This window comes from Camellia sinensis, unplaced genomic scaffold, assembly GCF_055761805.1.
Source record: "Camellia sinensis isolate YWXY unplaced genomic scaffold, ASM5576180v1 Unanchor2, whole genome shotgun sequence".
In the NCBI taxonomy this organism is placed as follows: domain Eukaryota; kingdom Viridiplantae; phylum Streptophyta; class Magnoliopsida; order Ericales; family Theaceae; genus Camellia; species Camellia sinensis.
The window spans coordinates 21,292,211-21,363,579 of NW_028129079.1; the positions used below are offsets into that span (position 1 = coordinate 21,292,211).

Genomic DNA, 71,369 nt, shown 5'->3' on the forward strand with positions numbered 1-71,369 from the left:
GCTATCTCATCGGATCAGTTTTCTGTCAATCATTAATTTGTTCACCGTCTATTTTCTATACAAAACTGATTTGATCACATAGTTATCGATATCTGATTAACGTAATTTTTTACAAGTATATAGTACTCGACGAGTTTTACACATTCAACGATTCGGATTATCGAAATAGGATCCGTGATGGGTCCCCATGAGTCTAACAATACTCTCTAATTTGATCTAAGACTGGCCAGAAGCTGCTTCCATTCTGAAACTATCTTAGTTGTCTCTGATCAATGCTAATGCTACATTTGACTTCCTTTTTACCTTTATTCTAATCTAATGCTATAAGCTAAAAAAATACATAAATTTTTAAATATATAAATTAGATTCATTACAAGTGTTCATATCACACTATTTAAGACTACATCATAGATTTTAATTCTGAGTATTTTTTTTTAAAAAAAATTCGGTATATTACATTTATATAATTTTAGAGTGGTGGGTTTGTTTTTTTAGTCAGAAAGTTCATGTATGGGGTGACCCCTGTCAAAGTTCAATTACTATTATTTTTATTACAGTAATACTTGTTATAAATCTTATCAATTTTTTTATCTTTAAGATTTAAAAAAAAAATTAATATTCACCATGTTATTAATATTTGATTTTAAAATTAAAATACTATATCTTTTCCTCATATCTCAAAGTGTGCGGCAAAAAAACAACTGAAATAATAAATGTTCACATGTTGTCTAATATAAAAAAAAAAAAAAAAAAAAAATTATTAATGTGTGGCTTACAACATATGTTAAGAACGTACATTCCTTATTGTTGGTACATTTTTGCATGATATATAAATTTATAAAATTTCTTTAAAAAATGGCAAAAAGGAGAGCAATAAGATTATAAAGGACAAAAAAAGAAATTAAAAAAGTGGCACAGAGCTCTAACATTCTAGCCAGCAAGCTTATATGGCATTGAGCCATGATAGAGACCCTCTCCATTCATCACTCCATAACTTCCTACAGACACGTGGCGGGTGGTGATTGGAGGAGCAGGAAAAAAAGAAAAAAAAAATGTAACCAACGAGAGAGAGGGGGTCAAAGGGATGGGAAGAAAAAGAGCATCAAACATTTTTTGTAGATCAGAGTTGAGAGATAAGAGAGGAGGAGCAGAGAAAAAAAGTGAAAGTGATGGTTAGATTTCTGTCTGCCTCATGACTTTTTTCTACATCAAACACACAGCTTTTTACTTAAAAAGAAGTTATGAGAGATCAGAATATGTTTGTTTGAATACTTAAGTCGCATGGATACAACAAACAACCATTGTATTGTAATGCTAGTACTTCGTTGATTAGCTGATCAATGATCATGCATGCCATTGCCATCCATACCAGACAAAGCTCAACCTGCCATTAGGCCCCCATTACACACACACACACACACACACACACACACACACACACACACACACTTTTTATGAGGTTTTCAGTGAGTGAAGGGATGAGAGGATAGGGAGAGAAAGCAGTCTTGGAAGAGTCATCAAATTAAAATGACATTTTGACTTTTTGTTTGCACTTATTTTAAGGGTTTTCACTCATGACATTCTGCATCATCTATCTTACCCAAAAGAAAAATGATGCCTTTTAAGGGTTTTCACTCATGACATTCTGCATCATGTATCTTACCCAAAAGAAAAATGATCTGGTTGTTCTAATTATGTGATAGTGGGTTTCACTTATTGTCACATGTATTTTGTGTTTTAGTTTTGTTTTTTTTTTTGCTTTCTGCATCATTAATGGTGATATTAATGATAAAAATTTAGTGATATATAACATTGTTATACCCAAAAATGCAACTGATACAATCCCATGTTCAGTAATAATTGAACTTTCTTTATTTAGTGTGCATTGAAGGAGTTTTTTTTTTTTTTTTTAAAAAACCCAAGGTCAAGTTTTTACATAACTTATTTTTACTTCTTAAATGGAACGACTACTAGTCAAGATATTTAACCGAAAATGATTACAAATGTATGGGGCGTAAGTTTTTACTTTTTTGGGTGTAAAAACACCTAAAAGAGTTGCACCCCACAAGATTCTCACTTTTTTCTAATAAATATGTACTTTTTCCCGTTAAATGTAAGTTATTTTTCAAGTCATGTTTGGTAAAGTTGTGTTTTTAAAAAATAATTTTTTAAAATGGCATGAGTTTAAAAAATAAGTTTAAAATTATTTGTGGTCATAGCGGTGGTGACAAGAACGGACTTGGAGTTGTCATTGTGGTTGGGAAGGTACTGGGGTGGCAAGGGAGAAAGGGGAGGGTGATTGGCAGTGAGGGCAGGGAGGGAAGAAAAACAAAGAGAGGAGAGAAATTGAAAGAGAGAAGTACTTTAGTATTTAAGAGTAGATTATTTCACCCTTAATTTTTTTGCTCTTTTTTTTTTTTTTTTTTTTATCTGTACTATAATTAAAATTAATTTGCCATTAATTTACAATATTGATACATGAAATAATATATAAAATTTAATAAGAAAGTGTGATCATCAGATTTGAATTGAGTATTGTATGATAATTTAATGAAATACAATCAGAACGGTAAAGTTTGGTGGACCACGTGGACCTGGCGTCGCACCACTTTGATGTGTTATGATAAAATAAGAATACTAGAACTAGTGCTCTTTGTAAACTAGAGCTCTTTCCTAATACAAAACACTTTTAGCTATATGTATAATTTAATTTTGTATTGTGTTTATTTTATACCCATAACATTCCAAATTGGGACTAGTATTTGTGAATTATTATTAGTCATCAGCTGAGTCCAATCTCATGCTTCGCCCCTCTCACATGTGCACTCGTGGGATGGATTTGTGAATATTCCAAAATCAAAGAAGTTTGAGTAGAGAAAGTATACAAGCACAGGTGGCCTTTGATAATTTATCGTTTTAGTTTAAAAATTAAATAGTTATTAAAAAAATTTAAAATGTCAATAATTTATACTAAAAAGTTAAAGATTTTTTTCTCTACTTTTTATATATCTTTTCATAAAAGATCAAAAATTCATTCCAAACATAATAATTTTTTACCTTATATTTTAGCTAAAAAATCAAAAAAATTACTAAATAACATGTTTTTAAAGGAGGCCAAAATGTGAAAGTTAACAAAATTTGGCAATGGGTTTTTTGGTTAAAAAAGTAGAAAAGACAAAATATGTTAATAAGTTAATAAGACAAAGGGGTGTTTTGGAAAGATGGTAAAAAGTGACATTTTGACTTTTAACCAAGCTTTTAGCTTTTTTTAAACAAGTGATTTGAGAAGTTGGTAAAAAGTTACTTTTGATTTTTTTGATTAATATTTGTTTATATTGTCAAATAACAATAAAAAGACCAAACTACCCCCATTCAATTTAAAATATTTACAACTTCACCCATGTAGCATATTTTCATCCATGAGGGGTAGAATCGTAATTTCATCACTGGCTGAAATCCAACTACTTAAATGCATTTAAATACAAAAAAGCCAACTTTTGACTTTTGCTACAAACGCACATACGTGGCTAAAAGCCAAGTACCCAAAAGAGGCCAAAATATCACAGCCAAATTATAATCATTTTACATTTTCTCTCTCAAAAATCAAAAAAAATCAAAAAAGCTAAACCAAACAAACTTTCTGGGTTTGTTTGGGGTGAACTACAATAGCACATTTTTTATCTTTTGTGGATTATATTATCTCTTTATTTTTTTATACATATTTTCGTAAAAAGTCTCAAACTAAAATAGTTAAAAAGTCAACTAAAAAAAGTAAATTGTCAAACGACAACTGAAAAGCATAAATTAAAACTATCAATTCTTCTAATTTTTCAATAATTAACTTTTTTAGTTTCAAAAATTATAAACATGAGAAACTATATCAAATAATTAGACATAAATTTTCAACAAATAAATTAAAAAGGATAAATGGGATCGGTGCGGGCAACATTGGAATAAATTGAAATATTGAAAGAAAAAAAACAAAATTCAAATTTGTAAAAGACAGAAAATGAATGTATTTGAATAAAAATAGAGCGTGAATATTACCATCCTAAATTATTTTCACATTTGATTTCATTTTTTACCCAACTCAAGTGACTAACAAACAATATATACAATAGAGTAATGGATTTTTTTTTTTTTTTTAAATTAGTTATCTCATATATTTTGAATTTAATGTACTAGAAAATGAGTGAGAACACTAATTAATGCCATCACTAATGATGTGACAGTGGATCCCACACATTGTCTCTGTTTTTTTTAAAATAAAATAAAATAAATGCCACATCATTAATAATTGGAAAATGCTAGAGGTACCAAATTTTCTACCAAATAAATGACCAAATGTCTCATATGGGTGTGGGGCCCACAAAATTGCGGACCGCACACCCATGTGAGACATTTGGTCATTTATTTAGTAGAAAATTTAGTGTCCCTAACATTACTCTTAATAATTACTTTAAAACACCATTTTTAATGATATCCATCATTGTCCGTTTCAACATTTTCAAACAGTCGAGTCACAACAATCACCACAAGAAGATAGATAGGAACACATTGTCCTTGTTAAAAATAACTTCGGCAAAATGAATTATTTTGCAAGTGTCGTGCAATAATTGATTGTTACATTTATGACACACATATCTTCACAACAATTCAATGTTGCAATTTACTCTAGGGAATTCAATACTGGAATTTCTTCTATGATAGGTCCCTTTCTTCTTCTTTTTTTCACCTTTTGATCTACCATTCCTACCTTACTTCATGGTCCTGCCTTGACATCTATTTCTCTTTTATCTTCTTCTCCCCCTTGCAACAATAAATAAATAAATAAAAATAATTATTAATTGTTTTCTTCTCGGACAATAGTAGAGATTTCACTAGTGTTATTTTGTATTTCACCCAAGGATACTTGAGCCTTTCATTAGATCATATTAATATCTGTCATTATTATTATTATTATTATTATTATTATTATTATTATTTTAAAGGGTAAATTACAATTACACCCCTAGGGTTTGTTTAAAGTACATATTATCCATGTGATTTGAAAAATTACAAATACCTTATTGTTAGAATTTTTTATTTAACCGAATTAATTAAAAAAATAAAATTCATAATTGTTCTCCTATACAATAATAAAATTACTTAAATTATTAATTGAAACATATTTCTTACATTATTAAAATTGTTAATTGACTTAATAATTTATTAATAAAATGGTGATTTGTTATGAAATTAGAAATCTCAGGGAGTGAAATGTAATTCCCAGAACCACAAGGGACGATTCGTATTTTAATCAAATCTCAAATGGTGTATTTATAATTTACCCTATTTTAAAAGATTCAATTTAAACCAAACGTCAACATATCTTCCACATTATTATACCAATCAAATTTATTTTTCTAAATTTACCAATGAGTGAATTAGTTGTTTTCATTACTATAATTTTTGTTCCCATATCATGGATCATGATTGGGGGGTTATGATGTTAGTATTGGATGTTTAATTAGAAAAGGAGATGACAAACTTATTTTGCAGTGATTAGAGGTTGTTTGGATTCACTGATGAATTGCTTTACTTAGGAAAGATTGTCATTAATAGATGGATTTTTAGTAGGCCCTTGGTCCCCCCCGTAGCACCTAACCCATTAAGATCCACATAACCCATAATTTGCTATGCAATTTGGTTGCAATTGTGAAAAGGTTATCATTACATGTTAACCAATGTTTTTTCTCATCTTGTAATATTAACTAACTAACAAGGCTAGGTAGCTCAAAATTTTATGGTTTAAATGGCTCAAATCACTCAATACGACATCGTTTTGAGTGCAAAACGACGTAAAACGACGTCGTTTTGACAAATTTGAACCATTTGAGCTACAAAATTTTGAACTACCAAACATTTTCCTTAAAATAATCAAAAGTATTAAATTAACTTACAGTTAATGATCGGATAAATTTTTAATGACCCTTAAGATAATTTAAATTTAAAATTATAAATTGTATTATCAAATTTTTACTGGTCAGTCAATCCCTTAATAAAATTTACAAAATTCTTTATTCACTAAGACCAATTTGATTTATGATTTTTTTTTTTCAAAAACAGATCCAAATTGACCTGCACACGTTCATAATAATCTTTCTTTAAAAAAATGAACTTTTTGGTCAATTAAAAAATGGGCAAATTACATATACCTCTCTTGAGGTCTGGCTAAATTACAGATACCTCCCTGAGGTTTTAGAAATTACATCCCGCCTCCTGAGGTTTGTATTTTCATAACAATTTGCCCCCTGAGGTTTAAATTTCATAACAAATTACCCCCTAATTTGTTATGCAAAAATAACATTCAGGGGAGAATTTGTAATTTCTCAAACCTCAAAGGGGTATTTATAATTTAACCAAACCTCGAGGGGTATATGTAATTTGCCCCTAAAAAAACAATATTGATAAAATATTTATTAATGTCTCTGACGTTATATTTTTATTTATGATAAAGCATTGGCGGCAAACAGGCGTCAAAGTTCATCGTCAGCACCAAATGCCGTGTTTGATTAGTTTCCTTCCATTTTCTGTGTCTCTGTTTACCACTTCAAAGTAATTTCGATGTCACGTTCAAAAAGAGAAAAAAAAAAAAAGAAGAGTAATTTCGATGTCCCTCGTGAGACTAGTGAGCTAAATCAACAATCGGGTATTCTTTGCATTAATAAAAAATAAATTATTAAAAAAGAGAAAAATACTAATAAGTGATATTATCAAAAAGTTATTACAGATTTATGAAAATATTTATGTTTTTAATTATTAATTATTATATAATTTATCACTTCTTTGTAATTTTTTTTTTCTTTTTAAACTTACACTACATTGAATTTTTTTTAAAAAAATTATGGAAAAAATACAATTTGAAGAATAAAAAGTACACATAAATAATAAATTATATATTAATAATTAAAATTTTAATTTTAATTTTTTTTCATGCATTTATAGATATTTTTTTTGAAAAACCCACTAAATTGTAATTCTCCCCAAAATTATACTATTTATTTTTCAATTTTTATTCAAATTTTACTTTAATAATGTTGTATGACCAAAATTTAAAAAAAAAAAATTTGTGCTTTAGATTTATTTTAAATATAACTCACATAATATTGAAGATAAAACTTAATTACACATTATACTTTCTTTTGCATTTTATATATTTTAATTTTATGCAATTATCATTTCTCATTTTATTTTAATTCTTTACAAAATGTTTCAGTTAAATTTTAAGCAGTGATATAATAAGAGAATTATATTAAAAATCGAGTTAAAATTTAAATACTTTGTTGGTTTGAAATTTAAGTGTTCCATGTGCACAAAATTAATCAGATACAGCTCTATTTTATATAGTAATTTTCATCAAATATGTATCCCATCTTATCTTATAAAAAAAAAGTGTCTGATTTACGTGCATTTAAATTTTATATTGCAATTAAAATAGTGAATAAAATGGAATTTAAGCTAGAAGTAGAAGATAAAAAATATAATTCATCGAGTTATAAAATAATAGAAGTACACTTGCCTCTATAACGCTATACAGATCCTCACAAGTTGGTCTTGGACACTCTGCCATGGCGTCTTAATAATTAGTGGGTGTGGCGAAATTAATAAATTTGTGTTCAATAATTAGATAATATAAAAAGATATGAAAAATTATGATTGGCATAGAATATGATTACATGTTCTAAGACTAATCAATAATTTCTTCCTTCACACGCCAATTTGACTGGAGCAATGTTATTGTTGAATTTGGTAGGTTTGAATTGTGTGAATTTGTTTATATTGATGGTTTGGCAAATTGGTCGACCGTCTGAATAACAAGGTGATGGTCGAGGGTGACAACCACAAAAGATGACGGTAAAGCCAATAGTCTAATAGGCACAAATTCAGACAATTCAAATGATACTCCATTCGTCCCAAAATATTAGTCTCTTATTTTGTTTTTTATTATCTCAAAATATTAATCTATTTTTTAAAATCAATGATTAAAATAATATGAATTTTTGATTTTACCATTCTTTTAAATTCATTAACAACACAAAAAGTATAATTATGACAATTGATATCGTTTAAAAGATGTATTATCAAAGGATAATTTTAAAAAAATTATATTTTTAAAGTGCAACAATTATACTATTAAAAAAAATTAAACTCTCCAAAAGAGACTTTGCTTGGTTTAAGTTTTCTAAAAACATTTTTTAGAAAATTTTATTTTCTTATTTTTCGTATTTTTTTGTTTTTACTGAATTTTTTTAATATTTTAAGTAAATTTTTTAATTTTTAGACACATCTAATATAAATATACTTAAAAAATATAATTTTTGTAAAAAAAATCTTTAAAAAATTCACTAAATACCAAAAATATAAAAAAATATGAAAATTCAGTATATTTTTCGTATTTTTGTTTATTTATTAATTTTTTTTTAAAAAATTCAAAAAAATATTTTATTTTTAGACATATCTAAGTAACATAAATCTAAAAAAAATAAAAAAATACTTAAAATTTAAAAAATATTCACTAAAAATAAAAAAAATACAATAAATAAAAAACTTAATTTAAAAAAAAAATAATTTAAAAAATTCAAACCAAAACACACTTTGAAACAGAGTAGTAACAAATTCGGTGATTTCACGTTAGCACCGATACAGAAAAACGAACATGTATACACTGACGATTCCCATTCCACCGAAAAAAAACTTCCCTTCATTCTCTCTCTCTCTCTCTCTGTGCTACATGCCGACGACCGGCTCCGCGCTGGCAAGATTCCCCTTCTGTCCTTCTCTCTCTCTTTCTCTCTCTCTCTGTCTAGCTCTCTCTCTCTTTCTTTTCTCTTTCCCTTGTCTCTCATCCCAATCCCTAATTTCATGGCCATGTCTGGGTTGATCGCTCTCTAATCTGTGAGTCCCCCCACATACTGTAACAGTAAATTTGTGAATTTAATTATATCCATCTTGTTTATTATAATAATGGGTTGTGCAAGCTCGAAGCATGATGAACTTCCGGCGGTGGCGCTCTGCCATGAGCGGTGTTCCTTCCTCGACGACGCAATCCACCACCGCTACGCTCTCTCTGAAGCTCATCTCGCCTACACTCACTCCCTCAAAGCTGTTGGCCTCTCCTTGCACCGCTTCTTCGATCAGAATCTGGATAATTCCATGGCGGTTCCTCCTTCTCCGGTTCTCAATCTTCCCACTCAGAGAAAAGGAGGTTATTCGCCCCATAAGGCGGCTCTTCATCATTCCAATCATTCCGATTCTCATATTCAATTCCACTCTGATTCTGACGACGATTCGCTCACCGATTCTTCTCTGCACCACCAATCGGAGAATTCTTCGCCCTTACATTCTTACGATCATCATCATGTGAATTATCCGGATCAGGATGCCCAGAATTCGTATCCAGGAGGTGGGTTTATGAACATGAACTTCAATTATATGAAGAATAATCCGACTACTTCGGTGACGTACCAGCAACGCCCGATGAGCCCAGAGACTTTAAATATGGGTGAATCGTCTTCTTCATACTATTCCTCCTATCCTTACGTTAATGAAAACCCTAATTCTTATTCCAATTCCGACAACGGTTATCCTCCGGCGAGTTACGGTGGTGGTTTCAGTGGCTTCTTCGGTTCGACGCAGCCGCCGCCGCCGCCTCCGGTGGGGCCTGTAGCAGAGGCGAATTCGGAGGCTTCTTCTTCGAAACCGCCCCCTCCTCCGCCCTCGCCGCCGAGTAGCTCTACTTGGGATTTCTTGTACCCTTTCCAGAGTTTTGAGAATTATTACCCTCCCTACACGCCCATTCGCGATTCGAAGGAGTTGAGAGAGGCAGAGGGGATTCCTGATTTGGAAGATGAGGATTTCCAGCACGAAGTGGTGAAGGAGGTGCACGGAGACCAGAAGTTCGTCGATGGCGGTGGTAAAAATTATGAGAAGGGGGTGGCGATGGAGCAGCAGGGTGGGAAGGTGGCAAATGGCTCGGATTTACCATACGGTTCAAGGCCGAAAGTTTCAATCGAAAACGATCCGGTGGCGTATGAGGTGCATATGGTGGACAAGAAAGTTGTTGATAATGAGGAGAGAACAGGGGATCGAGGCAATGTGGCTGCTCGCAACGACTCTGAAGTTGTGAGGGAAATTCAGGTTCTGTTCAATCGAGCTTCGGAGTCGGGGAACGAGCTTGCAAAGATATTTGAGGTTGGAAAATCTCCTTATAAGAAAAATGCAGCCTATCAAGGTAAGGAAGAAACCATATATAAAATCTTTTTTAAGACCGTGCAAAGAGTTTGATTTTGTTCTTCTTTAGAGCAATTACTTGTCTTTTGTGTGCATAGAAAGTGAAGTTATGCTAGTTTTGATTGAATTGGGTTTTCTTTAATTTGCTCTTAACATTCAATTTTTAAATGGATCTCTGTGAAGCAGTTTCTTCGAAGATGTTGCATGTAATTACACCGTCATCACAGCCTTCTACTTCTACAACAACCCAGTCATCCTCCGTAGAAATTGATGAAGATGTGGGGATGAGTTCTTCAAATCTTTCTTCTACGTTACAGAAGCTGTACCTTTGGGAGAAGAAACTATATGAAGAAGTTAAGGTATGTCGTTGATTTTTGTTTTTAAATTCATGTTACGTGGTTCTATAGTTTATGTTCTTTGAAGGACTAAAACTCAAAACTTGTCCACTAGGAATGTTGTTTGAACACTGAGCCATCGATTGATATTAAGTTTAAAACCTATTAAATTTGCAACAAGTAAAAGAGATCATCCAAAGCTATCACACACACAAGATATGATTTGCGGGAAAAACCTTTCTAACCACGAAGTTAAAAAACTCAATGCGAACTATCCCCTAGTTAAATGAATCATGTGTAAGTACAAGTACAAGATCAAGAACCAAGATCCTACCTACTAGTCCCTTGAGCAGTTTCTCTATTTTGCTTCACGACTAGCACGTCACAATTCCACAATCACTATCATGATCTCCACCTCATATCCACAAAACGGCTCCCTTGTGCCATCTTCCAATGATTGTGCATGTGCCATATGATTGTGCACAACTCTTCAAGGTCCTCACCAAACTTCATGCACACAATACAACATAGAATTCATGTCTGACAATGAACAGTTCAGAAACCCTCTCTCTATGTAACCCCATTTACTTCAGAAGTCAGAAGATAGCTATATATGGACACAATGGAAATCTCGATTGAATAGAAATCAAAGACTACACCCAAGTTAGATTTTCAAAAACATTGCACTCATTTGAACATCGAGCACTCTGGAATGTAATACATGCTTGGCAACCAATTTCTAGTGAGTTTCGAACAAAGTAGTTATGCATGTGAACAAACAATACACTAGATTTCTATGACAACATAAAACATTGTTCTCGTTCAAATGGATTTGGCACACCTTGGAATGCAAAAGCCACTATTTATGTGCGAAATATCACCGTGTAAACCAATCTAAGGTGTACTAGGTCAAGTCCCATTAAATAATTTAGCCTAAAGTCAACTAAATTAATTTCTCTAAAAAATGCTCAATCCCAATGGTCAAAACAGATAAAACACCCAACCCAAAGTGTGTGAAAGCAAATGCACTTGTGTTTTTAACCTATACAACTCTTAGGTGCGTACGTTAGATGTTTAAACTTGACCTCTAGAGCATGTTCTCGCCTGTAGCAAGCTTCATTTGAGTCTAAAAGATATTGGAACACAGAACACTCACCAACTCAACTAAAGCTTGATAATTATAGACTCAAATGTTTGGGATGAAATTGCCGATCATACAAAATTAGCAAAGGGGTTAAGTAGACATTTTTTTTCTTCATATATGCGTACATTCTAAGAAGCATGGGTACATGCACAAACACGGGCACGGGATAGAGTGATTTTCAAAATACTAGGATACAGTTGCAACTAGAGTATGGCACATTTTTTATTTGCTATATATATTGGATATATGTGGGGTTAGTTTTATTATTTTCACTTTTCCCACTTTGTTTCCACTATATAAAATCCCACAAACATGTCCTGAGACATGTCCAGACATGGGATACTCATGCCCATGAAGTGTCCCTAACATGTCTATAAATAATAATAATAATAAAATGGATACACTTCATGGTCACACCTTATGTGGACACATTTCCGTGCTGTGTTTGTGTCAAACAAGGACATGACACCCTTGGCGCATGTTAATGCTTCCTAGCATACATGTGAATGTATACATCCAACTAGTGCAATTACACAAATTTATGAGGATATGTGGGTAACCATGGCCATAGTTATGTAGCAAGATGTGATGTCCTAAGCATGTGCTTGTGCAAGGTTGTAAATGCCCCTTTCATCAGTCTCTCTTCCCTTTCATCTCTTTGTAATGATTTTTCATGCTTTTGCAGGTTGAGGAGAAAATGAGGGTACTCCATGAAAGGAAGTGCGGTAAGCTTAAGCATTTAGATGAAAGAGGTGCTGAGGCTCACAAAATTGATGCAACAAGAACACTAGTGAGGAGCCTATCCACAAAAATAAGAATTGCAATTCAAGTTGTTGATAAGATTTCTGTGAAGATAAATAAATTAAGGGATGAAGAGTTGTTGCCACAATTGAATGAATTTATTCAAGGGTATGTGATTCTATGAGTTTTGTTTACGCTCTTTGCAAGCATTCTGCATTTCTTATTCTATATTGTGCTACCCTAGGCATAACGTCGTTCTTGAATGGTCTCTAGGCATTGTAGGATAGAGTTATGAACCTTACCCTTTGTTTGTTTGTTTGACCTTTGTTCGTCCGGTTTTTTATTTTGTTTGCTTTTTTGGGTGTCTTTTAATGTAAATGCTTGTCTTTCTTCTAACAACTGATTTGTGCAAAATCTGGCAAGGAATGCTCAGATTTCACAAGGTATGGGGCTCAAAATCAAGCCTAGAAAGGTAGCAATATAAGGCTACAGTGAAATCCAAAATTTGAAATTTCAATTCCTTCAGAACCTCCTCAAAACGAAGATTACAGCCCTCCATATAATAGTTAAGGAGGTTATTTCATGGAACAGCACCTAGGAATAGAAAAACTACAAAATAACAAGAAGGCGACAAGTGGAATACATGCCGCCACTCAATATCAATCTAGTGACACATGACCTACATGCAATCACTACATTAGAAGTCAGTGAAAAGCTGCTTACATGCACCCACTTCCAAAGGAGGTTATCTTGCGAGCATGCTTGGTTATCATTTTTCAAAAACACTTTTTAGAAAATTCTACTTTTTTATTTTCTGTGTTTTTTTGTTTTTACTGAATTTTTTTAATATTTTGAGTAATTTTTTTTAATTTTTAGACATACTTAACATAAATATACCTAATAAGTAAAAAAAATTTGAAAAAAACCTTTTAAAAATTCATTAAATTCCAAAAATACAAAAAAAATACAAGAATTCAGTATATTTTTTGTATTTTTATGTATTTATTAATTTTTAAAATTATTTTTTCACAAATTTTTTACTTTTTAGATACATCTAAGTAAGGTGCATCTAAAAAAGTAAAAAAAATGTTTAAAATTTCAAAAATATTCACTAAAAACAAAAAAACACGAAAATAAAAAAACTCAGTTTTCAAAAAATTTAATTCAAAAAATTCAAATCAAACACACTGAATAAAATTACACCTAATGACACAATTTATAAATTGCATCAACCTAAATAGTACCTAGACATACAAGTCAAAAAAATTAGCTTCTAAGTTTTTTAAAGCTTGATTGTGTGCATTTCATACCCAATGACTTCTTGTTTACCTTTTTGATGCTTAAATTTGTGCGAGGCTTGTCTTTGTGTTCTTGTGTGGACATTGACCCGCCTTTTAGAAGTATAGATTGCTTCTTAATTTTAATCCTTTTTTACCCTCTTATTTTAAGGGGTTGGCAATCGTATTTGTGTATCTTTATATACTCCACAATTATCTTGAAGGTTGAATATCTGTATTTTGCTTATTAACAGGTTAACCAGAATGTGGAAGGCCATGCTTGAATGCCATCGCAGTCAATGCCAAGCTATGGGACAAGCTAACCGGTTAGATGTTGCATCCCGCAAACACTTTAGTGATGCACGTCTTGATGCCACGTTGCAGCTTGAACGTGAGCTTCTTCATTGGACTTTAAGTTTCTCTTGTTGGGTTGGTGCCCAGAAGGGTTTTGTCCAAGCACTGAATAACTGGCTTCTGAAATGTATTTTTTATGTACCTGAAGAAACACCTGATGGACCTGTTCCCTTCTCTCCTGGTAGAATAGGTGCTCCTCCTGTTTTTGGACTCTGCAATCAGTGGTCACAAGCATTGGATGGAATTTCTGAGAAAGAAGTGGTTGATTCTATGCGAGATTTTGCCACGTGTGTGCTTCAGCTGTGGAAGCAGGATAAGCTAGATATGCACCAGAGGATGATGGTGAACAACAGGGATATGGAGAGGAAAGTCAAGAACTTGGAGAGGGAGGATCAGAAGATGCAAAAGGAGATTCAGGCATTGGAAAAAAGAATAGTTCAGGTCTCTGGGGATAGCAATGGTCTTTCAATAGGTGGACATGTTTATCAGAGTGACACTAGCAAAACTAATAATCTGCAGGTTAGTCTGCAACATATTTTTGAGGCCATGGAAAAGTTCACAGCAAAGTCCTTGGAAGCATATGAGGAGTTATTGCAACGTATTGAAGATGATAAACTTGCTCAGGAGAAAGAGAGAGTTTCATAGGGTGTCAGTGAATTGAAACTGCTTCATCTCTTTTGTGAGTGGATGATTTGATTTTTGAGGGATTGTTTGAAGCTTGAGATTATTGAGGGGCAAATGATTTAAGTTTTAAAAGCCAATATTTGCTCCTTGATTTGGTTCTGCAATGGAATGGTTGCATGCTGCTTTGGCCGAGATTCTCACATCATTGGCTGTGCATTGGTGGCTCGTATCCATGGAGAATGGCGTTTTTTTTTTATATATGGAAAGATGAAATCTTGTGGGTTAAAAGTCCTGTGTTTATACATGTGAAGAAAAAGCGAGAAATGGGTGAAGTTGTATCTAGTAAGAAATTGCCTTGATATACCAAAGTTGATAGATGCGGATTCAGAAGCTGTAGCAGGCCACACAGTGGGGCAATGCTTGTACTGTCTCTGTTTGCCCACGGGGACCTGTTGATGTTGTTGCTGTTGCTGTGTGAAACATTAGTGCACTCAAGCCTCCTCTTGTCAGTGATCTGGAAGACTGGCACTGAAACTAGCTTTGCATGGAAAGAGGTCAAGGGAATGCATCTAGAATTCAATATCAATTTGGGCTTGGGCATATGGCCTGGAGTCCTTTGGAGAGGCAGGTTAATCCTTCAATTTTGCATTTAGGATGACTTGGTGATGAATCTTTTAGTCATATTAACTGTTTAGTGACGCAAGTCATGGAAATGCCCAAATATTAGTTCTTAATAATCATGCTAAATTATTGTACATAATTCTTTTTGTTGAACATATTAAGGTTACCCATTAGAGGGCTGTTGGACTCTCAAAAATTGAATTTTTTTTTTTATTTTTTGAAAGTTGAGAATGATAAAACTTGGGGGGAAATTACACAATTCCTAGGGAAACCTTTGTGACAAATTAAGGGTAGTAGTGGCAGCAGGGGCAAGGGAGGGAGGGGGTGTCGATGGAAGGGGAAGAGTAGTACCGGCTGCATAAGGAGATGGGGAAGGGGAGGTGTCATGGTGGTTGTGCTAAATAAGAGAGAATGAGTGGTGGGTTTGAGGGGATGGGAGATGGGGAGCGATGGTGGTGGAAGGGGAGCGGTAGTGGTGGGTCTGTTTTCATGTGGTCAAGTCCATGAAAGTGTTGAGATGGGTGATTCTGATTTGGTGAATGGTTGTTAGATTGTGGTGGTGATCTAGTGCAGTGAAGTTCGAAGTTAGTATTAACAACAGGTCAAAAGCACCAGAGGGGTCACCAAAAAAAAAAAAAAAATGGTTAGGCAAGGTAACAAAGATAAATAGATGGTTGGAATTGATATCTTGAAAATTTAAAATTAAAAAAAATAAAAGAGATCATTCTTTCCTCCCCTTTTTCCTTTCCTTCCATCCAAACATAAGTGGATGATGCTTGGTTAGTAATCTCTTTTGCCAAGAGGCCACTTTCTAGGGAAAGCTGAAGGGAGTTTGTGCTGGGTGGGACTCATTTGGGCTGGCAAAGGGATATGTGGACACCAACTAAACATTACTGCGAAGGACATACCATTACGCAACTAGGAATGGACCTATCGGGTGGCGGGCCCCTGAAGTGTTGAAAACTACTAGCAATTAAAAATATTTTAAAATTATTCGAATTTGTCTCCTTATTTTCATTGAAAAATTTAATAACCATCTCGTAAGGTTATATATATATTTTTATAAAAATTTTAGTGATACCTTAATTTACAAACTTTTTAATTACAAACTATGCCCGTTTAGTTAGAATGCTAGGTTTGTAAACTATAGTCTTTTTTTTTTTCTTTTTCTTTTTTTTGAAATAGAATTTTATATTTGTTTTAAGACATGATGATGGGATTCTGTTCAAATAATTGAGATGGACAATGTCTTTCTCTTCCATTTTCTTCAAAAAATTTGGTCCTAAAAAAAAGAAAAAAACTTTGTTTTTGATGATGCGGGTTTGCAGTTGAGGCCTGGACTGGCCTAACTAATCAGACATGTTTTCAAGCTGTGATAGTGATTAAGAGGATAAAACTAGGCATGCTAGTTTTTAGTAGTGTCCAATAAAATGTGCTATGAAGGGCATGGTAATAATATAAGAAAAAATAGTGAAACATTCTTCTATAATTTTGTGTAGTGGGAGAGGTTCAAAATATTTTTCTTTATTAACTAAGGTCTCTTAACATTTTCATAGAAAAAATTTGACTAAGAGAAATTTTTGACACCGACTCAGAGAAAATTTCTCTAGTATAATCACAAAGAAATCTTAAAAAATTGAAATTTCTCTGAGTCTAGAAAAATTTCTCTGAGTCAAATTTTTTCTGTAGAAATATTGAGGGACCTTAATTATTATGAAAATATTATATGTCTTTTATCTTATAAAATCTTAATATCAGGAATCTTAAAGAAAAATTCCCAATAATATATTAATTAGCACAACAACTTGGTGGATGATCGAAAAGACACATCTCCTATTCCTTTGGCATCATATATCTCCCAATCACAACAGCCTCTCCTTTGGCTTGTTCCCCTTTTGTTTCCTTGTATAGGTTTGGCCTCAAAATTAAAATTTGAATGACTAGTGTTAAACTAAACTTACAAAAATATTATACAGAATGATAAGAGAGTTTTTATTGTATATTGTACTTTGTCTGAATTCATATCATTTTTGTTTGTTTGATTATTTTTTGAAAAAACAGATTTTGAAAACGAAACTGAGCACAGCCAATTTGAGATTGATGAAAAAAATCTGACACCATTAATGGGTTTCGTTTCAAGGTTATTTTTGCATTTTTTTTGGTTGTTGTTATTGATGTTCTTAGTTATCCCTCGTGTTACTCATGCCTTTTGGCCCATTCCTCTCCGACAATTTGACATGGAATGCTCTCTCTACATAGGCAATTGAGTGTTCTTTTAATCTGTTCTTTAGAAGCAATAAAAAATGCACATCTCACAAATCGAAATTAGAAAGACAAAAAAATAAAAATAAAAAATTCAGCAATAGTATTGGAAAAAATACTCAAAAAATTCAAAATTCAAATTGTTTGGACAAGATTCAATATGGTTGTGATTCACAATACATCAAATTTCAATTTACACCATACACTTGGTTTCTGAATAAATTTCATAGTAAAAATTCTGAATTTATATCTTTTTCAAATTTTATTTTTTAAAGAATGAAAAGAAACAATTTATCGAATAGGTGCCATAATATGTTAAAAGGAATCCACGTCGTCCAGATAAGTTTGTTTAGTATATTTTTGTTTATTTGGAGATCATGGTGTCCATATGATGTGTAAAAATTGAAAGGGAATTCTGTCCTGTCCATTCTGGGTGATGCACGGCATGTCATTATTATTAGTGTTGTGATTCCAAATATCAGAACAATCTTCTTCTTTTCTTTTTCTTTTTCTTTTTTTGGTCTTTTTTTGTTTTTGTTTTTCTTTTTCTGAGAATATATATGTATGTATCTATGCCTCCAATCAGTCTCCATACAGTAAATAAAACGTGTAAAGATACTTAATATCAACACATTGCCCAATCTTTGTGATGGCACATTTTGGTATCCAATGACAGCCTAATAGTAAATCTAAACTAGAAGATAAGTGTTTATTTACAACATGTTCGATAATATTTGTATTTATCTATTTTTAGTTTATATTTATAAAAAAATAAAATTCATTAAATGCCTTTTTTTGGTTTTTTAAAAAATTGTAAATAATTTTATAAATTTATTAAAATCTTATAACCGCAATAAAAATAAATAATTTGATTTCACTTTGTTAGAAAGGAAAAAAAAAATTCCATCATCTTTCCATCCCTTTCAATTACGACCCACTTCTCATTGCCACCATGTGTGATTGACTCTACCTTCAGCCATTGTTATTGGTGACCTCCTCTGAAAATCATGCCTAGCCACCACATCCTATGCTATCAACTATCTCTAATCAAAGACAACCATCCTCTCTCACAAAAAACTGCTTTTGGTTATTACTTTTGCAAGTTAACTATCATCTTCAACCATAAATCAACCATCTCTACTCACCATTTTTAACTATTGACAACTATCTTTAATCACCACCTTTCGATTAGTTATCTCTCCCACTTGTTTTTAGAACAAAATATGTACTAAACATATTTTTATAAATAAAAAATTATAAACGTTATCAAATAACATCTTAATATTTGTTTGTACATTTTTTTTAATACTTATTTTTTTGGCTTATTCTAAATTTGTCAGAGTAACATTACCACAAGGAAATGATTTTACAAATAAAAGTTAGTTAGAGGTATAATAGTAACATTTTTGTAATTATGCAAAGTATTTTATTAATAACAATAATGAAAAAGATGGAGAAAGTACAACAAAGAGAATTATTGTAATGTCACCAAAATAATTTGAGAAAAAAAAAAGGGGGGAAAAAAAAGAAGTGCTAACAACAATTACATAAGTTTCATATACAATTATTATTAATCCAGTATATGTGATTGTATCAACTACACATTTTAATATAATAATATATTAAAGTAGCATTAACTATCATCAGCAAAGAAAAGCAAAAGATGCTCTTCTTTAGCACATTTAAAAGAGTGATTATTATTAAATCATAATCATGCTTTATTTATGAGCCACTAAATCACCCTTCTCAACTAAACCCAATCCCAAGCTTAGAAAAACTGTTTGAAACTTTGAAGACCAGATTACTAACCCCAACAACACACCACAGCACACTGTAATTCAAGATTTATCACTGTCACCAGTGTCAAAGATTGGAAAGAGAAAGAGAAAGAGAGACAACAACAACGATAAAGTGAAACAACTGAGTGAGATACCCATTGCCTCTCTCTCTCTCTCTCCTCTCTCTACAATTTTTTCACTGTAAAATGGTTCCTCTGGCCAGTTGAGGACAACTCTGAGACTTACTCAGACATGGGTTGTTGTGAATCGACGTTGCTGGCAGAGACACACCCAGAAAAGGACAACCACCACCACCACCACCAACAGCCGCCGCAGAGCACAAACCCACCTTTCGTCCACCCACCGCCTTCCGGCGGACCAGACACCGGAGTTCCCTCCTTCTCGGAGTTCTCTTTCTCGGACCTTAAAGCCGCCACTAACAACTTCAGCCCCGAATACATCGTCTCCGAAAGCGGCGAAAGGGCCCCCAATCTTGTCTACAAGGGCCGCCTACAGAACCGCCGGTGGATCGCCGTCAAGAAATTCACGAAATTGGCTTGGCCTGACCCTAAGCAATTTGCGGTATTGTAACCTTGTTTGCTTTAGTTTGTTGGGTTTGTTTGTATTTTGTCACTAATTTTGATGGGTTTCTTTAGGAAGAGGCTTGGGGTGTTGGAAAGTTGCGGCATCGAAGACTTGCAAATTTGATTGGGTATTGTTGTGATGGTGATGAGAGATTGCTTGTTGCAGAGTACATGCCTAATGACTCTCTTGCTAAGCATCTATTTCACTGTATGTACAATGAGTTATTGCATTTGGGACTTTTGTTTTGTTAATTTATGTTTTCAAGATTTGCTTTAGCGCTTATATTGATGGGTTTTATATATTTTGGGCTAGTCTTTCCAGTGAATGTGTAAATTTGATTTGGGTAGTTTGTTGAATCTTTTGACAAATAGGCATTCAAATTAAACTAGTGAAGTAACTGTTTGACTTTGTTTACTTCTGCTTTAATTTATGTTTCGAGTACTTAGGACAATTGCGTGAGTGGTTCAAAGGGTTTGGAGAGAAGGGTGGTAATGTGGATACATTTGCATCTCCAACTAAACATACTTCTATGTCCAGTTCAAAATGGGATGATGCTTGTGTTGGATTTACATTTATTTGTATTCAGTGGTTTGGTGGATCCTAATTACTCCATGATTAGATTAGGTTTGCATTTGTGCTCCTCATAGGTGTTTGGCAGTCGATGATTATAATCCATTACTCTGCAGCGTTAGGATGAATCTAATGAAATAATAAATGTATGCCATATTGAATCTTAGCTGATTTTGGATGTATAGTTTCACTTGGTTAAAATGCTAGTCAATATTTTTTGTTTCGTGTATATACAAGTAATTTTGGAAGCTTGTGGTGTTTTATTGTGCAGAATTGTTTTTCTTCTAATTTAGTATTATTTATCATTTTTTTCTTTTTTTCTGTCCCTGTTAAATTTTATGGTAGAGATCAATTTGCTTTGCTACTTATATATGGCTCTCTAGCTTCAAAACTGAGAATTAGTGTATGCATTTCCATTTATGTTGGATTGATTTCTGGTATTTGTTTTTTCTTACAGGGGAAAATCAGACCATTGAGTGGGCCATGCGTTTGAGAGTAGCACTTTATATAGCTGAAGCCTTGGACTATTGCAGCTCCGAAGGTCGTCCATTGTACCACGACCTGAATGCTTATAGGGTTCTCTTTGAGGAGGTGTCGTGAATTAAATCCTAATACATTTTTTAAAGTTTACTATTACTTTTGCTTTAGTGATGTTATTTTTTCGACTTTCTGTCATATAGGGTGATTATCTAATATTTGGATGGCCTCTGTAGGATGGTGATCCACGGCTTTCATGTTTTGGTTTGATGAAAAATAGTAGGGACGGGAAAAGCTACAGCACAAATCTTGCCTACACACCTCCGGAGTATCTACGAAATGGTGGGTTCATTTTTTCTCTAGATTCAATTGGTAATCGTGTTAAAGCAATTATTTCTTGTTTTCAATACTCTGACTAACCTTTCTTTTGTGGCTCTGGTTTATACTTACTGAATTACATATCCTGTGTTGTAGGAAGGGTTACTCCTGAAAGTGTTATATATAGTTTTGGAACTGTCCTTTTGGATCTACTAAGTGGAAAGCACATTCCTCCAAGTCATGTGAGTTTCTTTTTATGTTTAACAACATTCTGTATAGTTGTAGACTTGGCAAAAAATTCAAATAACAGTAGCTAAGATCAGTTAATAATTCTTGAAATTCTCTTCTAACTGATTTGAACTAAACCTTATTTAATAAGTTAATAATTAAATATCTGCTTCTCAAAATCTCATCCATCTTAAAGTTGTATGCCAAAGTGTAGGTTCACAAATCCCTCTGCATCTACAGTAGTGTTATCCACCCCATATGAAGAACTTGTCCTTGCAGTTTTCATCAAGCCTTCAAAATCTCTTTGCACTAATCATGATTTTTGAACTCTACCTTGATTTTTCACCAGACAAGTGTGTTTATATTTACACAAACATGTCACTGAATGTGCGTCGTGAACATCAATACTGGTTTTGGAAGAAGGTTGAACTCCAAAAACACTAGTGTGAGGAAAGTGATTAAGCTTTACGTGACATGGGTATCAATTAAATATATTGCACTCGTTTTCAAACCTTTTGGGAAAAATCATCACCTCCATTTGTCTGTTGTTGTGGGACGAATTTTTTTTCAGAATCTGAAATTTGGTTCTTGTGAACCTTCACAAAGTAAGCTAAAAGGGCTAATAAATATCATAGCATGGTCTGAAGTAGATTGCTAAGTTTGATGAGAGGGACAAGATACATGAATGTGATCAGTGTTGTCCTCATGAGGATTATAGTAAGCTTAGAAAAGTGATCTCCAACTATAATAATTTGCGTGTGTTCTTGGTTATCCACTCTTGTGCTACATCAGATTTGTTTTTGTTATTGTTGTTAAGGATTGGGGATTTATCCCCCCAAAAATAATAATAATAATAAATAAATAAATAAATAAATAATTTATTAAGGATTGGGGAGATACGGATATTAGAAATTGATTGTAGAAATGTTTGTGTGACATTAATATATAAAAAAAATAAGTAAATAAATTCCAAATTAGATTTTGAGTGGAGGGCATGGGGAGGCATTCCAGCCAGTCTTATTTTATCCTTATGATTTTTGTTTAAAATAAAACAACATAAAAAGATGTGCTACATAATACATATCAAAAGGTTCCTTATGATTTTTCATTTTATTCTTGTTGCACGCCTTCAATGATGGTGACATCTACTTGTAATTTTACCTACCTTGAAACAAGATACGTGTTCAAATATTAATTTAATTTTCTCTGATGTATGCAGGCTCTTGATATGATACGTGGCAAGAACATTATTCTCTTAATGGATTCACATTTGGAGGGAAAGTTTTCTACAGAAGAAGCAACAGCTGTTGTTGGTCTTGCCTCGCAATGTTTGCAACATGAACCTAGAGAGCGGCCTAGTACTAAGGACCTTGTTGCGACACTTACTCCGCTGCAAACAAAATCTGATGTAAGTAACATTGCTCTTTAATCTTCAGGAATCATAACCACACATTTTTACCATTATTTGTCCACATGGCTTTCCAATATGATTACCTTTTTACTTTGGTGATTCATCAGCTAGATGGTTTCTCTCTAATTAAAAATATTAAATTATATATTTTACTAAATCTTATCTAACAATTCGGAGAAGCTCAAATTGTTGGAGAATAGCTTTCCAAGTGAAGCCATGGAAGGGATAGAGTCTCTAACTCTTCACAGACCTGGCAACACCTCCTCCGTCCTCTTCCCCTCTTATTTTGTGATTTCAAAATGGTTTGTGTTGCAAATCAATGACTATGTAATCTGTGCCCTTTGACATAAACTGAATGTGATCCTTTTCGATACTTTCTGATATTGCTAAATAGGAGTATTTGTCTGGCAACTATGATCATACAAATGGGTGCACAAAAGAATTGAACGATCCGTGAGCCAAATCAACCTAGCCTTTATGGGTTGGGTTGGTTCTGTTCTAGCTGAGGTTTGGTCATGGGCTCAAAAACCCGAAAACTGATAATATCAGTTATAAACATGGTTATCTTCCTTCCAACCTCCAAGGGTCACTGTAAAACCCAAACAATCCCATAGTACATTTAATTCCCATATAAAAATTCCATGGTTACTTGTGGTATTACTTATCTCTCCTAGTCTATTCCCCTGAAACATACATGACCAATGTATGTTATAAAGAATTACTATGAATGGTGATCACGCTCATACGTAATTTTGATCATTTTTGTTAGCACGCCTGCAACTAGCAACAGTTGTATGCCTTGTTTCTGTAAACATCTCATGATTCATTATACTCAAATTTAATGCTCATTATGCATCATATGTGGAGTAAATTTACTGAATCACTCCTGACTTCACTTGATGAAAATTATATCTAGGACTAAAATATTTACAATATATAGGATGAAACCTTTTCGCAACTAGCCTTTTAGCTCCTCTACTTTTTGCAGTTGGCTTCACCTGCTAAAACAACTGTCTGAGGTGTATCAATGTGCTTTTTAGGTTCCTTCTTATGTCATGCTTGGGATTTCAAAGCATGAGGAAGCCCCACCAACCCCACAGCGCCCTCTTTCACCAATGGGTGAGGCCTGCTCACGGATGGACCTCACAGCAATCCATCAAATCTTGGTTATGACACACTACCGGGATGATGAAGGAACCAATGAGGTAATTGACTTTTACAAGAGGGCTCCCTCACATGTCAATGCACTTTTAATTTCTATCCTAAGGTTTATGTGGTTGTGGTTTGGTTCAGTTATCTTTCCAGGAGTGGACCCAACAGATGAGAGATATGCTGGAGGCAAGGAAGCGTGGGGACTTGGCATTTCGTGACAAGGATTTTAAAACTGCCATCGACTTGTATTCTCAGGTACGGATTTGTTTAACTTGTGGTGGAGAATAAATATTCTTAGGCTGAGAACATGCCATGAAATTTTCTGCTTATAGGTCAACCCACTTTATAATCTAGCTCCTTCAGCTGATGCCTTTTCCCTTGGATGGTTGATTGCCAGATCACTAGAGAACTGGAACACAGTTCCTAAGTTGTTAAGCTGTGTTTGGATTTTGGGAGGAATTTTGGGAGGGAAAATACAAGAGAATGGAAATGTGAATGAAATATAAGTATCCCCCCCTCCACATTTCCTTGCTAAAGGTTAGATGGGTCACTTAGTGCAAATTATGCCAACGGTTAGGCCTTTACCCAATCAACCCCTCCCAGACTCCCATCAAATGGGGGACTAAACTTGGTGTAGTTTACATTTCCCTCCATAAATTGCTATCCAAATCCAAGATCAAAACACAGCCTTAATGTTCTTTTCTAGTTCAGTTCACTGTTGGCGATGCCCTTCCTCTCTCCCATGCTCAATTTTATGCATTCTTTTTTAGGGGATTGACAAATTCAACTCTTGAATGAACCAAAGATTGTAACTAGGGATGTGATGTTCTCCGTGGTTCATTTTGTTTGGTTGCCTGTGCAGTTTATAGATGTAGGAACCATGGTCTCCCCAACAGTTTATGCACGGCGAAGCCTATGTTATCTCCTATGTGATCAACCTGACGCTGCTCTTCGAGATGCAATGCAAGCACAAAATGTCCACCCAGACTGGTCAACAGCCTTTTACATGCAATCAGTCGCCCTTGCCAAGCTCGACATGCACCAGGATGCCGCTGACATGTTGAATGAAGCTGCTGTACTTGAAGAGAAGAAGCAAAAGGGCATGAGAGGATCATGAGAATTTGACGTATTTAATCCCAAATAAATTGATTCATCACCACACCTATTGTTCTTAACACTTCCCTGAGTTAGTGAAATCTTGAGTAGGGAATTGAAGTTGTCTTCTCAATAGCAAATGTATTATAGGGGCAATACATGTTCTTTGCATTAACAGAAGGTTTGCTTTTGCACCAGTTGATGAGAAACTATCATTTTAATCTTGTTAAAAACATACTTGAGCCCATAAATTACAATATGATTGTTGAGCAGGATGATTCTGGTATAACTGTGTCATTTCCGCAAGAAAGCAATTCCAAAATGTTATACATGTTTTTCGCTATGTAATTTTGGGTTTAAGGGTGGAAAAGTTAAATTTCCCATAGGCGGCAAAGCACTGGAAGGTGCCTGCTTTTCTCTAGCATCTGTTGAATGAATGTTTATTAGGGAAACATGTTTTATATTGCTGCAAACTTGTTCAGAAAGAAAAAAAGGAAAAAGACCATAAATGAGATTTTCTTTTAATCACCAAAACACAAAATTATTTAGACCCTTTTCAAGCTCATCTAATTCCATAAGCAAGGTACCTGTTCGAAACAGGTGCCCTCCAACACCACGACCACCACTGTCACTGCCACCATTCCACCACCACCACCACCACCATCACCACTATTGTTGCCACTCCATCATCACTGTAACCATTGCTGCAACACCACCACTGTCGCACTTCCACCATCACCATTGCCGCCACTCCAACACCACTAATCCACTACCACTTATGCCACCACTACCACCACCACCACAATCGCCGTCGTTGCTACTCCACCACAATTATTGTAAATGGATTGATTGGGTTTATTTACTAAAACTGTATTTGATTTTTTCAAACTCATTCAAACCCGTTAATTAAATTGGTGGGTTTGAGTTTGGGTTTGGGTTGGTTTGCTTTAAATGCAAAGCCTATTTTTGACCCACCCAAAATCTGTCTGTTTTTGCCACATCTACTTTTTTGTCCAAAAAAAGATAAATAGAAAGTAATCAATTATGCCAATGAGAAAAGTGTTAGTAAAAATGTGTGTGAAAACCAATAACAAACCAAATTGGAATGATCACCTTGATCATAATAAATTAATAATATTTTGAGGCAAGGTGTCCACTGCACTCGCGTGCTGCATATTTTGTTTTCACCTGGTGGGAAGGTGACATTGCATAGATATTTACTGAGAGATAGTGTTGAGATCAAATCAAGATCACATGCTATAGCACTCGTGAAGAGTTGATCCAGAGGTTGAGAGATTCCTCTTGTCCGGTGCTGCCATTTTTCTTCTGAAGGAAACAGAGTGTTGTGCCACTCGTGCATCACAATTTTATGGATTATTCAATCCACTACCACAATTGATGCTTAGATATGCCAGTGATTTCAAAGAAAAGAAATTTGAGTTGGTAGTTTGGAACCTCGTGGTGGGGAGACGTTGCATAAACATCGCCAATATAATCATTTAGATCCAATTTCCTAGCCATGTTACCATTTTCTCATAACTGAAGAGAATGAGATTCCTTATGTCTCCTACACCCCCATGATATATATATTGATAACATTGCCAAGGGAAGGGACACAACACAACACAACTCAGTGGTTTTGAATTCAGAAAGAAAAAATGGCTTCCTCTTCTTTGAGATCAAATTACCATGCTCGCTCTGTCAGCTTGCCCTCTAGATCTCATCCTCTCATTCCCCAATTCAATGATCATTTGTGTCGAGTGAGGTCTTCTGAATCTACCTCTTGCTCACTGCCATCAATAAGCAACACATTAAGCGGCCTTGAAGATTTGTACGACTGTGTGGATGATTTGCTTCTACTACCACACACTCAACAAAGCTTGGCCCAAAAATTCCATGAGAAACAGGTTGATGAGGCGTTGGATGGATACCTCAAACTCTTGGATGTTTGTGCAACCGCCAAAGACGTCTTCTCAGAGTCAAAGGAAGATGTGAAACAACTTCTTTCAATCCTGCGTCGAAAAAGGGATGCTAGTAACTTTGGGGGATACTTAACCTCTAGAAAGAAGGCGAAGAAGGTCATGAAAAACTTGCTCAAGGATTTGAAGAGCATTGAAAACAAAAACATGATTCTAGACTTGGATAAAGACCATGAAACTGTTGTCATATTTAGCATATTGAAAGAGGTTGAATCAGTCACTCTGGCAGTATTGGAGTCCTTCTTGTCCTATGCTGCGGGATCAAAGATGCACTCAAAGAGAAGTGGCGCGTGGTCTTTGGTTTCCAAACTGATGCACCAGAAGAGTACTGTGGCTTGTCAAGCCAAAGATACAGTTATCAATGAGTTTGAAAAGGTTGATGCTGCAGTGCAGTCGCTCATCAGTCACATGCCAAGCAAATCTGATGACAACAAAATTGTGCAAAACCAGCTTGAAAAGTTTGAGTTAAGCATTCAAGATCTTGAAGGAATTCTAGAGCGCTTGCTCAGGCGTTTGATTAAAACCAGAGTTTTTCTCCTCAACATTCTCAACCGCTAGCCTAGAAAATCTTGATGTCACAGATACTTGAAATGTAAATGAGAAATATACTTGTAAATTGTCCTCTAATTATAAATCAATATACTCAATCGGTGCAAATTATTGCGTATATATACATTACTTCTTTCTGTTCTTAGATCATTTATTCGTTAATCACTTGAAGATAAATGTGGTAATTGGTGCCATCTTTGTTAGTTTTCAAATTTTAATGATAAAAATGAAAGTGAAAGAAGCATATCATGTATTAAATAACCTCAAAAATTCAAATTTGTGTCAATGAAGAAGGTGAAAAAATTGAGGTTAACAACATGAATCGTAGATTCACAGTCGAGACCCTTTTCATTTGATTCAAAAAAGTATTTTATGTAATTTAATGATTTCAAAGATGTCAGAGATTCCAATTGTCTGAAGGGGATGATTGAACACTAATTAAAAAAATTTTGAGATTCACATGGTGGTTCAACTTTCAACTCTAATATTGTTTAAGAAACCAAAAAGTGTTGGTTGTCTCCTTGTTTGGAAGACGGTCTAATTTCTGTTAGCTAGTCAGCCTCACCCCATCCCTATAAATTATGAAACGACGTGGGAAAGCCATGTGGATCTCGCTGGCTAGCTTCTCGTGCACAAGCACAACATTCAATACCTGTTTAATTTGACTGAAAATCACTCTGAACATTGGTTGAAGAATGATTTTCTGTCTAATAAACATTCATCATGGTGGCTGATAAGCCCAAGTGTGAATTTTCTCAAGGACTTGTTCATTTGGAAGCACTGATAATCTAGTTCTGTCACCACTCACAAGCTTCGACTTCAATTCATCTGATATGTGATGGCACTATTTAGGTTCAATTCATTCGTTCAGTTTTGCAACATGACAAGCCTGATTACATGATTGCATCATAATGATGTACCATGACAATATTAATTAATTGTGTACATGTGCGAGCATTCACATGTTAGATGATAATTTTGTCTCCTAAAGAGCCAGACCTCAACAAGAAAAGCTCATAATACTGCTATTTGATTTGCCAGTGTTTCACAATTATTGTGTAAAAAAAAGAGAAGAAAATGTACATAGAAGATGCATACAAACGAACATGCACGCTTGATTGCACATTGAAAAGATGAGAGCAGAAGGGGAAGATTAATGGTGCTGGTATTTTCTTGCAAGAGGAGACAGTATGTCAATGCCACTCGTGCATTGCATATTTTACGGACCATGTTGTATCCTGTTGCATGGATCAATATTATGTTAAGATGTGCATGTGATTTTTCAATTTAAAAAGACTTGGGAGGAGACATTGCAGAAACATTGCCAACGGAGCACTAATAATTGAAGAAGAAGGATTCCTTTATCTCCTTCCCACCATGAAATACATTGTGCATATATATACATATGCCAAGGAAGGAACACAACATTGCAAAATTGAATTGTGCATCTCCTTGATAAAGCCTAATTCCTAATTAGAAAGAAAAATGGCTTCTTCTCCTTTGAGATCGAAAGCCCCTTACCATGCTCGATCTGTCAGCTTGCCCTCCAGATCTCATCCACTCATTCCTGAGCACTTGTGCAGAATACGAACTCCAGATCATGAAGCTTCCTCTTCTTCATTGACATCTATAAGCAACAAATTGAGTGGCCTCAAAGATTTGCATGATTGTGTCAGTGATTTGCTTCTACTGCCACATATTGAACAAGCCTTGGCCCGAGAGCACAATGAGAAATTTGTTGATGAGGTGGTGGATGGATATCTAAGGCTCTTGGATGTGTGTTCCACCGCCAAAGATGTCTTCTCACAGAAAAAGCAAGATGTACAAGACATTCTCTCAACGCTGCGAAGGAAAAGGGATGCAAATGACTTCCCCAGATACGTAGCCTCTAGAAAGATGATGAAGAAGACGATCCAGAAGCCCTTGAAGGATTTGAAAAGTATCAAAAACAAAAGCGCCCTCCTTCTGAAGGACAAAGACAGCGAAACTGTTGCCATTTTTGGCATGTTAAAAGAGGTTGAAACAACCACTCTTGCTGTGTTTGAATCCTTGTTATCCTATGTTGGTGTGCAATCAAGGCAAAGAGGCTGGTCTTTGGTTTCCAAGCTGTTTCAATGCAAGAGTGTTTCATGTCAAGATGAAGAAACAAATGGGAATGAGTTTGAGAAGCTTGATGGTGCATTGAAGGCAGGAAAATTCAATTGCACACAAAATCAGTTTGGCAAGATGGAGTCAAGCATTCAAGATATTGAAGACAGACTAGAGTGCTTGTTTAGGCGTTTAATCAAAACCAGAGTTTCACTCCTCAACATTCTTAACAACCACTAGTTGAGAAAATCATGATGCATAGACGCGCATCAAAAATTTTGTTACTCAGAGAAAAGCCTTCTGATCAGCTGTTCATACTTGTAAATGAGAGATATACTAGTTATTTTTTACTCTTAAGGCCAAGTTTGGCAACTTCAATATAATACATCTTTTTATCTTTTTATCTTTTTTCCATTACATCACCTCTCTACTTTTCTGCACATCTTTTCGTAAAAAGACAAAAAGTGCACTTATTTAGATCATCCCAAACAACCCATTATAAATCATAACACTTGTTACAATTTTTCGTGCAATGCTTCTCTTTTCCTCATCTGATAGCATTCAATCAATTTGGTGGAAATGGAATTGATACTTTCAACATGCCCCATCTTTTAACCTCTTCAATATTTCATCTCATACACATGGAGTCACTTGTGGGGGGAAATGTGAGCAATATTTCAGTGAATTAGCGTTAAGGAAATGGTGTTAGTAATGTAAGTTAAGTTTGAGAAACCTGGTAATCTCAGCAATCAAGCCAATTATTTCCAGTTTTGCAACGTGATTGGATCAAGGATTTGAGGGGGATTTGTGAAGAGAAAGGGAAAAGGAATAAAATTTAGCTTCTATTTTCATTAACTTTTTCCTTTTTTTTTTTTTTTTCTCATTCATTCTACAAATCTTTTAATGCAAACATATCCTATTGAACCACAGAGCTCTCAGCAAATAATTGGCAAATAATGATGCATTATGTTGTTCTGAATTGTGGTTTCAATCACACAATAAAACACTGAACAATTATTTTTAATTAACGCCCCTCGTGCACTGCATGTTATTATTTTCGTAGGCTTTAATAATTATTTAATGAATTATTAGTCAGTTGCATATTGCACTAAGAAAGACCTGTGATTTAGGAGTTACAACAATTGGATGGGGATCAGATCAAGATCATGAGGTAGAGATTCCTCTTGTCTCCTGTAACTGATGATATATATATGGTGATGGATGGTGCTGGCATTTTCTTCTGAAGGAAATTCGTTCCACTCGTGCATAGCAATTTTATGGATTACTCAATACAGTATCACCATTTATGCTAGGATATGCCATTCATTTCAAAGAAAAAACAATTGGGTTGGTAGAACTTGGTGGTGGGGAGACATCACATAAACATTGCCAACATATAATTTAGATCAATTTCATAGGAATGTTGCCATTTCCTCATAATTGAAGAGAATGAGATTCCTTATGCCTCCTACACCCCCATGATAGTACGCTTTCTGTATTTCTGTATATTCAATTGTGTGTATGTTTACAATCAGACCTTCGGTTATATAGCCCTAACTCCTAAACAAAAAAGGGAAAATACAATCATGCCTCTAATAGGACTCTAATACAATCACACCTAAACCAAAAAGGAAAATACAATGACACCTCTAATAGGACTCTAATATGTACAACTACAATCATGCCTAATTTGGAAAATACACAATATATTCTCACACCCCCACTCAAACTCAAGGTGTTTTAGCAGAAAACACTGAGAGTTTGCTAAGAAGAAAGTGAAACCGAGCGGTAGTGTGAGTCTTGGTGAAGAAGTCCGCAAGTTGCAAAGCCGAAAAGATGAAAGGAAACGAGATAGAGTCAGACTACAAATGCTGGCGAACAAAGTGACAATCCATCTCAATGTGTTTCGTTCGCTTATGGAAGACAGTATTGTGGGCAATCTGAATAGCACTGTGGTGTCATAATAGAGAGAGGTCGGAGAAGACTGAGAGACACCCAAATCAAACAAGAGACAACGAAACCAAACAATCTCAGCAATGGCATGAGCCATAGCACGATACTCAGCTTCCGCAGTAGAGCAAGCAACGACTGATTGTTTCTTGCTTTCTCAAGAGATCAAGGAATCACCAAGAAACATACAGAAACTAGACGTAGACTTGCGATCAGTAACATCACTAGCCCAATCAGAGTCAGCATAGGCCACCAAGTCCAAAGAGGAAGTAGAGGACAATAGTAAGCCCTGAAAGATGGTACCCCTGAGATAGCGAAGAATGCAAACCAAAGTAACCTAATGAGTACAGCGAGGAGCATAAATGAACTGACTAACCACATGAACAGCATAAGCAAGATCAGAGCGAATGACAGTCAGATAAACTAAACAACCCACAAGCTCGCGATATAAAGTGGGATCATTCAGAGAGACACCATCAGTAGAGTTAAGCTTCACATTAAGCTCAATAGGTGTATCAGGAACCTTAGTATCAGTAAGACCAACACGGTGAATAACTTCATTAGCATACTTAGCCTGAGATAGAAAATAGCCCTTTAGAGAAGAAGCAACCTCAATACCAAGAAAATACTGTAATGGACCCAGATCTTTCATTTCGAAGGTGCGGAAGAGATGCTGCCTGACCTTAGAGATAACAGAAGAGTTAGAGTTAATGATGATCATATCATCCACATAGAGTAAGAGAGCAACAAAACCAGCCAAGGTATGTCTTAGAAATAAAATAGAGTCAAAAGCAGAAAGATGAAACCCAAGCTCAGTAATAACAGTCTGAAAGCAATCATACCAAGTACGAGGAGACTGTTTCAGACCATACAGAGCACGCCAAAAACGAAAAACCTGGCCAGAGGAATGGTGAAGGCCACGGGAAGGACGCATGTAAACCTGCTCAGTGAGATGGCCATTAAGAAAAGCATCCTTAACATCCATCTGATAAAGAGGCTAATAACGAATAGCAGCGACAGAGATCAAAGTACGAACAATAGTCATCTTAGCAATATGAGCAAATGTCTCATTATAATCAATACCATACTCTTGAGAGAAACCTTTGGTAACCAGATGAGCTTTGTAGCGCTCAAAAGAACCATCAAAATGAGTCTTGACTTTGTAGACCTATTTGCAACCAACCAGGTTCTTACTAACAGGCAAATGAACCAACTCCCAAGTACTAGTTTTCTATAGAGCAGACAACTCATCCTCCATAGCTTGAACCCAGTGAGGATCTTGACAGGCCTCCTTGTAAGATTGAGGTTCTAAAAAATAGTGAATAGTAGACCAAAAAGTACGATAGGAAGCAAAAAAACATGTATTAGACCAACCCAACCTGTTTGGAGGATGACGTGCTCGAGTAGGATATTGGTGTTCAGCGGGATCGGAGTCAGCAGAAGCAGGAGGAGCAGCAGCAGGGGCAGAGACAACTGATAGAGGAGGAGCCTTGCTGTAGACGTCTCCGAACGTCCCAGGAGGGAAATCCCCGCTCTGTTCATTTCAGGCTCACTACAGTTCGGGACTCAAATTGTCATGATTCTTAATCTGATCTTGCAAAGTGCAATGCAAGACTGATAAATCACCAAAGAGTCCAAATCCGGCAAATCATTTTTGGAAAACAGATTTTTTAGAAAGAAGTGCCAAACATGGATTGCTTTGCCAGATATAGAGTCGCCACTTAAATATTTTATTTTCGGGAATTTAGGAAACCCTGACTCGTTTGCCTAAGGCCACGTGTCCGTTATCACCAAAGTTGTCTCGGCACGGGAACTTGGGTACGATTGGGGAAGGTCACTTCGTGAGCACCCTCGCTCGCCCGATCAAAGATCGGCCTCTACTAACCATGATATCGAGTTTTGGAAACATTATGCGTTCCTACTCCGGTTATTAGCCTAGAATTACTATGTAATGCGCACAGCAAAACAAGTATAGACTGGATCGCCTAAGTTGGAACAAAACATCTCATGTTTGTTTTTGAAAGCGGTTTGCTACTCGTAAGGAGGCTAAATATGGATTTTGCCACCCTCAAGTGAGTTTAGAAAACATGGTGATTTGCCACTCACAAGTGGGCTTAAAACTCACAATCAATGCATTGTTCCAATTCAAATAACCCAACCTTCACCCACAGGCATTCAGACAGTTATATCACATAAGCACATAGACTCATGGTAAAGCATGCTATCATGGCAATACTCACACGCATGTAAGGATGCTAAAGCATAAAAACTTACCGAGTACTCCAAGCCAAAACAGAAACTAGTTAGTGAACATGCATGAACCCTAACTATGCTGAAATGCTTAATGCAACACATGCAAAAATGCAACCTAGATAGGTTCGGCTATTCTAAACATGGCATATGAAATGCAACAGATAACATGTATTCAACTTGGAATTGAAATACCATGCAGTTAGTATGATGCACCGAGCCTGGTGCATGCAATACAGATGAATGAATGCACACATGCATAGCATAAGGTATGCTAATTTAAATATGCCCTAATACTAACCATTAAAAGCAGGTAAATAAAAGGGAGAAAGAAGTGGAGGTTGGAAGACATACACACACTTATTACACAATTGCCCTCGCTCGGAGGGTCTGAAAGAATAATACAGGCCAAATAATGAATCAACTATCCTAGCTAATTAATTATTACAAAACTTCTAATTAATTAACAAATTAATTACAAAAACAGCCTAAATATGAAACTAAAGAGACCACCGCAGCTCTGCCTCGGAATGCGTGGATGATGCATGCTCGATTTGCCTTGCTCGAAAACCCGTTACCATGCCACTGTTGCCTCTGTTTGCACTGTTCTGCACCTCTGAGGGATGCGAAAATTCTTAAGACACCTCTGAACCATTCCCTGATCATTTTGGAATGCCACCGGCCAATGAAAAGCACCACCGACCATGTAAATGTGATCATCGACCATAAATTGGGTCACCGGCTGGACTCTGATGGTCGGTCGGCATTAAAAGTGGCCGGCCGGCCATTTATTCCTGCAGAATTCTGTTTTTGCTACAGCAGTGGACAGACAGTGCATGGCAAGGAAATTTCAAAGCAATGTATGCATGGCCACACTCCCTATCATGTTATGGACTCGAGAGAGTATGGCCCTTGGTCCTCGGGCCACCAATCACGCATCTTGATGCATGATGGCCAAAGGCACCAAATTTGCCAATCAATGTAAATGAATGCAACAAAACAAATGAATGTTTCACGCCCTATCATGTTGAGATCAAGGGCATCGGCGACCGAGGACTGAGACGTGTTTCGTCACTTTGAGTACGAACACACCTCACTCCTCGTGTTTGGTTTGACACCCCAAACCAAACACAATGCTATGTATGTATGCTATATGCAATGCGAAGTAATGCAACTAATGCAATGCAATATGAGCATGCTAAGCTAATGCAACATGACACTACCTAACCATGCAAGCCAAACTAATGCAATATGAACATGTCAAGTATACAACGAGACTATGTAATGCAACTAGCTAAACAACATGCAAACATGATACAATGTAAGCATGCAACCAATGTAATGCAACATGTCAATCATGCAATTTATATACAAGGATGGACTTAAACTGAAATGGGAGGCCTCGACCATGCCCCAAAACAGTGGCCAAATATACTAAAATGATGGACAAATGCTCATGCAAACATGCACGCCAATGGGCCTAAAACTAAGGCATAAAAGGGAGCATTCCATTACAACTATCATGACCACTCATGCCATGGATTATGCAACCAAAAAACAGAGTTTTAGTGCGTCAAAATACACCCCAAAATCCACATGAATGGCATCCCAAATGACTTAAACAAAAGGCATGCACTATGACCCATTTCAAGGCACAAAAGGACGACTCTTCAAAGCATAAAAGGGATGATGAATGCAAGCACACAAGCATGGATTATGGACTGAAATAGCATGGGAATTGACTCCAAATCACTGAAACAACCCAACTACAACATGCTTATGGCTCACACACTCAAGGCCTACAAGCTAGAATGCAAAAGGACTATACAAAACATGGCAAACATGACTCTAAAGACCCAAGACAGACCTTGAACATGATGAAATAAGACTAAAAGCTTCATGGAGTCAAACCAAAATCATGCTAAAATGTCATCTCACAACATGATACATGTTAGGCCAAAACATGGGATTACAAGGCAAGCATATAATGCATGAAATGGACCATCAAACCAACTAAAAACAGAGGTATAATATGACCAAATATCACCAAATACCTACTGAAATGATGCTAAAAACAACTAAGCATGCGTGCTACTCTTATGAGCCAACAACATAAGCAAAAGAGAGACAAAGGGAAAGGGGTGTCCCTCCCCTATCCATGACCTCAAAACCTCTTCTTCACCACTAAAAATCCTCTGGATTTCAGTGGCGAGAAGGCCAATACACGAAGGTTCCCGAAGCTCAACAAAGAAAGCACAAAAAGGGCCAAACAAGGCCAAAGAGGGGGTGGACGACCCCCAACACCAAAGTGACCTTAATGAAGTATCTTAAGCGCAAAAAAACAGAACTTTTATATGTTATACACAAAGCTCAAAACAGCATGAAAAGTAGGTTAAAAGCTAGTGCAAGAATTCGAAATATAAAGCAATAGTGCTCACCCTTGAAGAACACTTCAAGAACCAAAACTCCAGCCCTCTTTTCTGATCAAAACCAACTCAAAAGCTCTAAGAACAAACTCTCAACGCCTCAATAACCAAGGCAAGGTGTAACACTAGGTGTCTTAGTGCAAAACTAAGAACAAAACACACTTTTAGGCCCTCTAACACACACAAGTGAAGAGAGAGAGGGAGATATAGAGGGAGAAAGTTGTATCTATCATATATCTCTGGTTTTTTTTGCTGAACCCCTCAAAGGAGAGGGAGGGCCCTCTTATATAGACAAGGCAAAGGCCTAAGCTTCCAAGAGAAGCTAAACAAAAGGGGTCAAGGCTTCTTAAAGAAGCTAAGGCCAAGGGGCCAAGGCTTCTTGAGGAAGCTGAGACAGGGGTCCAGGCTTCTTGAGGAAGCTAAGACAAAGGTCCAAGCTTCCTCAAGAAGCTAGACCAAAAGGGTGCAAAGGGTGCAAATTCCTCCATACATGTGTATGGAGGACAGGCCCGTGCACTCCAACTGGCACAGCTGGCATGCACAATGCCTGAAAAAAGCAAAAAGGAGGTATCGACCAGATAAAGAGACTATCAGCCAAATAAATGGCCGGCCGACCACACAAAGAGCCGATACACTAAAAGAAGTGCCGACTGACCAAATATTTGGTCGGTAGCAGAAAAAACAAGGCCGATGGCTTCATGCCACGGCCGGTGGGTTTTAGAGGATGGCTAACAAGCCACCTCCTACCTTCAGGTGCAAAAACAAACAAGTTCTTGGTCCACAACCAAGCACAAAACAGTCGAGTCGAGAGATCCTAAGGCAAGGCACGCAGTCGAGTCCTTCGGGATCTCAAAACGAACACGAACATGGATGATCGTTGAGTGTTCAAACGGTGACGTCCAAGTCTTGAGGTCGGTCAAAAATGGGGTGTCTACACTTGCGACGAGAATAAACTAACAACGGAGGAGGAGGAGAAGCCGAAGGAAGAGAAGTAGCCAGAGATGAAACACAAGCTCAGGATGAACAGTGGAGATGTACTCATCAGACAAGACCTCAAAATGAAATGGATCAATGTGAACCAAATCCTCTTTGGAAACTAGAGCAGTAAGAGAGGGAAGTTGAAAGTAAGACAAACGTTCGAGAAAGGCAACATGATGGGAGACATAAAGGCGACGAAAGACAGGATCGTAATAGCGATAGTCTTTTCTGAGTAAGACTGTAACCCAAAAACACACACAAGACAGACCAGGCACTGAGTTTGATCCTATCTTTACAGGGAATGAGGACAAAACAAGCCGGCCCAATGACATGTAGTAGGGAATAATTGGGAGGTTGGGAATACAGAGCCTCATAAAGGAATCGACCGGAGAGTAAGGGAGTCGGCATGTGATTAAGGAGGAAAGCAACGGTAAGAACTGCCTCACCCAAAATGGTCCCTGAACAAAGACAAAGAGAAGAAGAAATCAAGCTATCTGAAGGAGATGACGGGATTTATGTTCAGCATAACTATTTTGGGCAGGTATCAGTACAGGAGGTTTGGTAAATGGTGCCCAATTTGGCCAAATACTCACAGAATTCAGTTTTAAAGTATTTCCTATCCAAGTCAGACCGGAGTATTTTAACTGTGGCCCCAAACTGTGTAGTGATCATAGATTGAAAGGCAGGATATATCTGGTAGAAGTCAGATTTATGAGCCATAAGATAAACCTAGGTATAACGGGTATAATCATCAACGAAGGACACATAATACGCAGAACTCCTTGTAGTGAGAACAGGAGAAGGTCCCCAGACATCAGTATATACAAGAGAAAAAGGGGAAGTAGAAATAGAAGTACCGTTATTAAAAGGTAAAGCTATCATTTTAGTAAGTTTACATCTTTGACACTCATTAATTTGACTAGAAGAAACTTTACCTAACAATCCTAACTGAGCTAAAGACCGCAAGCAGTCAACAGGCAAATGACCTAAGCGAGAATGCCATAAATAAAACTGACTCGACTAAGAATCTAACTGAAAAGATGAAAGTGCAGCAGGGGTGATAGACAGAGGAAGATGTAGGCTTTCCACCACATAGAGATCTCCAACTCTACGGTCAGTCCTAATTTGCTTCATGGACACCCAATCCTGCACAAAACAGACAGAAGAAGAAAAGATAACATCAAAACCAGAAGCGTCAAGTTGACTGATAGAAAGTAAGCTAACAGATAGTTGAGGAACATAAAGAACAGAGAGAATAGTAATAACAGCAAACATAGTAGATGGTAAAACAAACCCAATAGATAGGATAGACATACTAAACCTATTAGCAGTATTGATAGTAATAGGAAATTGAGAGGGGATACAGTTTTGGAGTAAGGAAAGGTGAGGAATCATATGATGAGAGGCACTAGAATAAAAAAGCCAGATAGAGGAAGGAATACCTGAAGAGGACCCAAGAAAACCTGAATGAAGAGAAGCAAATGAAGATGATTGAGAGGTGGACCAGAGATGCTAAAGTTGAGCAATCTGGGCACTCAAGGAAGCCAAGCCAGGATCAGAAGCCGGGGCAGAGGCAATATATGCAGCAGGAGGGCAAAAAGTACTCGGAGTAAGACCGCGGGACTACGGCTAAGGAGGCTGAGAAGACTAAGTAGATTGATGGCCTTTCTTGGGACAGTTGTACTTCCAATGGCCCTTCTAATGGAAAAAAGCACACTCATCAGAGGTTAGTGGCCCCTTTTTGGGCTTTCCATTGGCCTGAAGCTGATGAGGTGGGGGGTTCGTCGACAAAGGAGACGGAGTAGGGGCCAAGAAGACAGATGGAGACAGAGTCTGACTGGGCGTCTTAAGGCAGGTTTCCTCACAGAAGAGCTCATGAACAATAGCATCCACAGAGGAAAGAGGAGACCAATGAAGGATGCCACCATAGATAACCTCATACTGAGGGGAGAGAGCTATTAAGAATTGCGCTAAACGACCTTGCTCCCGAAACTCAACATAAGCGTCTAGTGTCTTAAGACTACATGGTTCTATGAGAGCTAATTGATCCCAGAAACCTGATATCTCAATGTAAAAGTCTTGAATAAACGGATCCCACTGATGAGCTCCCTAAATAGCTGTTTCCAACTCATACCGCTTGACAAAGTTGGACTACTGATAAACACTTTGTAAGTAATCCCATACCTCTTTGGCAGTGCTATATTTAGAGAACATCATCCTAATACGGTCATCCTCAGAGTTAGAGAACCAGGTCAAAACTTGAGCATTATCACAATTTCAAGTGTCACAGGAACTTAGATATTCTTCTTGTTTGGGATTCGATGGACGAGAAACAGAACCATAAACATATCCCCATTTTTTTTTACCGAGACAAGAAGAAAATTTCTCATAACACTTGACCAATAAGCATAGTTGTCACTTGTAAGCTTGCATTTAATAGCTTGGATTTTATCTTTCGACATTGTAATGAACCAAAAATAAAAGAAAAAGGAACGGATAGGGCACAATGATAAAACCCAATAAAGTCAACCGAGAGCAAAGACCAGACAGTGAGAGCAAAGACCAGTCAGAACCAAAACCGAGAGCAGAGACAAGAGAGAAAGCCAAAGCAGAGGTTGCGAGAGAGTGAGAGAGATCCCTCAAGCCCAGACCCTATGAAGCACCGACACGTTCCCAAGGCTAGTGTACGAGTGTCGGACACGGACACACGTCGGACACGCTGTGGGCACGTGTCCGACACGCCCTCTATCGTGTCCTCTTTTTTTTTTGAATTTTTTCAGTTGGGCACACGATGGACACGCGATGACACTTTCTGGACACAGATCGAAAAACCCTAAGCTGTTGGAGAGAAAAAGGGAAACAGATCGAGGGAGAGATTGATTGAACGAAAAAACCCTAATCGGTTCAAAAGAGATGAATCAAAGAAGCCCTAACCTGAATCTTCTTCGTCTTATCTGCTTTGGTTCATCTTCTCTGCTCGTCTTCTTCTCTGGTTCATCTTCTCTGCTCGTCTTCGTCTCTGATTCATCTTCTCTGGTTCGTCTCTCTTTTCTTCTTCTATTCTCTTCTCTCTTTTTGATTTCACTCCCTTCTTTTCACTTCTCTCTCTTTTTCTCCTCCTGTCTCTTTCCCTTCCTTTTTATTTCCTGATTGCATCTCTCTCCCTCCCCTCTTTTTTTTTTCTTTTATCTTTATTTTTATTAAACCTAAACTTTATAGAATAAATTATTTTTATTAAAAACAATTTAAGAAATATGTTTATTAATTTTATTATTATTATAATTGTATAGGAACTAATAATTTTTATTTTAATTTTAGACATATAATAAATAAATAAAATTATATATATTTAACGTGTCCCCAGCGTATCATGTCCCCTATTTTTTGAAAATTTGGTTTTCGCGTGTCCGTATCGTGTCTGTGTCATGTCTCGTGTCCGTGTCCGTGCAACATAGCCCAGACCAGACTCGCGACTTCAAACCCAGCACTAGAAGGCAATCGCGATTTCGGCGAAGACAGAGAGGGTTGTCACGACTTCAGAGAAGACTACACAACCCAGAAAGACCTTCGTGGTTTCAGAGGGGGCTGTTGTGACTGTCATGACCCAGAGAGGGCTGGCTTCGATCGACCCAGAAAGACCCAGCAAGTAGGAACGAAAAACTTCGAATGATTTGAATGATTAAGGCCAGACCTAGGCTTTCGGACGTGGCTTTGATACCATGTAAGCTTTCTGTATTTCTGTATATTCAATTGTGTGTATGGTTACAATCTGACCTTAGATTATATAACCCTAACTCCTAAACCAAAAAAGAAAAATACAATCATACCTCTAATAGGACTCTAATACAATCACACCTAAACAAAAAAAAAAAAAAAAATACAATCACACATCTAATAAGACTCTAATATGTACAACCACAATCATGCCTAATTTGGAAAATACACAATATATTCTCACAATCTATACATTGCCAAGGGCAGGGACACTACACAACTCAGTGGTTTTGAATTGTGCATTCCAAATCAGAAAGAAAAATGGCTTCCTCTCCTTTGATATCAAACTCCCATTACCATGCTCGCCCTGTCAGCTTTCCCCTAGATCTCATCCACTCATTCCCCAATTCAATGATCATTTGTGTCAAGTGAGGTCTTCTGAATCTACCTTTTCTTCATTGCCATCAATAAGCAACAGACTAAGTGGCCTTGAAGATTTGTATGACTGTGTCGATGATTTGCTTCTACTACCACTCACTCAACAAAGCTTGGCCCAACAATGCCATGAGAAACTGCTTAATGAGGCATTGGACGGCTACCTCAAGCTCTTGGATGCTTGTGCAACAGCTAAAGACATCTTCTCAGAGCCAAAGGAAGATGTGAAAGAACCTCTTTCATTCCTACGCAGAAAGAGGGATGGATGTAACTTTGGGGGATACTTAACCTCTAGAAAGAAGATGAAGAAGGTCATCCGGAAGTTGTTCAAGGATTTGAAACAAAAACATGATTCTAGACTTGCATAACAACTATGAAACTCTTGTCATTTTTAGCATGCTAAAAGAGGTTGAAGCAGTCAGTGCTGTGGCGTGTCAAGCCAAAGAAACAGCTGTCAATGAGTTCGAGAAGGTTGATGCTGCAGTGCACTCGCTCATTGGTCACTAGCAAAGCAAATCTGGTGACAACAAGATTGTGCAAAACCAGCTAGAAAAGTTGGAGTTGAGCATTCAAGATCTTGAAGAAGTCCTAGAGCGCTTGCTAAGGTGTTCAATTAAAACCAGAGTTTCCCTCCTCAACATTCTCAACCACTAGCCTAGAAAATCTTGATGTTGTAGATACTTGAAATGTAAATGAGAAATATACTTGTAAATTTTCCTCCAAATATAAATCAATATACTTGGCGCAAAATTCTTTCTTATACACTACTTCTTTCCTATCCTTGGGCCATTTATTCATTAATCACTTGAAGCTAGATAAAACTAGTACTTTTGTTCCATCTTTGTTAGTTCTCCAATTTTAATGTTAAACATGAAATTTAAAGAAAAAAATATTTAGTGGGGAAAGAAACATGATATGTTGAATGACCTCAAGATTCAAAATTAAAACTCCTTTTCATTTTATTCAAAATATAAGCAAGTATTTAATGATGCATGTGTTATAACTGAGGCTACATGAGGATGGATGTCATGTAATTTAATAATTTCAAAGAGGTAAGAGATTCCAATTGTCTGAAGGGGATTATTAAACAATGATTGAAAAATTTATGAGATTCATATTCTAGTTTTAAGTTTCAACTCTAATTTTAATTGTTTAATAAACAAAAATGTGTTTGCTATCTCTCTGTTTGGAGAAGAGTCTAATTTGTATTAGCTAAGCCAGCCTAGCCTTCCATCTCTGTGAATTATGGAGTGACGTGGGAAAGCCATGTGGATCTTGCTGGCAAGCTTCCCGTGCGCAAGAACAGTCTTGTAGCTACCTGCCTAAATTGACTGAAAGTAATCTATTAAATGTTCATCAGGGTGGCTGGTAAGCCAAAGTGTGAGTTTTCTGAAGGACTCTGCATTTGGAAGCACTGATCATCTAATTCTGTTACCACTCATAGCCTTCAACTTCAATTCATCCGATGTGATGGCAGCTATTCAAGTTCAATTTATTTGTTCGGTTTTGCAACATGAGAAGCCTGATTACATAATTGCGTCATAATAATGTACCTTGGCAACAGTAATTAAATGTGTACATGTGCAAGCATTCACATGTTTGACTATAATTTTGTCTCCTACAGAGCCAGACCTCAACAGGAAAAGCGCATCATGTTGCCATTTTGTCACTATTTCACAATTATTGTGTAAAACAAGAAAATGAAAAAGAAAATGTAGATAGAAGATGCACACGCATGAACATGCACACTTTCTTGCACGTTGACAAGATGAGAGCAGAAGAGAAAGATTAATGGTCCTGGCATTTTCTTGCAAGAGGAGACAGTGAATCAATTGCACTCGCGCATTGCATATTTTATGAACCATTTTGTATCTTATTGCATGGAACAATATTATGTTAAGACATGCATGTGATTTTCCAATTTAAAAATACTTGGGAGGAGACATTGCAGAAACATTGCCAACAGAGCACTTATAATTGAAGATGAAGGATTCCTTATGTCTCCTTCCCACCATGATATACATTGGGCATATATATACATATACCAAGAAAGGAACACAACATTGCAAAATTGAATTTTACATCTCATTGCTAAAGCCTTATTCCTAAACTAGAGAAAAAAAATGGCTTCCTCTCCTTTGAGATCGAAAGGCCCTTACCATGCTCGATCTGTCAGCTTTGTTGAGTTGGCTACAGATTCTGGCCATGCGAAGGAAAGTAGCAGCCAGCTACATGGTGGGGAAGCCATGAGGCCATGTGAGTTGGCCATGAGGCCATGAGGCCATGAAGCCTCAATCTGGAAAGCCACCGAAATGGGCTGGCAGCCAGCTCAATTTCTCTTGCATTGTAATCTCTATATATAGAGAAGCTAAGGAGAGTTGAGGAGTACAGCTGAGAGGTGTGAGCAGAGAGAAAAGAGAGAGAGAGAATTACAGAGAATGTTGTAATTCTTACCATCTTGTTCAATATAGTGAATCCGCTGCCCGTGGACGTAGGCGACTTGCCGAACCACGTTAAATCTTGTGTGTTATTGCTTGTTTGAGTTCCCTGGTGTGCCCCCGATCCTCAACAATTGGTATCAGAGCTCGGGTTGCGAAAAATCGAATTTTTCCCAAAAGTGCCCAGATTTCGAAGTGCTCAAAATCCACTTTTGACCATACCAGGAGGAAGAACTCCCCGAGAGGAGTCCAGAACAGCAAAAACAGAGCCCAGAAGCCTCCACACGCGCTCTCACGCGCTACCTGAACAAAGCGCGTCAGCCACAGTCTCGGCACGCGCCCACACGCGCCGTGCAGTCACCGGCGCGTGATCCCAATCGCAGCCACGCGCCACACGCGCGTCTCCAGGAAGAAGACGAGCCACGTGGCACCACGTCAGCACCACGTCAGCGCCACGCCAGCACCGCGTCAGCGCCACATCATCCAGCCACGTCAGCACCCGTGTCCGACTGACAGGCCACGTGTCAGCCACGTGGCAGCCACGTGTCAGCCCAGTCAGCCTGAGCCGCTGACCAAGCCGAGCCGTTGAGCCGGAGCCGCGTTGACCGCGCCGCCGATCCTCCGTTGACCGCGCCGCCTGCGCCGTTGACCGAGCTGTTGACCAGCCGTTGACCGAAGAAATTATCCGGTGCATCTCAGCGCACCAGATTCTGCAGATCTGACCCGTCCAAAGTGTTTTTGCCAGATCGGAGCCATTCGGAGTCCGTTTTTGACGATCCAATAGTGTTTCCCAACTATTTGGAGTGTTCCGGACACATCTGTACAGTTAGTTTTTTGAATTGAAGTTCCTAAAAAAAAATGGCAGACTCTAGATCAACCGAGTCCGTAAGTAATTCAGCCAGTACAAGCACTTCTAGGCATTGGACCCCGGTGTCCCATGCCAAGTTCGAGGTAGAGAAGTTCGATGGAAGCAGCAACTTCGGCATGTGGAGATGCGAAGTTAAGGATATGCTTGTCCAAATGAACCTGCACTTCACTCTGGAAGACAAACCAGATGACCTGGACGAGATAAAATGGGAGAGGGTGAATCTCCTGGCCTGCAGTTCCATCCGACTTTGCCTTGCAAAAGAGGAGAAGTATGCCTTTACAGAATATGATATTGCGAAGAAGCTTTGGAAGGCGCTGGAAGATAAGTTCATGACAAAGAGCATTGAGAACCGGCTCTACTTGAGGAAGAGGTTGTTTCGTTTCGACTACATTAAAGGTATTTCGATGAACGAACACCTAAATAATTTCAACAAAATTATTACGGATTTGAAGAATTTGGATGATGACGTTGGTGATGAAGACAAAGCACTGTTATTGTTAAATTCCTTGCCTGACTCGTATGATCATCTCACTACTACTTTACTGTACGGTAAAGAGAAGATCAAGTATATTGATGTTGCAAACGCCTTGGTGAACAATGAGTTCAGAAGGAAAGATAAGTCTGCAAACAAGGACTCAACATCCGAGGCATTAACAGTCAGAGGCAGAATAAATAACAGAAGAAATACAAGGCGAGGAAAGTCTCGCTCAAAATCTAGGGGGAAACCTTCAGACAAAAGACGTCTTGCAAAAGACGAGTGTGCAGCTTGTCGCGAGAAGGGACATTGGGCAAAAGATTGTCCAAATAAAGACAAGACAGAAGAGAAGGTGAATATTGCACGAGATGGAGATAATGATGAAGGAGGAGCCTTCACAGTTTCATCATATGGCCAGTTGGATGAATGGATAATAGATTCCGGATGTTCATTCCATATGTGTCCTAACAAGCAGTGGTTCTCGAGCTTACGAGAGTTCGATGGAGGAGTTGTGCTGATGGGCAACGACCAAGCTTGCCAGACAAAGGGGATTGGAACAATTAAACTGAAGATCCATGATGGAACAATCAGAATTCTTGAAGATGTACGGTATGTACCAGATCTAACCAAGAATCTCATCTCAGTGGGAGTTTTAGACTCCAAAGGTTACAGAGTAACCATGGAAGGTGGAGTCCTTAAAGTTGTTCGAGGAGCATTGGTTGCAATGAAGGGTACTCGACAGGGAAATTTATATTTCCTAGATGGCTCTACAGTCACAGGGAGAGTGGCTGTCTCCACCAGCTCAGAAGATGATGCATCAGACACTTCCAAACTTTGACACATGCGCCTAGGGCATGTCGGTGAGAAGGCTTTACAAGGGTTGGTAAAGCAAGGCCTGTTGAAAGGCGCCAAGACGGGGAAGCTTGAGTTTTGAGAGCATTGTGTATTGGGCAAGCAAACAAGAATCAAGTTTGGTACTGCAATTCACCGTACCAAAGGGATTCTAGACTACGTCCACACCGACGTATGGGGTCCTTCCAAGATTGCTTCGTTGGGAGGTAAATACTACTTTGTGTCGTTCATTGATGATTTCTCTAGAAGAGTTTGGATTTATACAATGAAACACAAAGATGAAGTCTTAGACATCTTTCTTACGTGGAAGAAGATGATTGAGACCCAGACAGGCAGACGGATCAAGAAGCTCAGATCTGACAATGGTGGAGAATATACATCAGATCCCTTCTTTGAGGTTTGCCAGAATGCAGGGATAGTGAGACATTTCACAGTTCCTGGAACACCGCAGCAGAATGGAGTTACAGAACGCATGAACCGCACTTTGGTGGAGAAAGTCCGGTGTATGCTGTCACAGTCTGGATTGAGCAAGGCGTTTTGGGGCGAGGCATTGAACTATGCTCGTCATCTTGTCAACAGACTACCTACTGTAGCATTAGATGGGAAGACTCCCATGGAGGTATGGTCAGGAGTCCCAGTTACTGATTATGATCAGTTACGTATCTTTGGATGTCCAGCATATTTTCATGTTACAGAATCTAAGTTGGATCCAAGAGCCAAGAAAGCCATCTTCTTGGGCTTCGGTGACGGTGTCAAGGGATACAGACTGTGGTGCCCTGAATCAAAGAAAGTTCTCATCAGAAGAGACGTTACCTTTGATGAGTCTGCAATGCTGAAGCAACCGGATCCTCAACAGAATGAGGAAGCATTGAAGAAGTCAGTGCAGGTGGAGTTTGAGACTCCAGCAAAGACTAGTCAGCCAATCAACCATCCTGAAGGAGTCTCAGAGGATAGCTCTGAAGAGAGTTCAGATGAAAATGAAGATCCAGAGGCTCCGCAACAATTAGAACCTATTGCAATCAGGAAAGGAAAAAGGGTTACTAAGCAACCCAGTTGGATGACCGATATGGTAGCCTTTGCACTTCCAATCATTGAAGACAATATTCCTTGCACTTTCAAAGAAGCCGTGCATAATGCAGAAAGTGTCAAATGGAAGGAGGATATGGATGAAGAGATCGGGTCACTTCACAAGAACCAGACTTGGGAGTTGGTGCAACTTCCAAAAGGCAAGAAAGTAATTGGGTGTAAGTGGGTTTACACCAAGAAGGAAGGCATTCCAGGAAGAGACAACATCAGATTCAAAGCTAGATTGGTAGCTAAAGGCTATGCTCAGAAGGAAGGAATAGACTACAATGAGGTATTCTCACCTGTTGTGAAGCACGCGTCTATTCGCATCTTGTTAGCTTTGGTTGCACAGTTTGATCTCGAGCTCGCCCAACTCGACGTCAAAACTGCCTTCTTACATGGAGATCTTGAAGAGGAGATATACATGTCCCAGCCAGATGGTTTCAAAATTGCTGGAAAAGAGAATTGGGCCTGTAAGCTGAACAAATCGTTGTACTGATTGAAGCAATCCCCGAGACAGTGGTACAAGCGATTTGATCGGTTCATGATGGAGACAAAATACACAAGAAGTCAATTTGATCATTGTGTATATTTCCGTAAGTTTCCCGACAGTTCCTTCATCTATTTGCTCTTATATGTAGATGATATGCTGATTGCATCTACGAGCAAGGTGGAGATTGACAAACTCAAGGCACAGTTAGCAAAGGAGTTTGAAATGAAGGATTTGGGAGAAGCAAAGAAAGTTCTTGGCATGGAGATCAAGAGAGACAGGAAGAAGGGCACGGTTTGTCTGACACAAACCCAGTATCTGAAAAAGGTGTTAGACAGATTTGGCATCAATGGGAAAACCAAAGCTGTAAGTACACCATTGGCCCCTCATTTCAAGCTTAGTGCTTCGTTGTCTCCACACACAGAAGAAGAACGGAAGCATATGGCACAGGTTCCATATGCAAATGCAGTTGGTGCATTAATGTATGCTATGGTTTGTACACGGCCTGACATCTCGCATGCTGTGAGTATGGTAAGCAGGTATATGCATGATCCAGGAAAAGATCACTGGCAGGCAGTGAAATGGATCCTAAGGTACATACATGGCACGGTCAATCTGGGATTGAAGTTCGAGAGAGATAACCGACTCGGGCAGAATTTGGAAGGATATGTGGACTCAGATTATGCTGGTGACTTAGACAAACGCCGGTCAACAACAGGGTATTTATTTACGCTTGCTAAAGGGCCGGTAAGTTGGAGGTCAACGCTTCAGTCAACGGTGGCTTTGTCTACTACAGAGGCAGAGTACATGGCAGTGACGGAAGCCTTTAAAGAAGCTATTTGGCTACATGGGTTGATTGAAGACTTGGGAATTGTTCAGAAGCACGTTAAGGTGTTTTGTGACAGTCAGAGTGCCATTTGTTTGGCAAAGAACCAGGTCCATCATGCCCGCACCAAGCACATTGATGTCCGTTTCCATTTCATCCGAGAAATTGTGAATGAAGGGGATATTCTGCTTCAAAAGATTGGTACTGCAGATAATCCGGCCGATATGCTCACAAAGGTAGTTTCTGGGATCAAGTTCCAACATTGTTTGGACTTGGTCAACATCTCTCGGAACTGAGCACCTTCGGGTGCATGGCAGTGTTGATCGATCACTATGTTGGATAAGAGAATCCTCGCCAAGGTGGAGATTTGTTGAGTTGGCTACAGATTCTGGCCATGTGAAGGAAAGTAGCAGCCAGCTACATGGTGGGGAAGCCATGAGGCCATGTGAGTTGGCCATGAGGCCATGAAGCCTCAATCTGGAAAGCCACCGAAATGGGTTGGCAGCCAGCTCAATTTCTCTTGCATTGTAATCTCTATATATAGAGAAGCTAAGGAGAGTTGAGGAGTACAGCTGAGAGGTGTGAGCAGAGAGCAAAGAGAGAGAGAGAATTACAGAGAATGTTGTAATTCTTACCATTTTGTTCAACATAGTGAATCCGCTGCCCGTGGACGTAGGCGACTTGCCGAACCACGTTAAATCTTGTGTGTTATTGCTTGTTTGAGTTCCCTGGTGTGCCCCCGATCCTCAACAAGCTTGCCCTCTAGATCTCATCCACTCATTCCTGAATTCAATGGGCACTTGGGTAGAGTAAGAGCTCCTGATCATGAAGCTTCCTCTTCTTCATTGCCATCAACAAGAAACAGATTGAGCAGCCTCGAGGATTTGCATGATTGTGTCGGTGATTTGCTTCCACTGCCACACATTGAACATGCCTTGGCCCAAGAGCACGATGAGACATGGGTCGATGAGGTTGTGGATGGATATCTAAGGCTCTTGGATGTGTGTTCCACTGCTAAAGATATCTTCTCACGGACAAAGCAAGCTGTACAAGACCTTCTCTCAATGCTGAGAAGGAGAAGGGATGCACATGACTTCCAGGGATACTTAGCCTCTAGAAAGATGGTGAAGAAGGCAATCAAGAAGTCCTTGAAGGATTTGAAAAGTATCAAAAACAAAAACACCTTCCTTCCCAAGGACAAAGATAGCAAAACTGTTGCCATTTTTAGCATGCTAACAGAGGTTGAAGCAGCCACTCTTGCTGTGTTTGAATCCTTGTTGTCCTATGTTGGTGGGACAAAGGTGCAATTGAGGCAAAAAAGCTGGTCTTTGGTTTCCAAGCTGATGCAACACAAGAGTGCAGAATCCCAAGATGAAGCGAATGGGAATGAGTTTGAGAAGCTTGATGGTGCATTGAAGGCAGGAAAATTTGATAGCATACAAAATCAATTGGGGAAGATGGAGTTGGGTATTGAAGATATCGAAAGCAGATTGGAATGCTTGTTTAGGCGTTTAATCAAAACCAGAGTTTCGCTTCTCAACATTCTTAACAACCACTAGTTTGAGAAAATCATGATGCATAACCTTGTGCGTCCAAAATTTTGTTACTCAGAGAAAGGGCTTCTGACTAGCTGTTCATATATACTTGTAAATTGATATACTTGTTATTTTACTCTCTTAGTTATAAATCAATATACTTGCTATAATTTTTGGTGCAGTATTGCTTCTTTCCTCATTTTAGAGCATTCAATCAATCTGTGGGAATGAAACTAATAATTTTAACATGCCCCATCTTTTACCCTCTTGAATATTTCAGCTGACATATATACATGGTCACTTGTGGGGGAAAACGTAAGTGATAAGATTTCAGTGAATTAATGTTAAAGAAATGGTGTTAGTAATGTAAAGTAAGTTTGGGAAACCAGGGAATCTCAGCAAACGAGCTAATTATTTCTAAGTTTTAGCAGGGGATTTGTGGCTGAACAACATCAACCGTGCTAGTTAAATTAAATGAATGCACCATTTCAATAATGAAGTACTTCTATTTTTTTCCTCACAAGAATAATGTGTTTTGTAAGTAAAAACTATCTGGGTTTCAAGTACATCAGTCTACAAGTTTGGGCTAACTTTTGGATGGTGAATAATTTGAGTAGCTTGGCCAAATTTCTTACCGAATTAAAGTATACTAACACAGTTGAATTTCTTGGGTTGTGACTTGTTGAGTTTAGCAGGTATCTAGCACCAAATAAAAATACCTCATTTTCTTTTCATTTTAATCAAAAAAAAATTGAATTGAACTATTTACTTTTGCCAATTTAAACATATATATCAGAATATAATTTATCGAGGCCACATGAGGGGTTTAAATTATTTGATGATGCTAAAGCTGTCAAGATTCCAATTGTCTCAATGGTAGTGCTTTAAAAAAAAAAATCATGAGATTGGCGTGGAAATTTTTAATCTAATTAACATGCCTTAAACAATGTAGAGTCTGGTTGGCTGTCTTTCTGTTTGGGAACACTACGATTTGGTTTATATAATATTAATCAAGCATCGTACCAAATTTCCTACAATATGAAAATCAATGGAAAAGTTGTGTGGAGATCATCTTGCCAGCCTCTTGTACAAATAATTAAGATGTTTCAAAATTTTATTTAAATTTTGATTTGGATTTTTTGAAACAAACATGTCACTTTTGGATATAAATTTTTTTTCCCCCATACCTTTATTTTTACTAAATCATTAGTTTGTAAATTTGTTATTTAAAAAAAAAAAACTGAACCCGTGAAAATACTTTTTATAAGAAAAAAAAAATTACAAAAATATTGAACTAAATCAAGTTTTTTTAGATTCAAGTAGGGTCAGGTGAACCCACTCAAATATATATGTTGTTATCACCTAAAAGTCATTGATCTTGCATTAGCAAAAGCTGCTAAACCATATAACATGAAATCAACCATCATACTGTACTTAAAGTTGCAGCTTAATATAAGACAAGGGTCACTGATCATTTGGTTGTAGCTTCTCAAATGTCTTGCTTAGAACTATCCTCTTTTAGCATCATTTTCTTTGTATCACTTGTAAAATCTCCAATTTGTTTGACTGTAATTAGTGAAGCAGTTATATTGCAAATTTGAAGGTATCAAACAAACAGTTATATTGTCTCTCAGGTGTAGATATTTCAGTCACCACTCAGAAACATGGAAAAATTCTAAAAGATGCACACACATGGTCATGCATTTTCTTCTGAAGGAAGTGTTGTGCCACTCGTGCATTGCAAGTTTATGGATTATTTAATACAGTAATCACCAATTCTTCTTGAGATATGCCACTGATTTCAAAGAAAAGAAAATTGGTTTGGTAGTTGGAACCTGGTGGTGGGGGGACATTGCGTAAACATCGGCAACATATCATTTAGGTCCAATTTCATAGCCATGTTACCATTTCCTCATAATTTTAGCGAATGAGATTCCTTATGTCTCCTTGATATATATTGATCATATTGCCAAGGGAAGGGACACAGCAGAACACAACTCATTGGTTTTGAATTGTGCATTCCAAATCAGAAAGAAAAATGGCTTCCTCTCATTACCATGCCCGCTCTGTCAGCTTTCCCTCTAGATCTCATCTGCTCATTCCCCAATTCAATGAGCATTTGTGCAGAGTGACGTTTTCTGAGTCTACCTCTTATTCCTTGCCATCAATAAGCGACAGACTAAGCGGCCTTGAAGGTTTGTATGACTGTGTTGATGATTTGCTTCTACTGCCACACACTCAACAAAGCATGGCCCAACAATGCCATGAGAAATGGGTTGATGAGGCGTTGGACAGTTACCTCAAGCTCTTGGATGCTTGTGCAGTCACTAAAGACATCATCTCAAAGTCCAAGGAAGATGTGATAGAACTTCTTTCAATCCTTCGCAGAAAAAGGGATGCGAGTAGCTTTGGGGGGTACTTAACTTCTAGAAAGAAGGCAAAGAAGATCATCCAGAAGTTGCTTAAGGATTTGAAAAGTATCAGAAACAAAAACATGGCGATAAACTTAGATAAAGACCATGGAGCTGTTGCTATTTTTAGCACATTAAAAGAGGTTGAATCAGTCACTCTTGCAGTATTGGAGTCCTTGTTGTCCTATGCTGCGGGAACAAAGGTGCAATCAAGGCGAAGTGGCTGGTCTTTGGTTTCCAAACTGATGCACCAGAAGAGTACTGTGGCATGTCAAGCCAAAGAAACAGATATCAATGAGTTCGAGACGGTTGATGCTGCAGTGCACTCACTCATTAGCCACAAGCCAAGAAAATCTGATGACAACAAGATTGTGCAAAACCAGCTAGAAAAGTTGGAGTTGAGCATACAAGATCTTGAAGAAGTTCTCGGGCGCTTGCTCAGGCATTTAATTAAAACCAGAGTTTCCCTCCTCCACATTCTCAACCACTAGCCTAGAAAATTTTGATGTCACAGATACTTGAAATGTAAATGAGAAATATACTTGTAAATTTTCCCCCAATTATAAATCAATATACTCGGTGCAAAATTCTTGCTTATACATTGCTTCTTTCGTTTTCTTAGACCATTTATTCATTAATCACTTGTGTAGGACAATCTTCACTGTATTTAAAAAGATTAAATTCTGTTGTGTACAAAACAACAACAAGAATAAAAGAAATAGAGAAAAGGAGAGAATTTGTTTGATTACAAAAATCAAACTCAAAATAAAAAAAAAGAAATAAAACCACAGATTTTATTTTGTTACAAAAACAAAATTAAAATCTGAATAAATAAACAAATAAAAAACAGAATAAAATTAAACAACTTACTTGGTTAATTTATTTGAATAACTTTTCTGATCAAGTCCAGTGTTTAACACTGTGTCCTTAAGACATATTCGTCCTCTCCACGGTGCTTTAAGAATTTGGACGTCTATCTCCCAGGATGAAATGATCTCACCACAAACAATAGCAGCACTACAAATTGTTTGCCTTACGAACACACTAAGTGTTTACACTCTTTCTTTTGAAAATAAAATGCAGCAAGATGAAGAATATAATTAGCAGAGGTGAGATACGAAATTTCTGAAATGGAAAACATCAAATGAGGGTGGTCCTATTTATAGATGTGAAGGTGACTCTTGGTTTTGAATTGAACAGGTATGTGGCTCTTGGTTTTGAATTGAACAGGTATGATACCTGTTGGGTTTTGAATTTCAAACAGATTCAACAATTCCTGTTTGGGTGTGCACTAATTCCAAAACAGTTTATTTCTGTTTGAAAACGGGAAGGGCCTTTGGATTTTATTTTAATAAAAAATAAAATTAAATTCAAATGTTTTTGGCCCAAAAAGATTAGAAGCCCAACCGACTGGACGGATGGCGGCAGTGCGCGTGTGGTGATTTTTGGATCCAATGGGTCTAGCCCATTTTGTCCATAACCTCTCCCTCTAAAACACTTGGGTACCCCTTGGGGCACACCCCAAGTATCTCACCCTAAGCCTTATAAACCCTTTCAAAACTTCCCACCAAATCAATGTGGGACAAACCAATTTACAACTTTAAGGAATTTCCACCAAAACTCCATTTCCATGGAGTACACTTTGGCTTCAATTTCCCATTCGCTCGGTAATGGTTTTGAGCAACCAAATATACCACGTGAATCACAACGCGGCATAGAACGCGTTACCACTTTAACCCGAGTAAATCGACACTCGGGGCCTACCTAAAAAATAGACCGAACTTAGAAAAAAATTCTGATTTTATCCAGAATTTTATAACCATTTCCAACAACTTGAAGTTAGATAAAAGTAGTACTTGGTTCCATCCAATTTTAATGTTAAACATGAAATTGAAAGAATAAATATGTAGGGGTGAAAGAAGCATGACACGTCAAATAACCTCAAGATTCAAAATTAAGTTGAAAAAAGTTCAAAAAATAAATAAATAGAGATTAGCATAAGAATCAGAGATTCACAGTCAAAACCATTTTCATTTTTATTCAAAATATAAAAAGGAATTCAATCATGCATGTGTTGTAATTGAGGCCACATGAGGATTTTATGTAATTTAATAACTTCAAAGATGTTAAAGATTCGAATTGTCTGAGGGCGATGATTAAAGACTGACTAAAAAATTTATGAGACTCACATGGTAGTTTCAACAAAAATGTGTTGGTTGTCTCTCTGCGTGGAGGATAGTATAATTTCTATTAGCTAAGCCAGCCTGGACTCACTCTATCTCTGTCAATTATGGAACGACGTGGGAAAACCATGTGGATCTTGCTGGCAAGCTTCTCGTGCACGAGTACAGTATTCATGTAGCTATACCTGCCTGATTTGACTGAAAATCATTCACAGCATTGGTTAAAGAATGCTTTTGTGTCTAATAATAAGTTAATCATGGCGGCTGATAAGCCAAGGTGTGAGTTTTACCAAGGACTCTGCATTTGGAAGCACTGATAATCTAATTCTGTCACCAGTCATAAGCTTTAACTTCTATTCATCTGATGTGTGATGGCACTATTCGAGTTCAATACATTTGTGCAGTTTTGCAATATGAAAAGCCTGATTACATGATTGCATCATAATAATGTGCTGTGATGATATTAATTAATCCTGTACATGTACCCAATAAGTTTATGTGCACAATTATTGTTTCACAATTATTTTGTCAAAAAACAAAAAAACAAAAAAAAAAAAAAAAAAAAGGAAAGAAAAATAAAATGTACATAGAAGATGCACACACATGAACATGCACGCTTGCTTGCTTGCACGTTGATAAGATTAGAGCAGAAGAGAAAGATTAATGGCTGCTCTGGCATTTTCTTGCAAGAGGAGACATTGCGTCAATGCCACTCGTGCGTTGCATATTTAAATATGGACCATTTTGTAACTTATTGCATGGAACAATATTATATTAAGATATGCATGTGATTTTCCAACTTAAAAAAGACTTGGGAGGAGACATTGCAGAAACATTGCCAACAGAGAGCACTTATAATTGAAGAGGAAGGATTCCTTATGTTTCCTTCCCATCGTGATATATATTGTGTGTATATATATATATATATGCCAAGGAAGGAACACAATATTGCAAAATTGAATTGCACATTTCACTGCTAAAGCCTTAATCCTAATTTCAAAGAAAAATGGCTTCCTCTCCTTTGAGATCAAAAACTCGTCACCATGCTCGATCTGTCAGCTTACCTTCTACATCTCATCCACTCACTCCTGAATTCGATGAGCAGCTGAGTAGAATAAGAGCTCCTGATCATGAAGCTACCTCTTCTTCATTGCCGTCAATAAACAACAGATTGAGTGGCCTTCAAGATTTGCATGATTGTGTCGGTGATTTGCTTCTACTGCCACATATTGAACAAGCCTTGGCCCGAGAGCACAATGAGAAATTTGTTGATGAGGTGGTTGATGGATATCTAAGGCTCTTGGATGTGTGTTCCACTGCCAAAGACGTATTCTCACAGACGAAGCAAGATGTGCAAGACCTTCTCTCAATGCTGCGAAGGAAAAGGGATGCAAATGACTTCCACGGATACTTAGCCTCTAGAAAGATGGTGAAGAGAACTATCCAGAATTCCTTGAAGGATTTGAAAAGTATCAAGAATAAAAGTACCCTCCTTCCCAAGGACAAAGACAACGAAACTGTGGTCATTTTTAGCATGTTAAAAGAGGTTGAAGCAGCCACTCTTGCTGTGTTTGAATCCTTGTTATCCTATGTTGGTGTGCAATCAAGGCAAAGCGGTTGGTCTTTGGTTTCCAAGCTAATCCAGCACAAGAGTGTTTCATGCCAAGATGAAGAAACAAATGTGAATGAGTTTGAGAAGGTTGATGGTGCATTGAAGGCAGGGAAATTTGATAGCATACAAAATCAATTGGGGAAGATGGAATCAAGCATTCAAGATATCGAAGACAGATTAGAGTGCTTGTTTAGGCGTTTAATCAAAACTAGAGTTTCGCTCCTCAACATTCTTAACAACCACTAGTTGAGAAAATCATGATGCATAGCCTTGTGCTTCAAAAATTTTGTTACTCAGAGAAAAGCCATCTGATTATCTATATACTTGTAAATGAGAAATACACTAGTCATTTTACTCTCTTAATTATAAACCAAAACACTTGTTACAATTTTTGATGCAATGTTGCTCTTTTCCTCATTTTAGAGCATTCAATCAGTTGGTTGGAAATGGAAGAAAAACTTTTAACATGCCAATCCCATCTCTAAGCCTCTTCAATATTTCATCTTATATACATGGTCTTTCTTTTCTTTTTTCGGGTTCCCTCAAAAGAATAAGATGGTTTTGCATGTAAAATCATCTGTGTTTCAAGTGAATGAGTCTTACAAGTTTTGGACTGACCTCTGGTAACTGGCAAGTGAACAATTTGAGTAGATTGGTCAATTTTTTTGAGGTGGTCACTCATTGTGTTCAACAGGTATCCTTTTTCTAATGAAAAAAAACACTCTTTAAGTTCTTTTTTTTTTTTTTTTTTTTTTTTAATTTACAAATTTAAACATATATATTGGAATCCAATTTGTCAAGGCCACATGAGGAGTGTATGTTTTTTAATGATACCAAAGCAGTCAAGATTCCAATTGCCTAGGGAAGTGATTTAATAAAAAAAATCATGAGATTCACATGGAAATTTTGAATCTAATCAACATGCTATAAGCAATGAAGAGTGTGCTATCTTATCTTTCTGTTTCGGCACACTCTGATTTGGATTATACAATATTAATCAAATCATACCAATTTTCCTACATTATGAAAACTAATGGCAAAGTTGTGTGCAGATGAGCCTCTTGTACAACAATCATGTGAGTATCATTTACCCAATCTCAACGACTGTACAATGTTCTACTGCAGCAACATTAGTTTAATTGCTTCTGTTAATTTTGTACATGGACTTGTGAAGCTTGTAAATATATTAATTTTGATATAATTAAGGCTGCACAAGAGTTCATATAATAGTGAAACAAAATTAAAGTTGTCAAGGTTCAAATTTTGTCAGGATATGATTTCAAATCTGATCTAAATTATAATTAGTTTAACATGGAAATTTCAAAACTCGCACACTTGGAGCAATGAAAATTGTGCTGGCTGGCTGTCTTTCTGTTAGGGGGACACTGATTTAGTTTATACCACTGATCCATAGGCCTCATGCCATCTTCTTCCTCCATTATTGTATGGGAAGACATGGTGAAGATGAGTGCGGATCTTGCCGACCTCTTCTACAACAACCACGTGCCTTACTCATCTGCCTTGATTGATCGACTAATCCTTCAAATAATTGATTCAGAAGCGCATACACATCCACAAAACAGAGTAGACTGAGTGTTAATGCACACCGGTAATGTTCCAAGCTGAAAAACACAAGTGGTGTGGTTGGGAGGAAGACATTGCGTAAACATCGCCACGATACTACTTAGATCCAAATCAAAATCATGTTGCTTGTAACGCCCTCAAAATATTATATAAGTCAACCATTCACGAGATCTATAGACATGATAGAAATGCTGTATTTTCATTCATCAGAGTTAATATTACAAAAGATATTACATGCATTACACTTTCGTAAATGTTCATCCTGAAACTATAATATGTAACTCTAAATGTTAACAATAGAATAAGTGTCCTACGGGCTTACATTTTTCCAAGACTTCACTTGGTTACAACAAAGAAGAGTCCTAGCTCGATACACATAATGCCCTCAGCTTGAATAAACATTCAACACAAAAACGAAATCACAAAAGTGGAGCCTTCAGCCCCTAAGCCTCCCAAGCTATGTCCTCGGAGGTGGCATGTCACCTGTACCTGAAAATGGTTTCCCAAGTAGGGCGAGCCAAAGCCCAGTAGAGATATGCTAAACAATATATGAGAATTAACTAAAATATGAGCATCAGATAAATGTGCAACATTCTTAACCAACATATATTCTTTTCAAGGTCATTCAATATAGATAACCAATATCTCAATTTATTTCCATGCTTCCATTTCAGGTAAATCAATTAACCCAAGTTCATTATTATCACACAACCAATATGAGACTACAACTCAATGGTCCACAATTCAATATATTCATCAAATCCAACACTTCTATTTCTTGCCATTTTACGGAACCACGTTCGAGGGAACCGGCACTCATAAATATATAAGATTTCGGGACTTTCACCCTGGATACTCCGGCCAACTTAATTATCAATGGAGTCCATCCCCTATCTCCTCCCAAACAATGATACATATACAATGTATTTAAACACGTTGTCATATACAATGACTAATCAAATCACATATTCAATGGTTTAATCAAACCGACATATTCAATGACATAATTCAATTAATTAGTTTCAATTCACCTAATCCACATGCAATTTCTACAACAATCATAGCTATCCTCCACTAATAGCCCAAAACAGATATTTCTAAATAGATATACAATCTATCAAACAGATAATTTATCAAATTTCCGTAGGTGAGTGATTTAACAGATCCAACTACACCATTCAATCATACACCCTTCCAATTTCATATTTCCCATGTCAATTTCATTATTTATTCAAAATAGTCATTTAACACAAATTAGGGCAAAACCTTTCCTTTTTCCCAATATCATCCCCAAGACCCAATCTCACAATTTATCTTCTTATAATACCATAATCAAGCCCTCATCTACATATATGAAGCCAAATATTGGAAACCCCTATTTCAAAATTTAAACCCAAACCCTAATTTCACCCAAATCTTCCAAAATCCCACCATTTATGCAAAATAACAAATATCTAGGTTAAAACCCATATTAAAGAGTAGAATATCCTTACCTCAAGCTTAGATGAGAGAGAAGAGGGAAAGCTCAAAAGTCGGTGGTGACGAAACCACGTTTTGCCTCGATCAAAATGAAGTCCTTGACAAGCTCTATACTTAATCTCAAAGGAGCAAGGTGAAAAGATCACTCTAGATGAGTAGATCTAGAGATTTAAGTGAAAAAGTTTGAGTTTTAGAGAGAGAAGAGAAAAATCACGGTTTAAGAGGAAAAAGGGAAGGAAAATCATGAGAGAAAAATGGTTTGGGTCTATTTATAGTAGTAAGGAATAGCCTTAAGGTCAAATAAAATAATAGGCCCAAAAACCCCCTTAGATAGGGGCCATTCGGACCTAAAAAATCTACACAACGGTCGATCCTTTGAGCATGGGAGTCGACCCTTTAGGTAGAAAAGACAATCTGCACAAGCAAAGGGGGTTGATCCTTAGACAGGAGGGGGTCTACCCTATTTTCCAGCAACTAACACACAGACATAAGAGGGTTAACCCTCCCCAGTCTGGTGTCTACTCTATTTTCCAGCAACTAACACACAGACATAAGAGGGTCGATCCTCCTTAGTCTGGTGTCTACCCTATTTTCTAGCAACACTTCCAGAAACTTCACCAACAGGTAAGGGTCGATCCTTAGGAAGGCTGGTGTCAACCCTAGAATAGAATTTTTAAGTCTCTAAGGAACTTTTGACAAGAATAAGTGCGAACAACCAAACCCAACAAGTTTAAATCAGATTACCCATAACAACACCAAAGATTTCCAAAATAAAAATAAAGGATTTGAATACACTTTCCCATAAGCTTTGAAGGATATAGGTGCTACATTGCTCCTCATCCATGATTGAATAGGATGAGATTCCTTATCCCTCTTTCATGCCATGATATACATTGAGCATATGCCCTAGAGAAAGGTCACAACTTACAACTTTCAATTGCTTTGGATTCCCATTGAAAGAGAGTATGACTTTCTCTTCTTCAAGATCTAAAACCCATTACCATGCTTGCTCAGTCAGTTTTTCCCCTATATCATCTTATTCTCTTATTCCTGAATTCAATGAGCAGTTGTGTAGGATAAGGGCTCCTGATCATGAAGCTACTTCTTCTTCATTGCCATCAATAAACAACAGATTGAGCAGCCTTGAAGACTTGCATGATTGTGTCAGTGATTTGCTTCTACTACCGCACATTGAACAAACCTTGACCCGAGAGCACAATAAGAAATTTGTTGATAAGGTGGTGGACGGATATCTAAGGCTCTTAGATGCGTGTTCCACTGCTAAAGATGTCTTTTCACAGACGAAGCAAGAAGTGCAAGACCTTCTCTCAACACTGCGCAGGAAAAATGATGCAAATGACTTCCACGGATACTTTGTGTTAGCAAATATTTTAATATTATAATGTGTTATAGATTACATTATGTGATTGGGCTCCAAATAACTTGTTAATCCTTTCTTTTCCTCCAAGAAACTTGCCCACCAAGTTTCCAAGACAAGTCTTCCAAGTCTTCCATGACAAGTCTTCCAAGTCTTTCAAGTTTTTTTCTCAAGTCTTCCAAGGAAATTGCTCACCAATTTCCTTTCTTATTCTTATCCGCTAAGTGTCTTCTCCTCCAAGCCACTTGCCTAACGAGTTTCATCTTCTATAAATTGATCTAACTTCTTATCTTGGAAAGGTAAAGAAGTTTTTGTTGCTTTATTATGTTTTGTGTGAGATTATCAGGCAAATAAAAAATGGTGTATATGATAAAGCTTTGTATAGCGATCCCGGGTTTACCCTTGTTGTACAGTGATCCGGACATGTGTCCGTGGATGTTGGTAGTTGTTTATTATCTTATTTACATCCTTTTTACCTGGTATATTGAGTTATAGGATGTGTTGGGCAGGTTTGTTTCAGGTTGGTTGTGTTTGGGAGCCTAGTGTTGCTGCCCAGATTTTTAAACCTTCGCTCGAGCGAGGAGTTGGTTGCTCGAGCGAGAGTTGAGTTCGTGTCTGGTGGGTCGAGCCAGAGTGGCTTCGCTCGAGCGAGCGATGGCGTCTGGTTCTGGACCTGAGAGTTGTATTTCTTGGCTCGAGCGAGCTTTTCTTGGCTCGAGCGGTCTGGTTTGTTCTTCGCTCGAGCGAGAGGTCTGTCGCTCGAGCGTGCTTCTGGTTGCAGACCTGAGGGTTTGAATTGTTGGCTCGAGCGAGAATTCTTTCGCTCGAGCGCACTTTTGAGTTTTTGGCTCGAGCGAGAGTTTTCTGTGTCTGGTCGCTCAAGCGACAAAGGCTTCGCTCGAGCGAGCGTGTTTTATATCAGCGGGCAGTAGCGTTTTTGAACATCACTTTTTCACTTTCTTTTTGATCAAACCCTAGATCCGAGACTCTCTCTCTCTAAACTTACACTCTCTCTAAGAATTGATCTCCCTAGAGTGTGAATCTAGCCTAGGGCTTTTGTTAAAAAGATAGAGGGCGTTGAGAGCTTTGATTTAATCTGAAAAAGTTTGGATTTGGAGCACGTTGATCTTCGAGTCTTCATCTCCTTTTTGGCTTAAACTTCGAGGTAGGGATATCCTACTCCTCTCTATGGGTTTTGTCTTTAAATTTTAGTATTTTGAGATGTTGGGGTTGGTTGGGTAATTTTGTGAAAGTTTGGGGCTTTTGTGTTATTTTACAAAAGTTGGGGTTTTATTCATAATAAACCTAGATGCATGTTTGGCATAGAGAAATAGAATAAATGTTAAATCATTGATGAAAATGGGACCTAAGGGTTGAAATGTTAATTATGGAAAATTGACCAAATTACATTGTTTAATTAATTGGGATAATTAATTGTGAGAAATGAGGAAATGAAATGTTGATTGAATATCCATTGTGCATTTATTTTCTGTTTAGAAATAACTGCTTTGGGCTATCGGTAGAGGATAGTTGTGATTGTTGTAGACAATGCATGATGATTAGGCAAACGGAAACTAATCAATGGAATGTGTCATGGAATTTGACGGTTGATAGAATACATTAATTATATGTATTGAGTGATTGTATATAGAACCAATGTGTTTGTATACGTTATGTGTAGAGGAGGAGATGGGGGATGTACTCCGCGGTTTAGGGGAAGATGGGGGATGTACCTCTAAATCGGATAGTGTTGGAAGAAGATAGGGGATGAACTCCGTAGATATAGCTCATATGCTTGTCTAGAGAAGTGAAGATAGAGCTCATATGCTTATCTTTGTGAAGTGTGGATATAGCTTATATGCTTATCTGTGGATATTGTGGTTATACATATCTGTTGTAGAATGTGGATATAGCTTATTTGCTTATCTGAGAATGTGGATATTGTTGTTATACATATCTGTTGAGAATGTGGGTAGTGCTTATATGCCTATCCGTTGAAAAAGGGAAAATGAAAGGTAACTTGGACTCATAAGTCGTATGACATAAATATGTGATTTATGTGAATGTATCAGTGTTGGCCATCTATCAATTGCTAATCTTTTAGTCATTGTTCATGGTTGGTTTAGTATATCTCTACTGGGCTGTGGCTCACCCTATATGGGAATATCATTTTCAGGTACAGGTAGCATGCCACCTCCAAGGACATAGCTTGGGAGGCTAGAGGCGGACATACTTTTGTCGTTTTACTTTTGATGTATTACATGTAAATTCAAGCCAAGGGCTTAATGTGTATGAGTTAGTACTCTTTTTGTTGTAACCAAGTGTTAACTTGGAAAGCTGTAAGCCCGTAGGGTATTTTGCTTTTGTTGTTAACATGTAATACTTATGTAATGAAACTCTGATAAATGGATGAATGTGGTCATTTCATATGTTAATGAATCTCTTATTGATGGGTTTAATGTTATTATTTTTTGAGGGCGTTACAACTTGGTATCAGAGCGTACCGGGTTCGAATACTTTGGGTACGTGGGAAGTGATTAGTATCATAATGGGTTTGTCTCGCTTGATAGAGACTTAGATGTAGTATCATATGCTATGTGCTTAATTGATAACATGCTTTTGTGACTATGTGGGTATGGGATTTAATTTCTAGGATGTTGATCGGATCCTTGGGTTTCTGGGAGTCTTGTTGGAAAAGCACTTGATCAATGTTATTTCTAACCGGAACTCTAGTAACGCCTCGGGACTATCATTATCCGGAAATGAAATTCGTAAGTGCTTATGTGTTTATGTGCTTACGTGGAGTGAATTACAGTTGTCCATGCATTAGGACGTGAGTGTTTAGTTTCGGCACATTTGTGAATGTGCTAATGTTCTGTGTTACCTTTATTAGGATGTCAGGGCGAGGAAGAGGTGCTAGGCGTGGTAGACCTGCGAGGCAGGAAGTACCGTTACCGGAGGAGGTTTCGGCAGTGCAGGAGGGAGTTGGTCAGGCCAATGTGGCCGAGCCAACGGGTCAGCAGGCCATGGGTGCCTTGGCCAGAGAGATAGCAGGAGCTTTGGGTATTCTTAGAGCTGGGAATCAGGCAGTTGGGGCAGGGCCTTCTTTCTTGAAGAGGGAGTTTTTCCGGTCAAATCCGGATGAGTTTATCGGGGATCCGAAGGAGCCACTGAAGGCTGATGAGTGGCTAGAGCAAATGAGTAAGACGTTCGAGATGCTTGGCATCAAGGACGGAGCACTGAAAGTGACCTTGGCATCCTTCCAACTGAAGGGAGATGCGGGTCAATGGTGGAAGTATGAGAAGGCTCGTGTTGGTGGTACTTGGGAGGCGTTTGTAAATGCTTTTCAGGAGAGGTTTTTGTCTGCAGCAGCTAGGGAGAAGCTGAGGGATCAGTTTAGCCGGCTTAATCAGCAGGGCTTGTCAGTGGCCGAGTTTGAGGCTACCTTTACTAGTCTGTCCAGGTTCGCACCTGAACTGGTGGCGTCTGAGGAACGCCGTTGCTATGAGTTTGAGCGGAAGTTGAGGCGGGGCCTCAAGTTGAGGGTTGGTGGGTCTTACATCCGGGAGTACAGACACCTAGTGGACGCTGCAGCTCATATGGAGCTTATGATGCAGGAGGAGGATGAGGGGCAGAGAGGCTCCAAGAGGAGCCAAGATGGTCAGGGCGATGGCAGGAGGCAGAGGGGTTCTAACCCTCAGCAGTCGCAGGGTGGTGTTGCTAGATCGACCTTCCCAGTGCCGAGTGCAGGCTCCGGGAGAGGTGGTCAGGGGGATTTCACCTGTTACAAGTGTGGCCAGTTGGGTCACAAGGTTTCTGTTTGCCCGCAGAAGGGTGGGGGTCAGAGAGCTGCTTCTTCTTCAGCTAGACCGCAGAGTTAGAGTTTGGGCAGGGGGCAGCCCTTGTCTTGTTATCAGTGTGGATAGCCTGGGCACCTGAAGAGGTTTTGCCCACAGTTGAGTGCCACTTCGGGAGCGTCTGGTTCCAGGCAGACGCAGGGTTTTCAGCCAGCTCAGTCTGTGCAGGCCTCGAAGGCCAATCCGGGAGCTTCGTCATCCCAGTCTGTGCAGCAGTCTTTTGCTCCGAGAGGTGAGCAGGTAGACTAGGGGCCTACGGGGCGCGTGTATGCTGTTACCGCGCTGGATTTAGTACCGGCTCCATCAGCAGTGAGAGGTACTTTTCTGTTTTGCAACTCGGTTGCTAGTGTGCTGATAGACACGGATGCATCTAATTCTTTTGTATCTGCAGCATTTGCATCTGTTTTGGAATTGGAGTTAGCACAGTTAGCATCTCCTATTTGTGTGGTATCGCCTTTGGGTGGTGAGTTGATCCTGAAACAGGGTGTTAGAGGTTGTGATATAGAGGTCGCCGACTATAGGCTTCCTTTTCCGTTTGTTGTCATGCCCATGAAGGGTTTTGATGTTATTTTGGGTATGGACTGGCTATCGTCATACCGGGCTGTTATCGATTGCTACCGCCAGAGGGTCACGTTATGTACCTTGAGCGGGGAGTGGTTCCATTTCTTGGGAGACCGGGTTGGTAGTATTTTGCCACCGGGGTATGATTCGCGAGGGCGAAGTGAGCTTAGTGGTCTACTTGCCAGCTTTGAGAGTGGTGAGAGTGGTGAGACCCAGATTGTATTGCTGAGGGTGGTTTGTGAGTATTCGGATGTCTTTCCCGAAGATCTTGTTAGTTTGCCACCTCACCGAGAGATAGAGTTCTCTATTGATTTAGTGCCTGGTACGGCGCCGATTTCTATGGCACCTTACCGTTTTGCTCCAGCAGAGTTGGTTGAGTTGAAAGTTCAGCTCCAGGAATTGCTAGATAAGGGCTTTGTTCGCCCTAGTGTTTCGCCGTGGGGAGCATCGGCCCTCTTTGTTAAAAAGAAAGATGGTGCCTTGAGATTGTGTATTGACTACCGGAAGTTGAATCGGGCTACGGTTAAGAATAAGTATCCTATGCCCCGTATAGATGATTTGTTTGACCAGTTGAAGGGTTCCCGTTGTTTCTCTAAGATAGACTTGAGATCGGGTTACCACCAGTTGAGGGTCAGGGAAGAGGATATTCCGAAAACGGCATTCCGTACGCGGTATGGCCATTATGAGTTTCTGGTGATGCCATTTGGGCTTACTAATGCACCGACAGTCTTTATGGACTTGATGAACCAGATTTTCCGGGAGTTCTTAAATCGATTTGTGGTCGTCTTCGTAAACGACATCCTTATCTATTCGCCTTCTGAGGAGGAGCACGAAGAACACTTGAGAGTGGTGCTTGAGTTGCTTAGAGCCCATAGGCTGTATGCCAAGTTTGGGAAGTGTGAGTTTTGGCTGAGGGAAGTCAAATTCTTAGGCCACGTGGTATCCGGGGAAGGGGTGTCTGTTGATACATCCAAGGTTGAGGCAGTGCACGATTGGGCACAGCCTAAGAGTGTGTTTGAGATCCGCAGTTTTCTGAGATTAACTGGGTATTACCGTCGGTTTGTGAAAGATTTCTCCAGGTTAGCGTCACCGTTGACTAGACTGACTCGGAAGGGAGTCAAGTTTGTGTGGAGTGAGACTTGTGAAAAGTCGTTCCAAGAGCTGAAAGTTAGATTGACCACCGCTCCGGTGTTGATTATTCCGGAGAGAGGGTTGGGTTATACGGTTTATTGTGATGCCTCACGAGAGGGTTTGGGTTGTGTGTTGATGCAAGAAGGGAAAGTGGTAGCTTATGGCTCACGTCAGTTGAAAATACACGAGAAGAATTACCCCACACACGACCTAGAGTTAGCAACTGTGATCTTTGCCTTGAAAATCTGGAGGCACTACCTTTATGGTGAGAGGTTCGAGGTATTCTTGGATCACAAGAGTTTGAAGTATTTGTTTACCCAGAGAGACTTGAATTTGAGGCAGAGGAGGTGGATGGAGTTCATCGAGGATTATGATTTTGAGTTGCACTATCATCCGGGAAAGGCCAATGTTGTGGCCGATGCCCTTAGTAGGAAATCCATTAGTGATGTAGCTAGGATAGCCATCCGAGAATGGGAGATGTTGGGAGCACTTGGCGAGTTTGATTTGCTACTGGGCGAATCTGTTGAGGCTGCGGCCTTGTTTTCTGTTGTTGCGCAGCCTATACTTGTGACTAGAGTGTTAGAGGCACAGAGAGGTGACCTCGAGGTAGAATCCCTCCGAGAGAAGATCTCCAGTGGGAAAGTTGAGAAGGGTTTGACGGTGTATCCCGACCTGAGTGTGAGATACCGAGACCGTTTGTTTGTGCCGGAGTCTTGCCGAGAGGAAGTACTCCGAGAGTTCCATCATTCGCGCCTTGCGGTGCATCCGGGAGGTACTAAGATGTATCAGGATTTGGGTCGCCAGTTTTGGTGGCGGGGTATGAAGAGAGATGTGGCTGTTTTCGTATCGAAGTGCTCTACTTGCCAGCAAGTGAAGGCCAAGCATCAGAGGCCAGCGGGTTTGTTGCAACCCTTGCCTATTGCCGAGTGGAAGTGGGAGCATGTCACTATGGACTTCGTTGTAGGTCTTCCGAGGACTCAGCGGGGTAGTGATGCTATTTGGGTGGTTGTAGACCGGTTGACTAAGTCAGCGCACTTTATTTCTATGCGCGTGAGAGATTCGGTAGATCATCTTGCCGACTTGTATATTCGGGACGTAGTGAGGTTGCACGGGGTCCCAGTGACGATTGTCTCAGATAGAGATCCTCGTTTTACTGCTAGGTTGTGGCAGAGCTTACAGAGTGCCTTGGGCACTAAGTTGACCTTTAGTACGGCCTATCATCCTCAGACTGACGGGCAGTCCGAGCGTACTATTCAGATCCTCGAGGATATGCTTCGGGGTTGTGTCATTGACTTTAGCGGGACGTGGGAGAGGCACTTGCCCTTGGTAGAATTTGCCTACAACAACAGTTTTCAGTCTAGTATCGGTATGGCACCGTTTGAGGCCTTGTATGGCCGACCGTGTAGGTCTCCAGTTTGTTGGGTCGAGGTGGGTGATGCACCTTTGTTGGGTCCGGAGTTGGTTAGGGAGACGACGGAGAAAGTTGAGCTTATCCGTAAGAGGTTTGTTACAGCCCAGAGTCGACAAAAGAGTTATGTCGACCGTAGGAGGAGGCCTTTGGCGTTTGAGGTAGGTGATCATGTCTTTCTGAAGATATCACCTAGGCGAGGCTTGATAAGGTTTGGGAAGAGTAGGAAGTTATCCCCTCGGTTTATTGGTCATTTTGAGATCCTTGAGAGGATTGGCGAGGTTACTTATCGGTTAGCCTTACCGCCGCAGTTGTCCGGAGTTCATGACGTGTTTCATGTGAGTATGCTTCGGAAGTATGAGCCAGATCTATCACATGTGTTGGATTGGACCGATTTAGAGGTAGATGAGGATGCCTCGTATGAGGAGAGACCGGTTCGGGTCTTGGATAGGCGGGATCAGGTCCTGCGTGGCAAGACCATTCCTTTGGTGAAAGTCTTGTGGAAACATCACGGAGTGAAGGAAGCCACTTGGGAACGTGAGTTGGAAGTCCGCGAAAAATATCCGGACTGGTTTGTTGATATGTAATCTTGTATTTAAATTTTGAACAATTATTGAACTTAAGAGCTTTTATATATGTCTTAGGTTGTGAAACATTGAAAATGTTTGGTTTATTGGAAGTATGTTTTGGAACTTGCCTCATATGGAAGTTGAATGTAACATTATATATGTTGAATATGTTGTTTACATATTGTGAAATGCCTCTTGTTAAAGGGATGGGATGACCGGTAATGGGTCGAATTGTTGAATGTTAAAATGTAACATTGTTTAAAATGGAGAAAAACTTGTTTTTGAAAACTTGTGCTTAATTTCGGAGACGAAATTCTTTAAGGATGGGAGGTTATAGCGATCCCGGGTTTACCCTTGTTGTACAGTGATCCGGACATGTGTCCGTGGATGTTGGTAGTTGTTTATTATCTTATTTACATCCTTTTTACCTGGTATATTGAGTTATAGGATGTGTTGGGCAGGTTTGTTTCAGGTTGGTTGTGTTTGGGAGCCTAGTGTTGCTGCCCAGATTTTTGAACCTTCGCTCGAGCGAGGAGTTGGTCGCCCTAGCGAGAGTTGAGTTCGTGTCTGGTGGGTCGAGCCAGAGTGGCTTCGCTCGAGCGAGCGATGGCGTCTGGTTCTGGACCTGAGAGTTGTATTTCTTGGCTCGAGCGAGCTTTTCTTGGCTCGAGCGGTCTGGTTTGTTCTTCGCTCGAGCGAGAGGTCTGTCGCTCGAGCGTGCTTCTGGTTGCAGACCTGAGGGTTTGAATTGTTGGCTCGAGCGAGAATTCTTTCGCTCGAGCGCACTTTTGAGTTTTTGGCTCGAGCGAGAGTTTTCTGTGTCTGGTCGCTCAAGCGACAAAGGCTTCGCTCGAGCGAGCGTGTTTTATATCAGCGGGCAGTAGCGTTTTTGAACATCACTTTTTCACTTTCTTTTTGATCAAACCCTAGATCCGAGACTCTCTCTCTCTAAACTTACACTCTCTCTAAGAATTGATCTCCCTAGAGTGTGAATCTAGCCTAGGGCTTTTGTTAAAAAGATAGAGGGCGTTGAGAGCTTTGATTTAATCTGAAAAAGTTTGGATTTGGAGCACGTTGATCTTCGAGTCTTCATCTCCTTTTTGGCTTAAACTTCGAGGTAGGGATATCCTACTCCTCTCTATGGGTTTTGTCTTTAAATTTTAGTATTTTGAGATGTTGGGGTTGGTTGGGTAATTTTGTGAAAGTTTGGGGCTTTTGTGTTATTTTACAAAAGTTGGGGTTTTATTCATAATAAACCTAGATACATGTTTGGCATAGAAAAATGGAATAAATGTTAAATCATTGATGAAAATGGGACCTAAGGGTTGAAATGTTAATTATGAAAAATTGACCAAATTACATTGTTTAATTAATTGGGATAATTAATTGTGAGAAATGAGGAAATGAAATGTTGATTGAATATCCATTGTGCATTTATTTTCTGTTTAGAAATAACTGCTTTGGGCTATCGGTGGAGGATAGTTGTGATTGTTGTAGACAATGCATGATGATTAGGCAAATGGAAACTAATCAATGGAATGTGTCATGGAATTTGACGGTTGATAGAATACATTAATTATATGTATTGAGTGATTGTATATAGAACCAATGTGTTTGTATACGTTATGTGTAGAGGAGGAGATGGGGGATGTACTCCGCGGTTTAGGGGAAGATGGGGGATATACCTCTAAATCGGATAGTGTTGGAAGAAGATAGGGGATGGACTCCGTAGATACAGCTCATATGCTTGTCTAGAGAAGTGAAGATAGAGCTCATATGCTTATCTTTGTGAAGTGTGGATATAGCTTATATGCTTATCTGTGGATATTGTGGTTATACATATCTGTTGTAGAATGTGGATATAGCTTATTTGCTTATTTGAGAATGTGGATATTGTTGTTATACATATCTGTTGAGAATGTGGGTAGTGCTTATATGCCTATCCGTTGAAAAAGGGAAAATGAAAGGTAACTTGGACTCATAAGTCGTATGACATAAATATGTGATTTATGTGAATGTATCAGTGTTGGCCATCTATCAATTGCTAATCTTTTAGTCATTGTTCATGGTTGGTTTAGTATATCTCTACTGGGCTGTGGCTCACCCTATATAGGAATATCATTTTCAGGTACAGGTAGCATGCCACCTCCAAGGACATAGCTTGGGAGGCTAGAGGCGGACATACTTTTGTCGTTTTACTTTTGATGTATTACATGTAAATTCAAGCCAAGGGCTTAATGTGTATGAGTTAGTACTCTTTTTGTTGTAACCAAGTGTTAACTTGGAAAGCTGTAAGCCTGTAGGGTATTTTGCTTTTGTTGTTAACATGTAATACTTATGTAATGAAACTCTGATAAATGGATGAATGTGGTCATTTCATATGTTAATGAATCTCTTATTGATGGGTTTAATGTTATTATTTTTTGAGGGCGTTACACTTTGGGTTCAACCAATTGTGCAGTATTGGTGAACCATACGACTTAGTCGAACTGCTGTATCCTGGGGGGGACAAGTCACGATTTTTTCTGCTGTACCGGTGTGAGGCTTTGTCTAACCGTAGAGGGCTTGAATTTCCTTAAAGAGAGCGAATTTCCCATGTCTCAGCCCTTACAATCGTTATTGTAATTTTATTATTTGTATTTTCTGGTGTTTTATTTGTAATTATCACCAATAATTTTAAGGAGATTCAAATAGCAAAAGTTCATGGAGCTAGTACTGGAGAAGCCTAACGAGAATGCCAGTGATCTCAACAAGCCCTTTCGGTTCAAGGGAACCCATTTCAAGAGATGGAAAGGCAAGGTGCTTTTCTACCTTAGTCTCTTCAAGGTGGCCCATATCCTGACCGAGAAAAATCTGAACAAAGTCCCCACTGAAGAGATGACTGACGAGGAGTATGCTGCTCATCTTGAAAAAATCGAGAAATACAACACAATTGAGTATAAATGTCGATATTATCTTTTGAATTGTTTTTCAGATCAATTTTATGATTATTATGATACTACTTACACCACTGCCAAGAAAATTTGGAAAGCCT

At 38.2% G+C, this 71,369-nt stretch overlaps 8 protein-coding genes across 8 annotated transcripts; all 8 read left to right on the forward strand.

The window, feature by feature from the left end:
- The first annotated feature begins 8,654 nt into the window (after nt 1-8,654).
- LOC114299708 (uncharacterized) lies at nt 8,655-15,564 on the forward strand. Its single transcript, XM_082912142.1, has 4 exons — nt 8,655-10,273; nt 10,459-10,631; nt 12,437-12,660; nt 14,024-15,564. The coding sequence occupies exons 1-4, from the start codon at nt 9,007-9,009 to the stop codon at nt 14,766-14,768; spliced, it is 2,409 nt and encodes an 802-aa protein (XP_082768268.1). The 5' UTR covers nt 8,655-9,006; the 3' UTR covers nt 14,769-15,564.
- Nucleotides 15,565-18,116: 2,552 nt separating this feature from the next.
- Nucleotides 18,117-25,530, forward strand: LOC114299713 (serine/threonine-protein kinase BSK1). The gene is made up of 9 exons (XM_082912144.1): nt 18,117-19,990; nt 20,065-20,200; nt 21,021-21,154; nt 21,277-21,382; nt 21,515-21,600; nt 22,806-22,994; nt 24,038-24,202; nt 24,291-24,404; nt 25,012-25,530. The coding sequence occupies exons 1-9, from the start codon at nt 19,661-19,663 to the stop codon at nt 25,264-25,266; spliced, it is 1,515 nt and encodes a 504-aa protein (XP_082768270.1). The 5' UTR covers nt 18,117-19,660; the 3' UTR covers nt 25,267-25,530.
- A 1,189-nt stretch (nt 25,531-26,719) lies between these two features.
- LOC114299714 (uncharacterized) lies at nt 26,720-27,892 on the forward strand. The gene has a single exon (XM_028244512.2). The coding sequence runs from the start codon at nt 26,903-26,905 to the stop codon at nt 27,779-27,781; it is 879 nt and encodes a 292-aa protein (XP_028100313.2). The 5' UTR covers nt 26,720-26,902; the 3' UTR covers nt 27,782-27,892.
- A 1,334-nt stretch (nt 27,893-29,226) lies between these two features.
- Nucleotides 29,227-30,120, forward strand: LOC114299715 (uncharacterized). Its single transcript, XM_028244514.2, has one exon. The coding sequence runs from the start codon at nt 29,258-29,260 to the stop codon at nt 30,098-30,100; it is 843 nt and encodes a 280-aa protein (XP_028100315.2). The 5' UTR covers nt 29,227-29,257; the 3' UTR covers nt 30,101-30,120.
- Nucleotides 30,121-40,377: 10,257 nt separating this feature from the next.
- LOC114264831 (uncharacterized) lies at nt 40,378-42,120 on the forward strand. The gene is made up of 3 exons (XM_082912038.1): nt 40,378-40,500; nt 41,553-41,880; nt 41,972-42,120. Exons 1-3 carry the CDS (start codon nt 40,378-40,380, stop codon nt 42,118-42,120), a joined length of 600 nt encoding a protein of 199 aa, XP_082768164.1.
- A 10,080-nt stretch (nt 42,121-52,200) lies between these two features.
- Nucleotides 52,201-53,064, forward strand: LOC145815390 (uncharacterized). Its single transcript, XM_082912039.1, has one exon. The coding sequence runs from the start codon at nt 52,201-52,203 to the stop codon at nt 53,062-53,064; it is 864 nt and encodes a 287-aa protein (XP_082768165.1).
- A 2,698-nt stretch (nt 53,065-55,762) lies between these two features.
- LOC114264829 (uncharacterized) lies at nt 55,763-56,614 on the forward strand. The gene has a single exon (XM_028205547.2). The coding sequence runs from the start codon at nt 55,763-55,765 to the stop codon at nt 56,612-56,614; it is 852 nt and encodes a 283-aa protein (XP_028061348.2).
- A 3,782-nt stretch (nt 56,615-60,396) lies between these two features.
- Nucleotides 60,397-60,834, forward strand: LOC145815391 (uncharacterized). Its single transcript, XM_082912040.1, has one exon. The coding sequence runs from the start codon at nt 60,397-60,399 to the stop codon at nt 60,832-60,834; it is 438 nt and encodes a 145-aa protein (XP_082768166.1).
- The last annotated feature ends 10,535 nt before the right edge of the window (nt 60,835-71,369 follow it).

Excerpts from the sequence above, each read along its gene's own strand:
- LOC114299715 (XM_028244514.2), top strand. The coding sequence starts at position 29,258 with ATGGCTTCTTCTCCTTTGAGATCGAAAGCCCCTTACCATGCTCGATCT.
- LOC145815390 (XM_082912039.1), top strand. The coding sequence starts at position 52,201 with ATGGCTTCCTCTCATTACCATGCCCGCTCTGTCAGCTTTCCCTCTAGA.
- LOC114299708 (XM_082912142.1), top strand. The coding sequence starts at position 9,007 with ATGGGTTGTGCAAGCTCGAAGCATGATGAACTTCCGGCGGTGGCGCTC. Across the intron at positions 10,274-10,458 it reads GAAAAATGCAGCCTATCAAG|TTTCTTCGAAGATGTTGCAT; the intron begins GTAAGGAAGAAA and ends TCTGTGAAGCAG. Across the intron at positions 12,661-14,023 it reads TTGAATGAATTTATTCAAGG|GTTAACCAGAATGTGGAAGG; the intron begins GTATGTGATTCT and ends GCTTATTAACAG.
- LOC114264829 (XM_028205547.2), top strand. The coding sequence starts at position 55,763 with ATGGCTTCCTCTCCTTTGAGATCAAAAACTCGTCACCATGCTCGATCT.
- LOC114299714 (XM_028244512.2), top strand. The coding sequence starts at position 26,903 with ATGGCTTCCTCTTCTTTGAGATCAAATTACCATGCTCGCTCTGTCAGC.
- LOC114264831 (XM_082912038.1), top strand. The coding sequence starts at position 40,378 with ATGAATCAAAGAAGCCCTAACCTGAATCTTCTTCGTCTTATCTGCTTT. Across the intron at positions 40,501-41,552 it reads TCTCTGATTCATCTTCTCTG|CTTTCCCCTAGATCTCATCC; the intron begins GTTCGTCTCTCT and ends TCGCCCTGTCAG. Across the intron at positions 41,881-41,971 it reads ACGCAGAAAGAGGGATGGAT|ACTTGCATAACAACTATGAA; the intron begins GTAACTTTGGGG and ends ACATGATTCTAG.
- LOC145815391 (XM_082912040.1), top strand. The coding sequence starts at position 60,397 with ATGACTTTCTCTTCTTCAAGATCTAAAACCCATTACCATGCTTGCTCA.
- LOC114299713 (XM_082912144.1), top strand. The coding sequence starts at position 19,661 with ATGGGTTGTTGTGAATCGACGTTGCTGGCAGAGACACACCCAGAAAAG. Across the intron at positions 20,201-21,020 it reads TGCTAAGCATCTATTTCACT|GGGAAAATCAGACCATTGAG; the intron begins GTATGTACAATG and ends TTTTTCTTACAG. Across the intron at positions 22,995-24,037 it reads CGCTGCAAACAAAATCTGAT|GTTCCTTCTTATGTCATGCT; the intron begins GTAAGTAACATT and ends TGTGCTTTTTAG.